The sequence below is a fragment of the Coregonus lavaretus genome, assembly GCF_964263955.1.
Source record: "Coregonus lavaretus genome assembly, chromosome: 13".
Taxonomy (NCBI): Eukaryota; Metazoa; Chordata; class Actinopteri; order Salmoniformes; family Salmonidae; genus Coregonus; species Coregonus lavaretus.
In genome coordinates, this window is record NC_140000.1 from 49,171,110 (window position 1) to 49,243,198 (window position 72,089).

Sequence of the window (72,089 nt, forward strand, 5' to 3'; positions counted from 1 at the left end):
TAACAGTGAAATGCTTAGTTACGGACCCTTCCCAACAATGCAGAGAGAAAGAAAATAGCAAAATAATAGAAATGTAATAATACATAATAGTAAAAGTAAAAGTAATAATAAATACACAATGAGTAACGATAACTTGGCTCTATACACAAGGTACCATTACGGAGTCGATCTGCAGGGGTACGTGCATTGGCTATGATGTCATTATGGTACAAGGTCCATGGTCAGCTGTTTCATTCGGAAACTAGGCTCGGATTTGGATTACGACATTGGATGATGTCTTATTGTGTTTGCCATTATGGAAGATCCCAATGGCAATATGCAATGCCATCTGTTTGCTATTACAATATTGTTGCACGTTAATACTGTGGGTGGATTTAGTATTTTATTTTATTTATTTAGTGGATTTAGTATCTATTGTTGGTTGACACAAAGACAGACGTAGTATATAACAGTTCACTAAGGGCCAGATACAGACATACAGGAACTCTAAAGCAAATCCACAGTGGCAAAAATCCATGCACATGTTAAAATATTTTAATGATTTATATACACCACAAGTGATAAACAAATAAAAATAAAATATTAAAGTTGAGGCTTGTGAGATTTTGTATGGTATATGAAATTACTTTAAGCTTGTCCTTTAACTTGAGTTGTGACTGAAATGTCATGCCTTTGTGACTCCATTTTGGATGAGAGCCAGATGAGGGACATGTAAAGACGGAAGAGTCTGTGTAAGTCACTGACCTACTCTACTCACACAAACAAGATAGCGTGTGTAAGTCAAAAGTTATTTTATCAACTATTCTCTATAGGATAGCTTGCTTTGTACGATAGTTTCAAGATCGTTCTCTGTGTGTGTGTGTGTGTGTGTGTGTGTGTGTGTGTGTGTGTGTGTGTGTGTGTGTGTGTGTGAGACTGTGTGTGTGAGACTGTGTGTGTGAGACTGTGTTTGTGTGTGAGAGAGAGAGACTGTGTGTGAGACTGTGTGTGTGTGTGTGTGTGTGTGTAAATCACTGTGTTCGGGAAAGAGCTGGACTGAAAAGGAGGAATGTGGGGAGGACACACTGATTCACAGTATAATCGATAAGAACTCTCTCTCTCTCAAACCCACACTGCAATTTTCTCCCAAAAAGTTTAAATCTGTGGTCAAGCATGCCAGGAAGAAATGGTGACCTCAACAAGATGATATGGTGTTTAAAAACACTTTCAAGAAAGTGGATGACTTTCAAACCTCCTCTCAAAAAGGTTGTCCACAAAGAACAAAAGCCCCCTGCTTACTTAGCGGTTGCCATGGCAGGGCCTCACAATGTTTGTTACATCATAGAGGGTGTTACTACATTCCATTCATTCTTAAGAGATCAGAGGGATAGTTTGGCGTACAATATGGGCTCCACCTCATGAAGCTGATATATGGAACCACTCTCCACAATGCTGGAGTTGTGCTGCATAGTACAGGCCTCAATGGCTTCATTATCTTCCAGAGTCCTTCTCTGCATTAACGTACTTCAGTGGATGATAATTCCCTCTAATGCAGAACACCACTAACAATGAGATGCAGTGTGGGGATTGGGAAAAGAGACAAGACACTGCAAATTGTCTCTGCATGCCTTGGCTTTCATCGCTGGCTGCCTTTCAAAAGATCCCCAAAATATCATTTTCATTTTCTCCATCTATGTCTGAGAGTTGAATACCAACTACACTGCTCAAAAAAATAAAGGGAACACTTAAACAACACAATGTAACTCCAAGTCAATCACACTTCTGTGAAATCAAACTGTCCACTTAGGAAGCAACACTGATTGACAATAAATTTCACATGCTGTTGTGCAAATGGAATAGACAACAGGTGGAAATTATAGGCAATTAGCAAGACACCCCCAATAAAGGACTGGTTTTGCAGGTGGTGACCACAGACCACTTCTCAGTTCCTATGCTTCCTGGCTGATGTTTTGGTCACTTTTGAATGCTGGCGGTGCTTTCACTCTAGTGGTAGCATGAGATGGAGTCTACAACCCACACAAGTGGCTCAGGTAGTGCAGCTCATCCAGGATGGCTCATCAATGCGAGCTGTGGCAAGAAGGTTTGCTGTGTCTGTCAGCGTAGTGTCCAGAGCATGGAGGCGCTACCAGGAGACAAGCCAGTACATCAGGAGACGTGGAGGAGGCCGTAGGAGGGCAACAACCCAGCAGCAGGACTGCTACCTCCGCCTTTGTGCAAGGAGGAGCAGGAGGAGCACTGCCAGAGCCAAGCAAAATGACCGCTAGCAGGCCACAAATGTGCATGTGTCTGCTCAAACGGTCAGAAACAGACTCCATGAGGGTGGTATGAGGGCCCGACGTCCACAGGTGGGGATTGTGCTTACAGCCCAACACTGTGCAGGACGTTTGGCATTTGCCAGAGAACACCAAGATTGGCAAATTCGCCACTGGTGCCCTGTGCTCTTCACAGATGAAAGCAGGTTCACACTGAGCACATGTGACAGACGTGACAGTCTGGAGACGCCGTGGAGAACGTTCTGCTGCCTGCAACATCCTCCAGCATGACCGGTTTGGTGGTGGGTCAGTCATGGTGTGGGGTGGCATTTCTTTGGGGGGCCGCACAGCCCTCCATGAGCTCGCCAGAGGTAGCCTGACTGCCATTAGGTACCAAGATGAGATCCTCAGACCCCTTGTGAGACCATATGCTAGTGCGGTTGGCCCTGGGTTCCTCCTAATGCAAGACAATGCTAGACCTCATGTGGCTGGAGTGTGTCAGCAGTTCCTGCAAGAGGAAGGCATTGATGCTATGGACTGGCCCGCCCGTTCCCCAGACCTGAATCCAATTGAGCACATCTGGGACATCATGTCTCGCTCCATCCACCAACGCCACGTTGCACCACAGACTGTCCAGGAGTTGGCGGATGCTTTAGTCCAGGTCTGGGAGGAGATCCCTCAGGAGACCATCCGCCACCTCATCAGGAGCATGCCCAGGCGTTGTAGTGAGGTCATACAGGCACGTGGAGGCCACACACACTACTGAACCTCATTTTGACTTGTTTTAAGGACATTACATCAAAGTTGGATCAGCCTGTAGTGTGGTTTTCCACTTTAATTTTGAAGGTGACTCTAAATCCAGACCTCCATGGGTTGATACATTTGATTGCCTTTGATAATTTTTGTGTGATTTTGTTGTCAGCACATTCAACTATGTAAAGAAAAAAGTATTTAATAAGATTATTTCATTCATTCAGATCTAGGATGTGTTATTTTTGTGTTCCCTTTATTTTTTTGAGCAGTGTACAAAGCAGGGGTGGAAAAAGTACCCAATTGTCATACTTGAGTAATAGTAAAGATACCTTAATTGAAAATGACTCAGGTAAAAGTGAAAATCACCCAGTAAAATACTACTTGAGTAAAAGTCTAAAAGTATTTTGTTTTAAATATACTTAAGTATCAAAAGTAAATGTAATTGCTCAAATATACTTAAGCATCAAAAGTAAAAGTATAAATAATTTCAAATTCCTTATATTAAGCAAACCAGACAGCACCATTTTCTTTTTTCTTTTTTAATTTACGGATAGCCAGGCACGCTCCAACACTCAGACATAATTTACAAATGAAAAATGTGTGTTTAGTGAGTCCGCCAGATCAGAGGCAGTAGGGATGACCAGGGATGTTCTCTTGATAAGTGTGTGAATTGGACAATTTTTCTGTCCTAATAAGCATTCAAAAAGTACTTTTGGGTGTCAAGGAAAATGTATGGAGTACATGATTTTCTTTAGGAATGTAGTGAAGTAAAAGTATAAGTTGTAAAAAAATATATAAATAGTAAAGTAAAGTACAGATACCCCAAAAAACCTACTTAAGTAGTACTTTAAATTATTTTTACTTGAGTATTTTACACCACTGCTACAAAGACAGTGCTCCACCCAAGCAAACTAGATACCCACTAGCTACTTGAATGAAAACATCTGGCGCTTATATAATGTAGACATCTTGAGGGAGTGCCAGATATGACAGGTTGTTGACCTTACAGATATGAAGTAATGCTTCAACATAATGGTTATGTTTACATCACTTCTCACATAGTCACGTGAAGCACACGTTCATGGAATGCTTTCAGTCATGTAATGGATATAGACACAGTAGGCTACTGCACAACGTTCACTAGTCAAACATGAGCTCCAAACACTGTAAACAAAGACTGCTCTTCAGGTTCCAAAAGTTATTAGAACATCCAAATTGGAGCATCAAATGAACACATTCATTGTGGTATCAGTAACAAAACAAAAGTCTTAAAATACAAATGAGAGTTGACTTTAAAGTATAACTTGTGCATGTTATCAAAGGTTTGGTGTTATAGGTATGTAGCTACTAGGAAAGTGCCTGCAAGTGCATTTCATTAGGGATGTGACTGACGTTTGCCAAATAATTTGCTTCAGCAACTCTATGTGACAGCTGCATAAACTTAAAGGTCCTGAGTGTGCTCATGCAGTTGGTGAGGTAACATTGTTGGCTAATTATATCAGATTACATCACTCAATACATATTAATCCATTTAGAGCTCTGTGGAATGATTACAGGGATTAGACATTTAGCTCCAAGAAAAGGTGTCTGTTGCCTCAATAATGTATCACTTTCTGAGGAATGAGAAAACAAGATAATACATTCTTTGATTGGCAGAATGATAGGTGGTGATATAGTATATAGCCCACCATAATGTTTAACAAAATTAGTTGTATGTTGTTTTGCTTTGTAAAATGGATCAAGGCACAAATGCTGATGTTGAGTGGCAGTGTTTATCTGTTTAGAAAATGATTGCAACATTGCCCTCTGTAGGAAAGATTTAGGAATGCTTGACTTGTGGTAGAAAAAGACAGTCAGATCATTATGTCAGTTCTGCATATTACATTTCTATGTCCAGATTTCCAAACTAAAAGGATGTTTTATAATATTTTTATAGGAATACTGTATTAGCTGTATGACTGTTTTTGTTGATGCTCCAGCATAGGTGTTTTGAAGTGACATGATAAAAAATAAATATAGCGAAGCCAGTTCAGAAGGGAAACCCGAGTGTTGTGGTATCAGCTGATTGCATCAGTATTTTGCTCCAATTGGATTTGCACTCTACTTACAGTGCATTCGGAAAGTATTCAGACCCCTTGACTTTTTCCACCTTTTGTTATGTAGAGCCTTATTCTAAAATGGATTAAATGCAAAATTCTCCTCATCAATCTATATACAATACCCCATAATCACGAAGCGAAAACTGGTTTTTAGAAATGTTTGCAAATGTATTGAAAACAAAAAACAGAAATACCTTATTTAAATACGTATTCAGACCCTTTGCTATGAGACTCAAAATTGAGCTCAGGTGCACCCTGTTTCCATTGATCATCCTTGAGATGTTTCTACAACTTGATTTGAGTCCACCTGTGGTAAATTCAAATAATTGGACATGATTTGGAAAGGCACACACCTGTCTATGTAAGTTCCCACAGTTAACAGTGCATGTCAGAGCAAAAACCAAGCCATGAGGTCGAAGGAATTGTCTGTAGAGCTCCGAGACAGGATTGTGTCGATGCACAGATCTGGGGAAGGGTACCAAAAAATGTCTGTAGCATTGAAGGTCCCGAAGAACACAGTGGCCTCCATCGTTTTTAAATGGAAGAAGTTTGGAACCACCAAGACTCTTCCTAGAGCTGGCCGCCTGGCCAAACTGAGCAATCGGGGGAGAAGAGCCTTGGTCAGGGAGGTGACCAAGAACCCGATGGTCACTCTGACAGAGCTCCAGAGTTCCTATGTGGACATGGGAGAATGTTATGATAATTATTTAACAAACTATTTCAGTGTCTCTGTGTGTCTCCCAAAATCAAGAAACGGACAGAGTCCCGGTCTGTATAGTCAGAGATGTTTATTCATTGAGAATTCTGGCATCACAATTTCAGAGTCCATCTTTTATACTCACACATCATACAAAAATCCTTCCTCTCTTTAGGCGGGCTGTAGTTTTCCACTTTAAAACTGCTCTTCTGACCATCAGTTCACACACACACACACACATACATACACACACCATACATACATACACACACACACACACACATGCATTCCTTAGTTATCGCCGTCACCATATTTCATACTCCTTAAAAAGCCTAACAGTTTCTCTCCTCCCTAAATTGGGAGGCCTCTTTATCTTGGTTTCTCAGTTGTCTGTAGACAGTTCTCCTTGTCCTTTGTTGTCTGGCCTAAGTCTTACTCACATTGCTAAATAGTAGCTCAATGTCATAGTCTTTACTGGTCCTAAACTCACACATTCTAACACATTTCACACAGTTTCAGGGTGTAATAATTAGTCATTAATAATTATTCTATCAATCCACCCTTTGACTAAATATTACACACATACTCACAAAATATATGTTGTTATAGAAATCAATCACACACATTGAAGCATATAAGTTGATTTGCATATAAAAACATTAAAAATTGTCTCATTCAATACAGGTTCATCAGGGTTACCCCATGATTAAAAGCGTAACGTTACTCTTTAGCAATGGTACCTAACCTGTTTACCCACTATCTGGAAACAACAGTCTAAGCCTATAGTGAAGAACATTTGCTTCATCACATCCTGCAACATCGGTTAACTAGTACATCATACTTAAAACAAGACTTTAATACACAAAAGATCATTACAATAACTTTTAAAATAGAGATTTGCAGTTCTAGGAAAACATCCAGTCTCAAACTATCTGAATCGTCGTCGTCCTCCACCAAGCCTGGGGGGTCATATTCTTCATTCCTTAGGTCGGAGTCCGGGATTGGGCCGTATCTCACCATCTGTTGGGAAACTGCATCTCCAACGCCTTTCTCACCAATCCTCGGACACAGGGAATAAGACAACATCCACAAAGAACAAGTATTCCCATAGAAGCTATAGCTGCACCCAGAATAGTTACAACAATAGTTTTCCATTTACCAAACATGTTATCAAACCAACCAGTCATTGATGTGTTCACCACCCAGTTCTCAGCCCATTCTTTACTTAATGCCAGTGCTCTAGTTACTGTACCATCTGGGGCTTTATTGTTTACCTCCCACCATCTTGTAAATCCGCTCTTCTCTGCTAAAAGCATTTTGAGAACCAAACGTATTCTGCAGGGCATGAGTGAGGTGGCGGATAGTTGGCCTGAGATTCTCTTCACTGCATCCCCTGTCTAATTAACAAACCTTTGTGGATGTATTTAATCCAGTCAACATTTTTATCAATTGTAACCCACCAGAAAAACGTGGTTGTAAACCCTTCTCCAATTTGATCTGTGATTCGCATTACTTTGGTGTCTATAACATTGATAATCTCCGGGGATCATGGTGAATTGGGGTGCCTTAGTATTATCCTTTTTAAGAGTGGTTATTTTAATATCAGAACAATTAGGTGAGGTTTGGTTTGATCCCAAATCTATCACACAAGAGAACATGGTCTGAGGCATAGGTGCAGTTAGAAGGGTTGGCCTACCTGTTGAACAGGCATAACAATTAGTTTGACCCAACACCCTAGCTGTGTAGTTCATCCACCTTACCCAGAAGTTCTCATTTGAAATTCCTTCTACTTCTCCTTGGTGCATTTCCTGCAAGAGGAAATATTCTACCCTTGGTGGTTTAGTGCTTTTTAGGATTCCTTCTGAGGGCCTGCCAAGGGGTGTTAGACTAGTTTTTGATACCTCTGGTGATAACATTAGATCTACCTGCTGTTCTGTCTCGGGGGTGGAAGATTCATTTATTTCCTGAAAAATGAGCCTCACACATGTATATGCCCCGACATCATCAACACAGACCCAATAGTTCCTTGCTATGTCATCTTGCATAATTGACTTTACCGTTATCACCAGTTCCGTTTTACATTTATCATGGGTTTGTTTAATTCCCCATCGGTGTACTGCGTCCATTCCATTCTCATAGTATGTTCCCCAGGTATGTTTAAACACCCTTGCCCAAGGACATGAGCGTTCCCCAGTGCAAATGTATTTACCATACCTTCTAGGACCTAACTTTCTTGTACACGCCCCCTTCTTACCAAATCCTCCAAAATCCTATCTCTTCATGGGGGAAGTCGAATGGTATCTTGAATCCCCCATCTTATCCTAAACTGACTTTAACTATTAAAATAATAATTCCCCCAATAGTCTTTCTTGGTTTCAGTATTTCTACGAGATCTAATCAGTGCATCATTTCCCTGTTTAGGTTGACCTGGATTAATCCATAATATGGTTAACATGATGATGCAGCTCAGAGTCCCCCAAAATCCCCAAAACCGCCATCCCAATCCTGTCCCTGACCCACCTGCCTGGTACTTCCCCATACCCACACCTCTATAAACACCCCACAGTGATGAAAGGTCGGGGTAGGGTTTCTTCGTTAACAGAGTTTACCCCCAAACCCTAGTGGTCAGTTCTTCTCTTTAACTCTTTGTGTGTTCAATGGTGTTGGTATGTGGGCCTACCTTTTTGCAGTGGGTAACGTGGACCCAAGTGGCTCTCTCAGCTATTCATATAGCGAAGGCAGTTACCAATAGGACTTGGTATGGTCCCTCCCAGCGTGACTGCTTTCAATCCTTTTTCCTCAACGTTTGGATCCACACCCAGTCTCCAGGTTATATACTATGAATCACCTTCTCCTTTAATTCTCCTGTAGGACACAAATTCTTAGACATACGGTTAACGAACAATTTTCTCATGTGTTCTGCTAGTGTATTCTCTAGTTCTATGTCTGCCTGTTCTGGTCCTGCCAACTGTGGCATTCCGTAAGGTCTTCCAAACACTTTAAAAACAAAAAAAATATATATATATATTTTGTAATTCGTTATACCATAGGCCACAAAGTGTTTCCTAACCTGCTCTACCATCCATCCCTCCCGGTGACACATGGCTCTGCCCGTGTGTCAATATTGCAGCATATCTAAACAGTAATTTCGGGAGAATTGGTAAACTGTCTTTGACCCATATTCCTTCCTTATTTACTGCGCCTTGCTTCACCCATCTGTGAACTTCCTTAATTGGGGCCCTACTGTAGCTCTCTATAAGTAGATCTCTATCTATCGAAACTTCCTCTTTTGACAGCTGACTGGGACCAGAGAAGTGTTTTAATCCTGCTGACAACATTTGATAATACCTCAATTTACTTCTATCCCATAAAAGTAATCCAAGATTAGTACAATTTACTAGCAATAGGTTGGTCTATGGTTGTGTGGTCGTTGTCGGGAGAGGTCGTGTTTTTCTCTAGCTGGAGGTAAGCAGGAGGTAATCTTCTCATTTGGTGTTGAGTAAAGCTTAACCATGTATTAGATCGTAGGTAGGTAGTTAGCTGTAGCTAGGTATTGTATTTATCATAGGTTAGTATTGTTGTTTTTGTAGGTTTCCGTAGGTAATTGTAGGTTAGTATCGAAGCACGAGGCTAGCTAGCTAGCGGGTAGCTACTGGTAACGATTAGCAACGCTAGAGAGCTGGTCCCAATGTTAATGTAGTGCTAGCCAACGTTTAATTTTTGCTTAACCATGTATTAGATCGTAGGTAGGTAGTTAGCCGTAGTTAGGTATTGTATTTATTATAGGTTAGTATTGTTGTTATTGTAGGTTTCCGTAGGTAATTGTAGGTTAGTATCGAAGCACGAGGCTAGCTAGCTAGCGGGTAGCTACTGGTAACGATTAGCAACGCTGGAGAGCTGGTTCCAATGTTAATTTACTGCTAGCCAACGTTTAATTTTTTGCTGCGTTATGCGTTATGAAAGGAACTAGACACGGACTTGAATTATCTGTTTAGTGTGCTAACACACTCTTGGCAGTTTGTTGTAACCAAGTATTGATGCTAAATTGTGTGTTAATGGATGCTAGCTTGCAAGTTAGCTACGGCGTCATAGCTAGGCATCGTGGGTTGTTGTGTGTAGTTACTGTGTCTTGGCAGTGCCGGCTGTAGCACGAAGCGAGCTACCTAGCCGTTTTTTCGAACAGAGTCAGAGTCAACACAATAGCCATTGTGTGCCGGGTGTAGCACGAAGCTAGCTAGCTAGCCGTTCTTCAAACAAAGTCAACACAGTGGCCATTGCTAGCTACCCAACACGACCAGCTGACTGTACGGTAGTAGCTAAATACAATATACTTGTCCTAGCTAGCCAACGTCTAATCATTGCTGCGTCATGAAAGGAACTTGACACAGACACGAATGATCTGTTTAGTGTGTTATCACACTATTGGTGGTTTGTTGTGACCAAGTGTTGGTGCTAAACGGTGTGTTATTGTTATTGGATGCTAGCCTGCTAGTTAGCTATGGTGTCATAGTTGGCTAGCTGAATAAAGTGGGTTGAGTCTATTCCTTTAAACATTGAACCGCTGTGGTTCACAACAATTCTGATTTCTAAAGGCGGAAGTTGGGAGAGTTTTTGTTCGGGTGGTTCAGTGAAACAATTTTAGTTTCTGAGGTAGACGTTTTTGGTGAGGGAGGCCCTGCTCTCTCCGCTCCCAGATGCTTAGCTCATTTCATTCCGATCTCCTCTGCATTTTTGTAGCCATTTGCTACAGCCTGTCAACTATGTCTCTGCCTATCCCTGTTCTCTCCTCTCTGCACAGGCTACACAAACGCACCACACCGCGTGGCTGCTGCCTCTCTAACCTGGTGGTCCCTGCACGCACCACCCACGTGGAGTTCCAGGTCGCAGGCAGCCTCTGGAACTGCCGTTCTGCTGCCAACAAAGTTGACTTCATCCCAGCCTATGCCAACCTCCAGTCCCTCGACTTCCTGGCGCTGACGGAAACATGGATCACCACTGAAAACACTGCTACTCCTACTGCTCTCTCCTCGTCTGACCATGTGTTCTCGCATACCCCGAGAGCATCTGGTCAGAGGGGTGGTGGTACAGGAATCCTCATCTCTCCCAAGTGGACATTCTCAATTTTTCCCCTAACCCATCTGTCTATCTCCTCATTTGAATTCCATGCTGTCACAGTCACTAGCCCATTTAAGCTTAATATCCTTGTCATCTATCGCCCTCCAGGTTCCCTTGGAGAGTTCATCAATGAGCTTGACGCCTTGATAAGTTCCTTCCCTGAGGATGGCTCACCCCTCACAGTTTTGGGGGATTTCAACCTCCCTATGTCCACATTTGACTCATTTCTCTCTGCCTCCTTCTTTCCACTCCTCTCCTCTTTTGACCTCACCCTCTCACCGTCCCCCCCTACTCACAAGGCAGGCAATACGCTTGACCTCATCTTCACTAGATGCTGCTCCTCTACTAACCTCACTGCAACTCCCCTCCATGTCTCTGACCACTACTTTGTTTCCTTTTCTCTCTCGCTCTCCTCCCACACTACTCACTCTGCCCCTACACAGATGGTAATGCGCCGCCGCAACCTTCGCTCTCTCTCTCCCACTACTCTCTCCTCTTCCATCCTATCATCTCTTCCCTCTGCTCAATCCTTCTCCCTCCAATCTCCTGATTCTGCCTCCTCAACCCTCCTTTCCTCCCTTTCTGCATCCTTTGACTCTCTGTGTCCCCTATCCTCCCGGCCGGCTCGGTCCTCCCCTCCAGCTCCGTGACTTGATGACTCATTGCGAGCTCACAGAACAGAGCTCCGGGCAGCGGAGCGGAAATGGAAGAAAACTAAACTCCCTGCCGACCTGGCATCTTTTCACTCCCTCCTCTCTACATTTTCTTCATCTGTTTCTGCTGCTAAGGCCACCTTCTACCACTCTAAATTCCAAGCATCTGCCTCTAACCCTAGGAAGCTCTTTGCCACATTTTCCTCCCTCCTGAATCCTCCCCCCCCCCCCCCCTCCTCTCTCTCTGTAGATGACTTCGTCAACCACTTTGAAAAGAAGGTTGACGACATCCGATCCTCGTTTGTTAAGTCTAATGACACTGCTGGTCCTGCTCACACTGCCCTACCCTATGCTTTGACTTCTTTCTCCCCTCTCTCTCCAGATAAAATCCTGCGACTTGTGACTGCAGGCCGCCCAACAACCTGCCCGCTTGACCCCATCCCCTCCTCCCTTCTCCAGACCATCTCCGGTGACCTTCTCCCCTACCTCACCTCGCTGATCAACTCATCCTTGACCACTGGCCATGTCCCTTCCGTCTTCAAGAGAGCGAGAGTTGCTCCCCTTCTCAAAAAACCAACACTCGACCCCACTGATGTCAACAACTACAGACCAGTATCCCTTCTTTCTTTTCTTTCCAAAACTATTGAGCGTGCCGTCTTTAGCCAACTCTCTTGCTATCTCTCTCAGAATGACCTTCTTGATCCAAACCAATCAGGTTTCAGGACTGGTCATTCAACTGAGACTGCTCTTCTCTGTGTCACTGAGACTCTCCGCACTGCTAAAGCTAACTCTCTCTCCTCTGCTCTTGTCCTTCTAGACCTGTCTGCTGCCTTTGATACTGTGAACCATCAGATCCTCCTCTCCACCCTCTCCGAGCTGGGCATCTCCGGCGCGGCTCACTCCTGGATTGCGTCCTACCTGACCGGTCGCTCCTACCAAGTGGCGTGGCGAGAAGCTGTCTCCGCACCACGTGCTCTCACCACTGGTGTCCCCCAGGGCTCAGTTCTAGGCCCTCTCCTTTTCTCCCTATACACCAAGTCACTTGGCTCTGTCATATCCTCACATGGCCTTTCCTATCATTGCTACGCTGACGATACACAACTAATCTTCTCCTTTCCCCCTTCTGATAACCAGGTGGCGAATCGCATCTCTGCATGTCTGGCAGACATATCAGTATGGATGACGGATCACCACCTCAAGCTGAACCCTGGCAAGACGGAGCTGCTCTTCCTCCCGGGGAAGGACTGCCCGTTCCATGATCTCGCCATCACGGTTGACAACTCCGCTGTGTCCTCCTCCCAGAGTGCGAAGAGCCTAGGCGTGACCCTGGACAACACCCTGTCGTTCTCCGCCAACATCAAGGCGGTGACCCGCTCCTGCAGGTTCATGCTCTACAACATTCGGAGAGTACGACCCTGCCTTACACAGGAAGCGGCACAGGTCCTAATCCAGGCACTTGTCATCTCCCGTCTGGACTACTGCAACTCGCTGTTGGCTGGCCTCCCTGCCTGTGCCATTAAACCCCTACAACTCATCCAGAATGCCGCAGCCCGTCTGGTGTTCAACCTTCCCAAGTTCTCTCACGTCACCCCCCTCCTCCGCACACTCCACTGGCTTCCAGTTGAAGCTCGCATCCGCTACAAGACCATGGTGCTTGCCTATGGAGCAGTGAGGGGAACGGCACCTCTGTACCTTCAGGCTCTGATCAGTCCCTACACCCAAACGAGGGCATTGCGTTCATCCACCTCTGGCCTGCTGGCTCCCCTTCCTCTGCGGAAGCATAGCTCCCGCTCAGCCCAGTCAAAACTGTTCGCTGCCCTGGCACCCCAATGGTGGAACAAGCTCCCTCACGACGCCAGGACAGCGGAGTCACTCACCACCTTCCGGAGACATTTGAAACCCCACCTCTTTAAGGAATACCTGGGATAGGATAAAGTGTTCCTTCTAACCCCCCCCCCCCCCCCCCCCCCCCCCCCAAATTGTAAAGTGGTTATCCCACTGGCTATAGGGTGAACGCACCAATTTGCGAGTCGCTCTGGCTAAGAGCGTCTGCTAAATGACGTTAATGTGCCCTTGAGCAAGGCACTTAACCCTAATTGCTCCTGTAAGTCGCTCTGGATAAGAGCGTCTGCTAAATGACTAAAATGTAAATGTAAATGTAAATGTATCCCTCATTCAGGGAAAGCTCTCTCTCTCTCTTCTGTTATTTTATGGTTCGAATCATACAGTGAGGGAAAAAAGGTATTTGATCCCCTGCTGATTTTGTACGTTTGCCCACTGACAAAGAAAGGATCAGTCTATAATTTCAATGGTAGGTTTATTTGAACAGTGAGTGACAGATTAACAACAAAAAAATCCTGAAAAACGCATGTCAAAAATGTTATAAATTGATTTGCATTTTAATGAGGGAAATAAGTATTTGACCCCCTCTCAATCAGAAATATTTCTGGCTCCCATGTGTCTTTTATACAGGTAACGAGCTGAGATTAGGAGCACACTCTTAAAGGGACTCACTCCTGTCTCCACTATTACCGTTTCCTTCTTGTCTGTCTTTGCTACCGTAACCTCTCTTCTCTCCTATGTCCTTCCAGTCTCTCCTACCTCCCATCTCCCCTAGGGCTGCCACTAGGTATTCAGCTCCCTTCACTTCCTTTTTCTTGTTTCGTTCCTTTCCATTCTGCTCATGATGGATTGCATAACGCTTAACTTCAGCTAAGGTTGCCGTGCCCCAGTTTTTTATTGCTTGAGAGATTTCTGGCCTCATTCCATTTAGGAAGGCAACCTTTAACTGTTGGTGATACGGACCCTCTTGTGCCGCCCCTGGTCCTGGATCTATTAGCCCACTGTTTGCATTGAACACATCTCTCAGTCTCTCTAGGTATTGACTAATAGTCTCACTGTCTCCCTGCCTACACTCGTGGACTTTGGAGAAGTCGGCATGTCTGTGATAATATTCTCTCAGATTATCACAGATGTTGTGCCAACTTATCTCCATAAACCCCTCCTGCTGCCCACTCTAGAACCGGCGCATTCCCATCTCCGGGAACCCAGTTTCCTCTCACTGCCGCCCAGTCCTTTAACACTATCTGTCTGACTGCCCTCTCTAGTTCCCCTGTATTCAGCTTAAAGCTGGCGGTCAGCCCTTCCATATCTCTTCTGAACTGGTGTACCCCCGTCTTAGGGTGGGGTATCCCTTCCACTGCTCTCACTATATCTCTCTGCTTCGTTTACTAAATCCTGGCATTAGTAAATTCTATCCACACACCACCAAAAATGAATAACATATTTGCATACACATAACTAGAAAGCATGAATTTAATGCCATTCTTGCTTAAACAAAGCAATTCAACATTTCTCATCACCCAATTTCTATTACTTTTTTTTCAAACAGGAAACCCTGTACAATCTCTATCCTCTATTGTTGACTTTCCATCTAACATTACATATCAACATTTCTCAAATCTAATTACCTCTGTTATCAACTAAAATTATAGCCACCTCTTATGAAACCCCCAATCTGTCATTGTTTAGAATACAGCAGATATGGGTAACTGTCCTTTCTAAGTAGGCTACAAATAACACCAAAAACATGCCGTAGTTGACCAGCATATATTGAATTTATCTCCATAGTATTAATATCCAATGTAGTGATTGACGTTCCTTAATGGAAACCCTAAATTGGCTTTGTACAATATTATGTTAATTATGTCTCACCCATGACATATGTCCACGTTTGGGTGAGCAAGTTAATATATAATTATTATGCCAATTATTATTTTATGAAGTCTCTAGCCTCTCATTCAACACAAATCCCCATCATCAAATATACTCCCAGCAGAACTGAAAAAAAAAAAAAAAAACAGACTGTGATTTACAGGACACCCTTTGTTTGTTGTCCCTTTGTTTCTGGCCTCACTATCTCCCCGAGAGTTGGCACTCCCTTAAGGTCTCTCTTACTCCTCTTTTTCTCTCCCAATCTGCTCTTGGTAAACTGCATACTTGTTTAACCTCAATCAGTGTTGCTGTGCCGTTCTCCACCCTATCAAAGTATTTTTAATGGTCCTGCTTATCTCTGGTCTCATTCCACTGAGGAACGCTATATTTTTAATTGCTGATGGTAGGGCGTATCATTTCCCTGTCTTTGGTCTGGCTCGGGTATGCCACTGTTTGCGTTAAACACATCTTTAAGCCTCTCTAAGTACTGGCTGACAGTCTCACTATCCTCTTGTTTACAATCATGTACTTTAGAGAAGTCTGCATGACGATGGTAATGTTCTCTGAGGCTATTACACAATTCAGTTATTTTCCCAACATACTCTCCGTGATAGGCCCATGGCAAAAGTGCCCTCTGGGCATCCCCTGAAACCCACTGCCCTCTAACAGCAGCTCAATCCTTACTATTCCTGTTTTGGGGTACGTCATTCCTTCTACCACTCTGGCCACGTCCTCGGTGTTCATGGCCTGTCTGCTAAATGGCATATTATTATTATTATTACTGTATACATCTATGGTTGCTGGGGCCCCTTCATTCCCTGCCAATAGATTAGGTAAGGCTATCAGTGGGTACTGGCCCCCTCCTACTCTCTCATCTCCTGACTCATACTGACTCCCTCCTGAGCTTAGCTCTGAATCCTCCTGTTCCTCTCTTTTCTGTTTCTTTAGATCATTACCACAATTTACATGCATTTGTTTAATCATGGACTCTAGTTTAATTACTCTCTTTTCTGTTTATATTGTAAACACTGTACCTTGTACAATCTCAATATTAACTAGTTTATATTGGTATTGGAGTAATAATTCAATCAATAATTATTTTCCTTGGGACTTATGATTAGGTGCGACTTTTGAGCAAATGTTATGATCAGCTTTTGTAATCAACCATTTAAATTATTCAACCCGTAACCCAGAGTGTTTTAAGACCCAAGTTTCATGAAACGGATGGGACAACCATTTTTTCTCACGCGACCTATTTTAGTCCATTCCTTGAAACAATTATCGCGTATTTCGGTGGATCATTAGGTCTCACACGTATACAACCTTATATGATTTTTTGCTAACACTATCCGTAACCCAGAGGTCGTAAAGCTCTAGTTTCATGAAACAGACAGTTAGAGCAAATCCCCAGTTGTTTATGACTCTTGACTTGTTTAATGTATCTATCTCACACGATGATAATTATCTCCCTTCCTGTATTTCTTTATCCCGGATTATTTGTTGAACATTACTGTTCTATAATCTACTACAGGTTCTCTGAATGCAGGGTAGTTACTTTTGGTAATGGCCTATTACCGTGAATCGTTACGGACCCACCCTGAGCAATCCCAGACTGCCCCAATTAATAAATAAAGACTACTGACCTTATCCTTGCAGTCGAGATTCAATGTAGGTTTGGATTCCGTCACCGTCTCTGTCATTAATCAGGTGTCCTCTGGCCTGTCTTAACCCTTAATGTCAAAGGGCAGGACTTTCTATTTACGAATGTATCATTCGCCCGTCGACAGTTTTCAGAGTTACCTGGAATGACAGAGGCAGGTATTGGATTGCGGCTCAGAAGGACCAAGCTGTTATGATAATTATATAACAAACTATTTCAGTGCCTCTGTGCGTCTCCCAAAATCAAGAAACGGACAGAGTCCCGGTCTGCATAGTCAGAGATGTTTATTCATTGAGAATTCTGCCATCACAATTTCAGAGTCCATCTTTTATACTCACACGTCATCCAAAAATCCCTCCTCTCTTTAGGCGGGCTGTAGTTTTCCACTTTAAAACTGCTCTCCTGACCATCAGTTCACACACACACACACATACACACACACACATACATACATACTGTCAAGGGTGTTGAAATGGTGTGGTGTGGAATCAGGCGCAGAAGCAGAGGTACAGTCCAACAAGACTTTACTAGAGCAAAATAATCCAAAAAGCGGCCTGAGGCCAAACAGACGCTCACAGGCGTCACACACGAGCGCACAAAACACAGAGCGCAAAACTCTCCTCAACCGAGGAGGAAGCCAATAGATAAGGCGTACCGAAAACACAGGTTACGCACATACACCTGACACGAAACAATTACACACAACACTATACACACAAACAGGGAACTAAATAGGGTGCATAATGATACCTAACACAAAACAGGTGTGGCTGACAGACACAACTAATCAAACAGGAAACACAGAACATAGAACGGTGGCAGCTAGAATTCCGGAGACGACGAACGCCGAAGCCTGCCCGAACAAGGGAGAGAGGCCGCCTCGGCCGAAACCGTGACAGTACCCCCCCCTTGACGCGCGGCTCCAGACGCGCGCCGACTCCGGCCTTGGGGACGACCCGGAGGCCGCGGCGCAGGGCGCGTCGGATACCCCCGATGGAATTCCGTCAGGAGCGACGGGTCCAAAATGTCTCTCCTCGGCACCCAGCACCGCTCCTCCGGACCGTACCCCTCCCACTCCACCAGATACTGAAGACCCCCCCTCCGACGTCTAGAATCCAGGATGGATCTTACAGTGTACGCCGGTGCCCCCTCGATGTCCAACGGGGGCGGGGGAGTCTCCAAGATCTCATGTTCTTGAAGTGGGCCCGCTACCACCGGCCTGAGAAGGGACACATGGAACGAGGGGTTAATACATTTATACTCCACTGGCAACTGTAATCTATAACAAACCTCGTTCAACCTTCTCAGGACTTTAAATGGCCCTACAAACCGCCGACCCAGTTTCCGACAGGGCAGGCGGAGGGGCAGGTTTCTGGCAGAGAGCCAGACTCGATCTCCAGGTGCGTACACAGGCCCCTCACTGCGGTGTAGGTCGGCGCTCGTCTTCTGTCGACGTATGGCACGCTGCAGATGGACGTGTGCAGCGTTCCACGTCTCCTCCGAGCGCCGCACCCACTCATCCACAGCGGGGGCCTCGATCTGGCTCTCATGCCATGGTGCCAGAACCGGCTGGTACCCTAAAACACACTGAAAAGGGGTTAGTTGGGTGGAGGAGTGGCGGAGAGAGTTCTGTGCCATCTCGGCCCAGGGCACATATCTCGCCCACTCCTCCGGCCGGTCCCGGCAGTATGTTCTGAGAAACCTGCCCACATCCTGGTTTACGCGTTCCACCTGCCCATTACTCTCCGGGTGGTAACCCGAGGTGAGACTCACCGAGACCCCCAACCGCTCCATAAAAGCTCTCCAGACTCTGGAGGTGAATTGGGGACCCCGGTCAGCCACAATGTCCTCGGGCACCCCGTAGTGCCGGAACACATGAGTGAATAGTGCTTCGGCGGTCTGTAGGGCAGTAGGAAGACCCGGCATGGGGAGCAAACGACAGGCCTTAGAGAACCGATCCACAACGACCAGGAGTGTAGTATTCCCTTGAGAGAGGGGAAGGTCAGTTATAAAATCCACCGAGAGGTGGGACCATGGTCGTTGTGGAACGGGCAGGGGCAGTAACTTACCCCTAGGCAGATGTCTAGGCGCCTTACACTGGGCGCACACCGAGCAGGAGGAAACATAAACCCTCACATCCCTGGCCAACGTGGGCCACCAATATTTAGCACTAAGACAGTGCACTGTCCGGCCGATACCCGGATGTCCAGAGGAGGGTGACGTGTGAGCCCAATAGATCAATCGATCCCGACACTCGAGCGGAACATACTTCCGACCCTCCGGGCATTGTGGTGGACTAGGGTCGGTGCGTAATGCCCGCTCGAGTTCAGAATCGAGCTCCCACACCACCGGTGCCACTAGACACGACTCCGGCAGTATGGGAGTGGGCTCCACGGACCTCTCCTCCCCGTCATACCGCCGAGACAGCGCATCTGCCTTACCGTTTTGTGACCCAGGGATGTAGGTGATCTTAAAAGAGAAACGGGTCAAAAACATACTCCATCTAGCCTGTCGAGGGTTCAGCCTCCTCGCTGCCCGGATGTACTCCAGGTTACGGTGGTCCGTCAAAATGAGGAAAGGGTGTTGAGCCCCCTCAAGCCAGTGCCTCCACACCTTAAGGGCTTGTACCACAGCTAACAGCTCCCTGTCCCCTACGTCATAATTTCGCTCCGCCGGGCTGAGCTTCTTGGAATAGAAGGCACAGGGGCGGAGTTTAGGTGGCGCGCCTGACCGTTGGGACAGCACGGCGCCAATACCGGCTTCAGACGCGTCCACCTCTACCTGAAATGGTAAAGAGGGATCCGGATGCGCCAGCACCGGAGCCGAGGTGAACAGGTCCTTCAGCTTCTCAAACGCCCTGTCCGCCTCGACTGACCACTGCAGACGCACCGGGCCCCCCTTTAAGAGAGACGTGATGGGAGCTGCCACCTGTCCAAAACCCCGGATAAACCTCCGGTAGTAATTCGCAAACCCCAAAAACTGCTGCACCTCTTTCACAGTGGTTGGTGTTTGCCAATTACGCACGGCTGACACTCGGTCTACCTCCATCTTCACCCCTGACGCAGACAACTGATACCCCAAAAAGGAAATCGACTCCTGGAAAAACAGACACTTCTCTGCCTTCACATACAGGTCGTGCTCCACCAGCCTCCGCAACACCCTGCGCACCAGGGCCACATGCTCGACACGGGTAGGTGAGTACACGAGAATGTCATCTATGTACACCACGACTCCCTGTCCCTGCATGTCCCTGAAGATCTCATCCACGAATGATTGGAAAACTGACGGAGCATTCATCAACCCGTATGGCATGACTAGATACTCGTAATGGCCCGAGGTGGTACTAAAGGCTGTTTTCCATTCATCATCCTTCCTGATGCGCACCAAGTTGTACGCGCTCCTGAGATCTAATTTCGTGAAGAAACGCGCCCCATGCAACGACTCAGTCATGGTCGCAATCAGCGGGAGTGGATAACTATACTTCACCGTAATCTGATTGAGACCACGGTAATCGATGCACGGACGCAACCCCCCATCCTTCTTCTTCACGAAAAAGAAACTCGAGGACGCGGGGGAAGTGGACGGCCGTATGTATCCTTGTCTCAGTGATTCGTCTATGTAAACCTCCATAGCTTTCTTCTCCTCCTGAGACAGAGGATACACATGACTCCGTGGGAGCGCAGCTCCTGCCTGAAGGTCTATCGCACAATCCCCCTGCCTATGGGGTGGCAACCGCGTCGCCCTCGCCTTACTAAACGCGATAGCCAGATCCCCATACTCAGGTGGAATGTGCAATGCGGGCACCTGGTTTGGACTTTCCACCGAGGTAGCCCCTAAGGAAACGCCCAAACATCTACCCACACACTGAGCAGACCACTCCATCAGAGCCCTCTCCTGCCACGAAATAACGGGGTTATGGGTACTTAACCAGGGCATGCCCAGCACCACCGGATACGCAGGAGAGTCAATCAGAAACAGTTGAATTATCTCCTGATGACTCCCCTGCGCACACATCCTAAGTGGCGCCGTGACCTCCCTGATTAAGCCCGTACCCAACGGACGACTATCTAGGGCGTGAACGGGAAAAGGAACTTCCACAGGGAGAAGGGGAAAACCTAACTCTAAACAAAACTTCTTATCAATGAAATTCCCAGCCGCGCCTGAATCTACCAGCGCCTTATACTGGGAATGAGGTGCCACCTGCGGGAAACACACAGGCATACAAAAATGGGCAACAGTGAGCTCTGGGTGAGTGGGGCGCCTACTCACCTGGAGGGAATCCCCAGTGCGGGACCTGTCGTCATCTCCCCGAGGAGGCCATCCCCAGCACCTAGCCGCGGTGTGTCCTCCCCGACCACAGTTGGTGCAGTGGATGGACCCCCTCACCTGCCGACTCCTCCTACCTCTAGCGCCAGCGCCCCCGAGCTCCATGGGACACGGCTCGGATGCGCTGGAGGGTGAAATGGACGGACCCCCCTCAGGACGTCCGCGGGTGGCCAATAGGTTATCTAACCTGATTGACATGTCGACCAGCTGGTCAAAAGAGAGACTGGTGTCCCTACAGGCCAGCTCCCTACGGACGTCCTCCCTTAGGCTACATCGATATATATCGACGAGGGCCCGCTCATTCCACCCTGCGTCAGCCGCTAGAGTACGGAATTCAAGCGCGAACTCCTGAGCACTCCTCCTCCCCTGCCGGAGGAAGACCAAACGCTCCCCCGCCGCTTTCCCCTCCGGGGGATGGTCGAACACCGCCCTAAAGCGACGGGAGAACTCGTCGTAGGTGATACTCGCGACGTCGATCTTCCTCCACTCCGCGTTGGCCCATTCCAACGCCTTCCCGGACAGGCAGGATATCAGGGCAGACACGCTCTCATGCCCCGAGGGGGCCGGGTGTACGGTGGCCAGGTACAACTCCACCTGGAGGAGGAATCCCTGACACCCAGCCGCAGTTCCGTCGTAGGCCCTCGGGAGAGCGAGTCGGATACCTCGGTGTTCTGGCGCTGGAATGGGCAGGCTGGCCGATGGTGCTGGCTGGGCTGGCGGTGAGGAAGGTGGTGGAGGTGCGCCCCAGCCTCGGAGCGTGGTGATTACCTCCTGCAGGGCGGTACCCATCTGGAGGATCTGTTCCTGTTGCTCCCGAACCTGGACCTCCAGTCTCGTCGGCGCTGCTTCGGCTCCCGCTGATTCCATGTTGTAAGGTGTGTAATTCTGTCAAGGGTGTTGAAATGGTGTGGTGTGGAATCAGGCGCAGAAGCAGAGGTACAGTCCAACAAGACTTTACTAGAGCAAAATAATCCAAAAAGCGGCCTGAGGCCAAACAGACGCTCACAGGCGTCACACACGAGCGCACAAAACACAGAGCGCAAAACTCTCCTCAACCGAGGAGGAAGCCAATAGATAAGGCGTACCGAAAACACAGGTTACGCACATACACCTGACACGAAACAATTACACACAACACTATACACACAAACAGGGAACTAAATAGGGTGCATAATGATACCTAACACAAAACAGGTGTGGCTGACAGACACAACTAATCAAACAGGAAACACAGAACATAGAACGGTGGCAGCTAGAATTCCGGAGACGACGAACGCCGAAGCCTGCCCGAACAAGGGAGAGAGGCCGCCTCGGCCGAAACCGTGACACATACACACACACACATGCATTCCTTAGTTATCACCGTCACCATATTTCATACTCCTTAAAAAGCCTAACAGTTTCTCTCCTCCCTAAATTGGGAGGCCTCTTTATCTTGGTTTCTCAGTTGTCTGTAGACAGTTCTCCTTGTCCTTTGTTGTCTGGCCTAACTCTTCCTCACATTGCTAAATAGTAGCTCAATGTCATAGTCTTTACTGGTCCTACACTCACACATTCTAACACATTTCACACCGTTTCAGGGTGTAATAATTAGTCATTAATAATTATTCTATCAGAGAACCTTCCAGAAGGACAACCAGCTCTGCAGCACTCCACCAATCAGGCATTTATGGTAGAGTGGCCAGACGGAAGTCACTCCTCAGTAAAAGGCACACGACAGCCCACTTAGAGTTTGCCAAAAGGCACCTAAAGACTCTAAGACCATGAGAAACAAGATTATCTGGTCTGATGAAACCAAGATTGAACTCTTTGGCCTGAATGCCAAGCGTCACGTCTGGAGGAAACCTGGCACCATCCCTACGGTGAAGCATGGTGGTGGCAGCATCATGCTGTGGGGATGTTTTTCAGCGGTAGGGACTGGGAGACTAGTGAGGATCAAGGGAAAGCTGAACGGAGAAAAGTACAGAGAGATCCTTGATGAAAACCTGCTCCAGAGCGCTCAGGACCTCAGACCGGGGGCGAAGGTTCACCTTCCAACAGGACAACGACCCTAAGCACACAGCCAAGACAACACAGGAGTGGCTTCGGGACAAGTCTCTGAATCCCCTTGAGTGGCTTAGCAGAGCCCGGACTTGAACCCGATCGAACATCTCTGGAGAGACCTGAAAATAGCTGTGCAGCGACGCTCCCCATCCAAACTGACAGAGCTCCCCAAATACAGGTGTGCCAAGTTTGTAGCGTCATACCCAAGAAGACATGAAGCTGTAATCCCTGCCAAAGGTGCTTCAACAAAGTACTGAGTAAAGGGTCTGAATACTTATGTAAATGCCATACTTCCGTTTAGAAAAATATATCTACATTTGCAAAAATTTCAAAAAAACTGTTTTTGCTTTGTCATTATGGGGTATTTTGTGTAGATTAATGAGGGGGGAAAACAATTTCATCCATTTTAGAATAAGGCTGTAACGTAACAAAATGTGGAAAAAGTCAAGGGGTCTGAATACTTTCCGAATGCACTGTACATGCGGTCCATTTAAATTGACATGCTACCTCGATGCTGGATGACACTTGCATTCATGCGCTGGTGTCGCTTGCTGCCATGGCTGCTGCTGCTCTAACTAGCTGTTACTCGCTATGCTTGCTGTTTTCTGATATCCCACCATCACCCCAGCCTCCACCTGTCTGGGTTCTGTGTTTCTTCATTCAGGGGATTTGGTATAGCATATTGTGCTCTCTGCCTGTAGTTATTTGATCATCTTTATATGACGCTTTTCTCTGGCAGTGAGCTACCCAGAAGGAGCAGAGCCTAATGCCAAGACTATGCATTGTCATCTTTTCTAATAAATGGCTAAACTTACATGTGGTGTTTCCTTTCTGAACTAGGCCTTACTGATACACATGAAATCAATTTGACGTACAGCATTTGAGAGAAGTGTTTGTCTTATCAAGGATATTTTTTAAATACTGTATCAGACCTATTTCAGTATATACAGTTGAAGTCGGAAGTTTACATACACTTAGGTTGGAGTCATTAAAACTTGTTTTTCAACCACTCCACAAATTTCCTGTTAAAAAACTATAGTTTTGGCAAGTCGGTTAGGACATCTACTTTTTGCATGACACAAGTAAGTTTTCCAACAATTGTTTACAGACAGATTATTTGACTTATAATGCATTGTATCACAATTCCAGTGGGTCAGAAGTTTACATACACTAAATTTACTGTGCATTTAAACAGCTTGGAAAATTCCAGAAAATGATGTCATGTCTTTAGACGCTTCTGATAGGCTAATTGACATCATTTGAGTCAATTGGAGGTGTACCTGTGGATGTATTTCAAGGCCTACCTTCAAACTCAGTGCCTCTTTGCTTGACATCATGGGAAAATCAAAAGAAATCAGCCAAGAAAATTGAGTTTGAAATTGAAAAAATGGTAGACCTCCACAAGTCTGGTTCATCATTGGGAGCAATTTCTAAATGCCTGAAGGTACTACGTTCATCTGTACAAACAATAGTACGCAAGTATAAACACCATGGGACGTCATACCGCTCAGGAAGGAGACGCGTTCTGTCTCCTAGAGATTAAAGTACTTTGGTGAGTGCAAATCAATCACCGAACAACAGCAAAGGACCTTGAGAAGATGCTGGAGGAAACAGGTACAAAAGTATCTATATCCACAGTAAAACAAGTCCTATATCGACATAACCTGAAAGGCCGCTCAGCAAGGAAGAAGCCACTGCTCCAAACCGCCATAAAAAAGCCAGACTATGGTTTGCAACTGCACATGGGGACAAAGATTGTACTTTTTGGAGAAATGTCCTCTGGTCTGATGAAACAAAAATAGAACTGTTTGGCCATAATGACCATCGTTATGTTTGGAGGAAAAAGGGGGGCGCTTGCAAGCCGAAGAACACCATCCCAACCGTGAAGCACGGGGGTGGCAGCATCATGCTGTGGGGGTGCTTTGCTACAGGAGGGACTGGTGCACTTCACAAAATAGATGGCATCATGAGGAAGGAAAATTATGTGGATATATTGAAGCAACATCTCAAGACATCAGTCAGGAAGTTAAAGCTTGGTCGCAAATGGGTTTTCCAAATGGACAATGACCCCAAGCATGCTTCCAAAGTTGTGGCAAAATGGCTTAAGGACAACAAAGTCAAGGTATTGGAGTGGCCATCACAAGGCCCTGACCTCAATCCTATAGAACATTTGTGGGCAGAACTGAAAAAGCGTGTGCGAGAAAGGAGGCCTACAAACCTGACTCAGTCACACCAGCTCTCAGGAGGAATGGGCCAAAATTCACCCAACTTATTGTGGGAAGCTTGTGGAAGGCTACCCGAAACGTTTGACCCAAGTTAAACAATTTAAAGGCAATGCTACCAAATACTAACTGAGTGTATGTAAACTTCTGACCCACTGGGAATATGATGAAAGAAATAAAAGCTGAAATAAATCATTCTCTCTACTATTATTCTGACATTTCACATTCTTGAAATAAAGTGGTGATCCTAACTGACCTAAGACATGGAATTGTTACTAGGATTAAATGTCAGGAATTGTGAAAAACTGAGTTTAAATGTATTTGGCTAAGGTGTATGTAAACTTCCGACTTCAACTGTAGATGGAATATAATCTCTTCCACACAGGCAATGTGGAAGGTGTCCTGGGATACCCATGGGACTTCAGCATTGGTCCCCAGGTAGGAAAGACTGGCTACATAACATATATAAATGGATGTGCATTTGTATGTGTGTACAAAGTTTAAAGTTTTCCACCTTGACCATCCCCAAAGACAGGGCAATGCGATGAGACCTGCTACAGCTGCAGACATCTACTCCAGAAAACCGCATCGGGGAGCGGATAGCAGTATGTATTTCTGCATTTGAATATAAATATAGAGAGCACAGGCTAAAACATTCAGGCAACAAGTCAAGTACTGTCATATTATAACAAACGAATGGTTTAGTTTCTATGTATTGTTCTGCTGCTTTCAATACCTAAACCGAGTGTGTGTGAAAGAAGTGAAAATTAGCGCATGCTGGGGTGGTGTCTGTATACCTAGTCGAGGCAGCTGCTCACCAGTAATCTTCGTTCGGGGTGTGTCCAATCTGGACTCTGTTAGATGGACAGCCCATGCAGATGTTGGGATGTTCAATTGTGGAAAAAAAGTAATTGTCCACAAAAATGAAACAAAAAATCCTAACTCTCCTCTTCTTTACCAGGTGAAAGCCAGCCTAATAATGAGTTTCCACCATATTATTTTTACCTGTCAAGTCTTTTCCAATCAACTTCAAATGCCTTTGCAGGTAGGGACAAAATGGCTGCTCATGCCAGGCGTCCTGTGTCGGCTGAGGCCAGTCGAGCCGGACGCACCACAGATATCTGGCACTCCCTGACTAAGGACCTGGTGGAGGAGAGCATTCCCTGCGGGACACAGGAAAGGAAGAGGAGGCCGTCCACAGCCAGGCAACACAGGCATGAATACTCCAGGTATGACCCTTGAACACAATCAGTAGGAAAGTGTCAAGTCATGCCAAGATGACTGTGGTGCTGGCTTATGGTGATGATGGAGATGATGATGGTTATGATGGTCATGATGATGGTAATGATGGAGATGATGATGGAGATGATGATGATGATGGAGATTGATGATGATGATGGTGATGATGGTGATGTCTGCGGTGTTGTGCCATAGTGCCTCAGGCAGTGTGCGGATCACAGATGTCCAGCTGCAGGGTCTGTTAGTGAGGCTGGGGAACTCCTCCCAGAGACAGCAGGACCTCGGGGGGTTCCGTCTCCAGCAAAACGTAGCGGGACGTCCCATCGCAGAGTTCCGCTTCCCTCCCAGAACACTCCTCCAGCCAGCTAGCTCTGTTACGGTAGGCCTACGATGACAACACAGACATTAACCCTTTGGTGAACATTGTTATAGATTGTCATAGTGTGTCGTCTTTTGTTTACAAAAAAAGCGTCATTTAACAACTTAATCAATCATTCTAGGAGGGGGTTTATGCTATGACAGAGGTTTTGTGAAGTCGACTCAGTTTTGACCGTGATTTGTACTGTACTGTAAGGTTTGGTCTGAAGCCTCTGGAAGGAAGACACAGAGCCCAGGGGAATTCCTTTGGGCAGGGCTGGAGCGCATCATGTTGGGACCAGAGTGCACCACAGTCCTATGCAAAGACAATGGCCAAGTGAGAACACTGTGAGGGGTGAAGGATGATTGAGTGTTTTTGTTCCTTTGGTTTGATAGACTGATAGTATATAATTGATCCAGGACTACATTATTTACCCCTTTATCGCATCATTCATCTAAAAAAGACATTTCCTACAAGTCTCTCGATATGCTATTACTTGTATGTTTGCATTGAATGTGCTGTATACATAACATGTGATGATCTGCATACTCTGGTGGGTGGCTAGGCCATAGCATGGTACACACCTGCACGCTGTACTGGGATAAAGCCACACCAGGCCTGGGCTGAGCCTGATGAGAAAGTGGAGAGCTGCAGAGAGGACACTTTGTCCTGTGAAGAGGCAAGCATCCCTGCTACAGAGATCAACTGCCCTGACAACACACCCTTTCTTCTGATTAAAAGGTAATCTGTGTTTTCAAATGCAACATTCAAGTCATGCTCTGTTGAGGTACCATTAGAACAAGAATTGATTGAAGTATCACATAAAGTGATACTATTTCTTTAATGCAAGTGGTTTGATTTTCCTACAGGAAGAAGCATGTCTTTAGGGTATGCCACAGTCCATGGACCCAGAACCCTTCATCCATAACCCATCCTTTCTGCTCCCCCTGTGCTCTGCTAGACTTCCGGGCCCAGCCCCAGAGCAACCCTGCAAGGCCACACACCGGTACAGACCTCCATAGTTCAAGTCAGAAATCTTATTCCGTCATGGAATTGAATCACTTTTTTTCCCCCTGATTCCTTAATTTAATTTAGAATGTGTGACACATTGAACTTGAGAGCTAAGTGTATCATAGTATGGTTCTCAAAGTCAAACTGTGTGTGTACCATCACATGCAGCCGGTGTCCAGGCCAGAAGACCTGCCACCCTACGTTCCCAGAGGACTGGAGTGGGGGGAGGGCCTGTTCGATCAGCAGGGGTATGTTGATATTACACATGCTATGTTCTTGCTGCTGACACTGAACAATGTAACCGGTCATTTTGTGAATAGAGAAACTTTAGATGATTCAGCAAGGGGGCTATTCAAAGTCAGTGTTAGTAACATTACATTTACATTTTAGTCATTTAGCAGACACTCTTATCCAGAGCGATTTACAGTTAGTGAGTGCATACATTTTCATACCGGCTAACTAACATCCCACTGGACACAGACATCAATTCAATGTTTATTTCATTGAAATGACGTGGAAACAACGTTGATTCAACCAGTACGTGCCAAGTCGGATGACCATTACCCAGAGTAGAGTAAACATATGGTTGCTTTGTGTTTTGTGTGTCAGCCCTGTGTAGGAGGCATGATGTTCCTTGGCCCTCAGCCCCCCTGCGCCTCCCCCCTCCAGCAGTACCGCACTGCAGCTACTCTACACAGCCACAACAGTGTTATCACTGCTTAGATGCATGAAAGTCAAGAGGTAGCTACTGCTGCATAGGCACATGACTGTCCAGGGACTATGGACATGAGACTGAAACCACCTTGGGAAAGCAGCAGAGACAGAGCCCCACTCTAATCTTCATCTGTCCTCCTACAATTTCATTAGATCTATTTTACAGAAGATCCTCTGTACTGTCAGCTTTGGCATCTATTGGTTGCCTGTTTAAAAATAAAATACATTGAACATGGTAAAATGGTCACAAATGTTAACTTTATTCAATTGGATAAAATAAAATATCTATTTTTTTTAATAGGCAAGTAGCAAATTTATTTTCCAGATGCTTCTACATCTGCATTGCTTGCTGTTTGGGGTTTTAGGCTGGGTTTCTGTATAGCACTTTGTGACATCTGCTGATGTAAAAAGGGCTTTATAAAAACATTTGATTGATTGATTGAACCAAACCAAGACAAAAACACAGGGGATGGAAAAGGGTCAAGGGGAAACACTACAACAGTGTAAATGGATCTAGAACTTTTCCCCACATTTTACATTTATGTCATTTAGCAGAAGCTCTTATCCAGAGCGACTTACAGTTAGTGAGTGCATACATTTTCATACTGGCCCCCCGTGGGAATCGAACCCACAACCCTGGCGTTGCAAACGCCATGCTCTACCAACTGAGCTACACGGGACACATCAATCATCCAAATTCCATCTCCTGGTTTTTCTCACGTAACAAAACAATAACTCCCAATACTAACTCTAACCACCCCTCAGGAACTTTAGTGTTGTTCTTTATTTTATCAAGTTAGAAATGATACTCCAAACAAAAATGATTTATTTAATGTATTATTTTACCTTGTCTTTTAATCGTTAAAACAATGGCCCCAACCCTCCCCAGTAGTAAAGCTGGAATCAAACGGCTTCGCAGCGGGACACCTAAATGATGTGTCAACTCCTGTCATCCGGGTCACGATTTTAAGCAAATCAACTTTCCCAAGTGATCGGTCTTATATTTCCTCACTATTTTCACTGGGGCCGAGCTCCCTGCCTTCCAGGACCTCTATACCAGGCGGTATCAGAGGAAGGCCCTAAACATTTTAAAAGACTCCAGCCACCCAAGTCATAGACTGTCTGGGACCAAAGGGCTCCTGAACAGCTTCTAGCCCCAAGCCATAAGACTGCTGAACAGTTAATCAGATGGCTACCCGGACTATTTGCATTGACCCATTTGTGCATAGAGCACTGGCTCTATACACACTCACTGGACTCCACCCACACACTCACACACACTACACTGACACTCCAACACACACACACACACACACACACATATGCATATTGACGCCACACACTCACACACACACATTTTCACACTCTTCACATACACTGCAGCTACTCTGTTTATTATCTATCCTGATTGCCTAGTCACTTTACCCCTAACTCCATGTACATATTACCTCAACTACCTCATACCCCTGCACATTGACTCCTTGTATATAGCCTCGTTATTGTTATTTTATTGTGTTACTATTTCCTTCATTTTTTCCCCTATTTGCTAATGTATTTTTTTTCTTACTTTTTAACTATGCATTGTTGGGAAAGGGCTCGTAAGTAACCACGGTAAAGTCTACACCTGTTGTATTCGGCGCATGTGACAAATACAATTTGATTTGAAATACACTTTATTCTATGACGTTCAGTCAACACAGAGCCACAGATGATCCACAACCAGGACCAACCCAAAACCCAGCACAGAGGTCCTCAGTGAATGTGGTCTGGACTCTGTGGAGGAGGGTCATTTTATCCGAGACGCTGTAGAAGGCCAGAGTCCCTGACCTGCTGTCCAGATACACTCCTACTCTTGTGGAGCAGGGGACAGGGATATCGGTCCTATTCTTATTGTGCCAGTAGGAACAACTGGAATTACGACACACCAAACTCCAGGACTGATCATTGGATCCAAAGCAACATTCCAATCCGCCCTTCCTTCTGATGCTTCTGTATGTGATGGCTACCTCACATTCCCCCCTCCTCTCCACCTCACAGTAGCGGGTTCCAGACAGATCCTCTTTACACAACACCTGGTAGTGGTCTGTGAATCTGTCTGGATGGTCAGAATAAGACAGAGCCTTGTCACTCCATGACACTTCTCTGTTGAACTCAGACAGACACAGGTGTTGATATGCCGAGTTGGGATCCAACGTTAGATGGCAGTAGTCTAAGAAAGTGAAAAAATAGGTGAAATGTGCATTTGTGATATAGGTGTGTGTATGTGTGTGTGTGTGTGTGTGTGTGTGTGACGGTATTACTTACTCTCCAGGAACTCCTCTCTGGTCTTGGGCTCATGATGAAAATGTTCTTCAGCGGCAGCAGTTACTATATAGAGTAGGGAGATACATTGATTAATTCATGTTTAATTAATAGATTGATTAATTCATGTTTAATTAAGAAGCATTCTAGACAAATACAGTGAGGGAAAAAAGTATTTGATCCCCTGCTGATTTTGTATGTTTGCCCACTGACAAAGAAATGATCAGTCTATAATTTTAATGGTAGGTTAATTTGAACAGTGAGAGACAGAATAACAACAAAAAAATCCAGAAAAACGCATGTCAAAAATGTTATAAATTGATTTGCATTTTAATGAGGGAAATAAGTATTTGACCCCCTCTCAATCAGAAAGATTTCTGGCTCCCAGGTGTCTTTTATACAGGTAACGAGCTGAGATTAGGAGCACACTCTTAAAGGGAGTGCTCTTAATCTCAGTTTGTTACCTGTATAAAAGACACCTGTCCACAGAAGCAATCAATCAATCAGATTCCAAACTCTCCACCATGGCCAAGACCAAAGAACTCTCCAAGGATGTCAGGGACAAGATTGTAGACCTACACAAGGCTGGAATGGGCTACAAGACCATCGCCAAGTAGCTTGGTGAGAAGGTGACAACAGTTGGTGCGATTATTCGCAAATGGAAGAAACACAAAATAACTGTCAATCTCCCTCGGCCTGGGGCTCCATGCAAGATCTCACCTCGTGGAGTTGCAATGATCATGAGAACGGTGAGGAATCAGCCCAGAACTACACGGGAGGATCTTGTCAATGATCTCAAGGCAGCTGGGACCATAGTCACCAAGAAAGCAATTGGTAACACACTACGCCGTGAAGGACTGAAATCCTGCAGCGCACTCAAGGTCCCCCTGCTCAAGAAAGCGCATATACATGCCCATCTGAAGTTTGCCAATGAACATCTGAATGATTCAGAGGAGAACTGGGTGAAAGTGTTGTGGTCAGATGACCGAAATTGAGCTCTTTGGCATCAACTCAACTCGCCGTATTTGGAGGAGGAGGAATGCTGCCTATGACCCCGAGAACACCATCCCCACCGTCAAACATGGAGATGGAAACATTATGCTTTGGAGGTTTTTTCTGCTAAGGGGACAGGACAACTTCACTGCATCAAAGGGACAATGGACGGGGCCATGTATCGTCAAATCTTGGGTGAGAACCTCCTTCCTTCAGCCAGGGCATTGAAAATGGGTTGTGGATGGGTATTCCAGCATGACAATGACCCAAAACACACGGCCAAGGCAACAAAGGAGTGGCTCAAGAAGAAGCACATTAAGGTCCTGGAGTGGCCTAGCCAGTCTCCAGACCTTAATCCCATAGAAAATCTGTAGAGGGAGCTGAAGGTTCGAGTTGCCAAACGTCAGCCTCGAAACCTTAATGACTTAGAGAAGATCTGCAAAGAGGAGTGGGACAAAATCCCTCCTGAGATGTGTGCAAACCTGGTGGCCAACTACAAGAAACATCTGACCTCTGTGATTGCCAACAAGGGTTTTGCCACCAAGTACTAAGTCATGTTTTGCAGAGGGGTCAAATACTTATTTCCCTCATTAAAATGCAAATCAATTTATAAAATTTTTGACATGCGTTTTTCTGGATTTTTTTGTTGTTATTCTGTCTCTCACTGTTCAGATAAACTTACCATTAAAATTATAGACTGATCATGTCTTTGTCAGTGGGCAAACGTACAAAATCAGCAGGGGATCAAATACTTATTTCCCTCACTGTATATACAAAATTAAACCAAGATGAAATATTCACTCATAACGTGAGTGTATTACTCACATTCTGGTCTTGGGCTGAGGACATAGACTTCGGAGACAGCCATTACTGTCCAGGGTAAGCAGACAAATGGATGTATTCATTTATAATCAAGAAGAATTTAACAGAAAGTTAACCAAATATTTTATCTTCACTATATCTGTAACATTTACCTTTTCCAGGTATCTCGACCATTTCCTCCTTCAATACATCCTCCAGTCGCTCCATCATTCCAGTGATGGAACTCTTCACTTCCTCAAAGGAGAAGTGTTGGTTGGCAGTGATAGAGGGTAAGAGCTCAGATCCAGGAGCCACACAAAGAGACTGGAAAGTCTAGAGTATGAGAGAGAGCGAGAGAGAGAGAGGAAGAATAGACAATAAGAAAATATGACGAATTCTGGAGCTCAAAGGTTATATGTTGTGTAGAAGTAAGGAATCCTGGGTCATGTTCGATGGGCACAAACAGGGAACATATTATGAAACAAAAATAAACGTTCTTATTGAACAAGCTCAGGTAGTTTCGTGCCTAGCTCTGAACACCACCCTGCCACTGTGGATAGAAAGAGTGATGTCACCTTGAGGAAATGAATGTTATCCTCAGTGTGTGCGAGCTGCTCCAGCTCCTTGTCTCTCCTCTTCAGCTCAGCCATCTCCTGCTCCAGTCGCTCCAGGAGTCCTTCAGCCTGGCTTACTGACGCCCTCTGTTGGACGCTGATCAGCTCCTTCACCTCACAGCGCCTTCTCTCAATGGAGTGGATCAGCTCATCAAAGACCAGCTCACAGTGCTCCACTGCTGCCTGAGCAGAAAGCTTTTACGAGAGAATAATAGATAAGGAAGGGGGGCCATTTTAACCAGCACATTCACTCTGCTCTCACCTAGACCCATAGAGATAGATAGAGGACTCCTCTTTGCATCTGTGTCACTTTAGCGTCCGTGACAGCATGGGCAGTGCTATTGAGGCGATCTCCATTTTGAAGCAGTGCATTTTCTTCCTCACACGACTCCAACAAGGTCACCAGGAGGGATCAGCCAATGAAGTTGGAAGGCCCACCCAGTTGACTACATTAAAATGGTGGAAGCCCTCCAATGGCACTGCCCATGCTAATGCAGCCTTTTGGCCACTAGAGGCCTCTATCATTCTCTATGCCTAGACCCCAGACAATCTGTCTGTTCCCTATAGTGTGTCCCAGTGGTATTAGGCTCCTCCCTGGTTTTAGTTTAGGAATAATACGTAACTTTCTTCAAAATAAATGTACATACTCTAAACGGTTAATAAATACTCACTGAATGGGACATCACCGCCTGTCTTACGTCCTGCATCTCCTTCTCTCTCACACAGATTCTCAGCCCGACTTGCTGCCGTTTCCCCCTCAACTGCCCCTGTAGAGAATAACATTTTCAAATGATTACCAAAATGACAACAGTTTTCATAATAGACCAAGCTTTGTTTTTTAGTGGGGAAATAGTTATTGAACTACACTTGTCATATGGCAACAAAATTGTATGATTATGCTAAACAAATAACTTATAGCTGATAAATGAGTGCCTTCAAGACAAAAAGGTTACGATAGTTCAGAGTTCATGCCTCTGCAGTATATGTAAATGTATGACCTTTGACTTTTGAGGTTACTGTCTGGATGTTATCTGGCCCATCCTGCTGTTGACTGTAATCTACTCCATCCTTAAAAAAATATTGAATCAATTCCTTAGTTTGTTTTAAAGTGATTTTGTTGTGACAGCCTATTTTGTCTAACAGAGTTGGTTTTTGAATCTATCATCAGTCTTTTTGAAAGCAGAAAAGAGAACTTACAAATAAGAACCTAATTGTGGATTGTGACACTGAAACCAGAGTGTGTCACTGAAACAGCTAAATTTTGGAGTTGGCTGGAATTTCCTGCTCTTCCAGTTTCTGGCAAAACAGTCAGCAGTAATGAAGCTGATCTCTAAGTATAATACATTATAGATGTCAGTATAATGTTCCAGATCCTTATGCCTACCTGCTTCTCAGTCCTCTCTGCTGCTGCAGCTGAGTCATCATCGTCATACTTCACATCTTCAGGTCCAGGGAAACAAGGAGCAGAGGGAACCGTTTTGAAATCTGTCTTCAATTTCTCTACCAACTCAGCCAGCAGAATGTTTCTGTTCAGAGCAGGTCTTGGGGTGAAGGTTTGTCGGCACTGGGGGCAGCTGTGAATTCCCTTTTGGTCATCAAGACTCCAATATCCCTTGATACAGCCTTTACAGTAGCTGTGTCCACAGGGAATAGTCACTGGATCCTTCAGTAGATCCAGGCAGATCGAACAACTGATCGAGTCCATGGCCTCGACTATTCTGGTGCACACACCAACCAACTGAGCAAAATAGTATCAGAGTCCCGAGAGCTGTGAATGCTGAGGAGTCGGAGAGAAGGGCTATGTCAGGCGCTGCTGATACATGAAAAGTGTTTACACTTCCTGGTTGGGTTGGGTCGTGTGTAGTCTCGGAAATCCCAGACTTGTGCCGAAACATTGAGGGGGTTGGATTAATCCCGCCCGGGCGCCCGTGTATGCGTGTTTTGCTTCGGCTGAAAGTTAATTGCATTCGAATTGGAACCGGGCTGCCTCACGGGCGTGAATCAGTTGCCCCGTTCAAAGCCAAGGGCGAAGTCGGCTCAAAACAAAAGTGACGTAGGGCTAATTAAGTACGTATAGTAATTACTTGGATTCTGTGTTTCCCCATGGAAAAGGGATTGCTTTTGATAAAAACGCTTTATGTGCATGCCTTCCCAATTAAAACTAGTTAAGAAAATTCTAACATTTTTATAGATAAGAGATATTTTATGTTTATGTTCCTGGACGATGCCTCGTTGACAAAATGACCGAGTGGCGCAGATTACTGTTCGATTTGAGAAGGGAGCGCCTCCCTCCCCGCTTTCGCCCGATGACATGACGGGCCTGTGCCCGGTGCCCCGCGGCTCAGCATAATCGAATCTGCCCATTGGTAAAATAGTGGCAGGCAACCCGTTTGTCTAGAGTAGTTCGTGAGTGTCTGTGCGGTTGTCATGTATGGATAGCGCGAAACACTGATTTGTCACTTACATCCACTCAATGACAATCATGGAAAACATAATAAGTAGTCTGGTTAAGAGCCAAAAAAAAAACCCAGAGAAGCCATCTATAGGCCTAAATGGATCTGAGGTTTGCCGGGGATGACGTTCCAACGCGCCAAAGAGATGCAGTTGAAAGGTGGGACTGGGAGGTGGCCGGGCATATTAAGTGCTGCGTCTTTGCTGTCAAGACTACCACAGCAAAATAACCATTCAACCTTAATGATTAACCACAATTGTATTTTATTTTAAGCCAAGTAGTAAAACAATGTAGTAACAAAACGATTCAACACCTACCTACCCATGCAGTTCCCAAGTAATCTCGAATGCATTGTACAACAAATATGTATATACAAATATTTACTCTAAAACTGGAGCACATCTATCAACTTCAGATTGATAAAATATTTGTGGCTTTTAGGCTTTTATTATCAACACTCTGCCACCTTCTAGTCTATAATTATTATTTGCATTACAGAGATATCACACCAGGGGTGCATTCAGCAAAACGCAACATTGTGCTACATTCAGATAGAAATCTGCTATGTAGAACAAACATGCCCTTTGACAAGTAGAATAAGGAACCATGTCTTAAACATTCATAGCATTTCTATCTGCAACGTTCTTGGCCCTGTTTTTGATTGACCCCCCCAAAAATCTATGATTGTGGACATTTTTAATAGACCTACAGGTAGTAATTTAATATTGTTTACAACCCCAATTATGTTAACATCACAACTATATTTTACAACTTAAGTTATGACATTCATTAGACTAACATACATGTTATACTTGTATCTTTATCTTGTCTTCCACGTCTATGCTGATTCATTTTCTTCCTCAAAACATTATCTTCCTCAAAATCCTTCCTTCAAATGTAATTCAAGTCTTTGCTGATCCTCCATCAGTTTTGTTTTTAATGCTTTTTTTCCATGGTAGAGAACTTGGTCTGCTACCAAGAGCTTGCAGCAATTGGTGTCACTGGAACAGGCTCACACACACACCAGTAAACGTAACACCTCACACTGTGGAGAGGTAGACACACAAACCAAGTATTTTATAAAGCAGTGAATTGAGTCATCCAAGTCCATACAGAAGAGAAACTACACTATTGCCTCAATCAGCACAATGCGTTGTGATCCTCCGCTTAGTCCCATATTATTTAGCAGACGCTTTTATCCAAAGCGACTTACAGTCATGCGTGCATACATTTTTGTGTATGGGTGGTCCCGGGGATCGAACCCACTACCTTGACGTTACAAGCGCCGTGCTCTACCAGCTGAGCTACAGCTGTATTGAATTTACAGCCTTTGATGTCCTGCTGTTGACGAAGTCTGCTTTCCTATATCCAGCCTACCAGAGAATGAGAGGAAAAGCAACACATTAGATGAATTAACAACTATTGTCACCACACCAAATGTTTCTTATCCTTGAGGTTATACTGTGTAGGGGCCTCACCTTCCTATAGGCCCCGTGGAGCTCTGAGTGGCTCCACATGCTGTGTAGTAGGATGCAGGCTGCCTGGCCAGCCCTGGTGGGACCAAACCTAAAGGGACACAAGCTTACAGTCATTGGACATAAAAGGAAAAGCATAAAGCAAGTAGAAGAGGTTTGACAGATGAAAAGAAACTCATAATGTTCAGGAATAATACAGTGCATATTAAGGCCATCTGCAGTCTTTGCATAGCATCAACCAACAGTGCCACGTCATTGACGGCGCAGTCTGGCATCAGATTGCTACGTACAGTATATAATATGTGGTTAGTTGATATGTTAAACATCTATCCAGGCAATGTAGTCAGCCTGGAACGCAGCCATGGTCTTCAGAAGCTACCCACTGACCCGTTGTCCTTTGCGCTGATGTTGATGATCTTGGGCAGCGACCCGTGGTTGACGATGGCCCTGACGTGCTGCGTCTCGTCCTGGCTCAGGTTGATGAGGATGTGGCACAGGGACACGGTCACCTCTGTAGGCAGGTCTGTGTCCGTGTCTGAGTTGGGCAACATGACCACCAGCTGTGGCAACACCTGTTTGACTACAGAGAGAATGGAACGCTTTGTGAGAAATTGTTAGATTTTCTACAGCGGCAGGTTTTTATGCTTCTGTGCTTTTATATAGTTACAAGTCCCAAAGGAATATACTTTTTGGGGACTTATGTAGGACTAAAACATTGCGGTTGATGAGTCAATTCACAGCTCACCAATGTCAGCGTGAAGCTCTCTGTAGCGTGAGATGTTACTTAGCAGGGACACAGCAGACTTCTTCACATCCCGCTCTCCTTCCTGGAGCATCTTCCTGACCTGGAGAAGACCATTCTCCCGCTGTACTATGGTGTGGGCGATGGCCTTGGATACCTGCCCATACAGAGCCATGAGCCCAACATCATCACCAACTGACAGTCAATATAGTAATGCACAATATAGTAGTCACATCAATGTAATACTTAATATACAGTCAAGTCATGACAAGGTAATAGATGTGAGGCTGTATTGTAGTTATTCCCTCAAAGGAGCAGTACGAGGGTTAGACTGATACAAATCAAACCCATGGGAAAATCAATTCTACACTCCCAGAACAGTACATAGCCCACAGAAATAGGATCATAGATTTGTGATATAGCCGTACCAGGCCGTTCCTAGCTGTGATGTTCTGCAGGGCTCCGATGGCAGCCTCCTGGGTGTAGGGACGGATGCTGCGGGCCATGATTGACAGGTACATGCGCACCGTGATGGCGCTCCACAGCCACTCTATCCCACAGGGACTACCCTTCTCCTCCAGCAGAGGGCACTTTGGATCAAGATGCTATAGGACAAAAACAACCAGAAAACAGGAGGCCCTTTAATTTACATTTACACATTTTAGTCATTTAGCAGACGCTCTTATCCAAAGTTAACTTCCAGATACCAGGTTTCATAGTACTTTTCAATCAATGTGTATAAATCTTTTAACAAATACATTTGTCAAAGAAAACTGGGTTTAAAGAGTTAGTTCAAAATGTATGCTTTCTCACTTACCAAGGCGGCTTATCCATAACACAGGCATTGCTCATTTCCTTTAGTGGTAGTAACTTATTTATAACCAGATAGAAACAGTGGCTTTCAAGTACATGATAAGGGCAACAAAGAAGATAACAGCCACAACATAGAGGTCATGGGAGCCTACCTGGATGATTTTGGCACTGCGGGAGCCGAAACATCCGGGGGTCTTGGTCTTTGGAGCCAGGTTGAGTCGAGACTCATGAAGCTCGCTGGTGTACATCTGTGGAAGCTCCACCTCCATCTGGTAGGAGAGGTTGTGTAGGATGCACACACAGTTCTCTGTGGACTGTAGAGGAGAGAAGTGGTTCTGTTCAGGGGACCAGATTGGTGATTGCCTATGATTTTAAGATCAAACATTCTGCAGATGTCCATTGGCCAAAAATTAATTGTAGAGCAAAGCTGGTTCATTATGTTTTCTTGATATTTAACACTTAATATCAGATTAATAAGTTGTTCTAAAGAGACATAAATTGATAAAATATGGGCAAAAACAACCAGTCTTATTTAAGCGTTTGCCTCTGTCAATATTTATTCCACTTACAAATGTTAAGTAATGCTTGTACGAAAAGAAACAAGTGAACATTTTGCACAAATGCTTAGTAAATGTTACTTTAGTCATTCACATGCAGTACCTTGTCATCAGGCTTGTAGTCGGCTATGGTTCCCCGGATGTAGTATACCAGTGAGTCAATAAGGTTCTCACACTGCCGCATGGCTTTTCTCCCATCTGGACCAGTTGAGCTTATGTTTCTGACAACCACAATGACAGGTTGTGATTATCGCCACTAGGCAACAAAAGTATTCTTTGCATTCCAGACATTGGCCAAACTGGCTAAATATATATTCCAGCTGTTGGCCAGATGAGCCAAATGTTTATGTAGCAGAGATATTTGGTGTACTTTACCAAGGTTTTCTGGTTATCTGCAATTAAAGCCATTAGAATAGGTCAATGTAATAAAACGTCTCTTCTATGTGTTGAGAGATAGCAATGTGTGTTTCAAGCACAAAGGAAACATAAAGAAATGAGTAACATAATAATATGGCATTTAGCAGACGCTTTTATCCAAAGCGACTTACAGTCATGTGTGCATACATTTTTACGTATGGGTGGTCCCGGGGATCGAACCCATTACCCTGGCGTTACAAGCGCCATGCTCTACCAATTGAGCTACAGAGGACCACATTGAGCTACAGAGGACCAACAGAACATGAGTTCATTTTTCACTTTAATTTCAACCACTTGTCAATGAGTCAACTGTTCCACTTCCTTTTAGATTAAGTCAGCACAGAGAAAAAAACACATGACAGTTGCCTAAATACATGTGACCACATGGTCATTTTTTATTCCTAAAACCATGCGCATTTATCTGAAAAAGTCACTGATATAGAAAATAATTATATATACAGGTTAAAAGTAATGACTAAATGTTCCACCCATAAATATAGTTGTGAAATGTTCTTGTTTTAAGTATGATTAGTACTTTCTTAGTAGTGACTAATTATTACACTCTGAAACTGTGTGAGATGTGTTAGAATCTACTACCTGGTAATGTGTGAGTGTAGGACCAGTAAAGATTATGACATTGTGCTATTATTTAGCAATGTGAGTAAGAGTTAGACCAGACAACAAAGGACAAGGAGAACTGTCTACAGGCAACTGAGAAACCAAGATAACTGAGGAATTTAGGGAGGAGAGAAACTGTTAGGCTTGGAAGGTGTGTGTGTGTGTGTGTGTGTGTGTGTGTGTGTGTGTGTGTGTGTGTGTGTGTGTGTGTGTGTGTGAACTGATGGTCAGGAGAGCAATTATAAAGTGGAAAACTACAGCCCACCTAAAGAGGGGAGGGATTTTTGTATTACGTATGAGTATAAAAGATGGACTCTGAAATTGTGATGGCAGAATTCTCAATGAATAAATATCTCTGACTATGCAGACCAGGACTCTGTCCGTTTCTTGATTTTGGGAGACGCACAGAGACACTGAAATAGTTTGTTAAATAATTCACTTAACAGCTTGGTCCTTCAAGCCGGATTCCAATACCTGCATCTGTCATTCCAGATAACTCTGAAAACCGTCAAATGATACTTTCGTAAATAGAAAGTCCTGCCCTTTGACATTAAGGGTTAAGACAGGCCAGAGGACACCTGATTAATGACAGAGACGGTGACGGAATCCAAACCTACATTGAATCTCGGCTGCAAGGATAAGGTCAGTAGTCTTTATTCATTACTTGGTGAAATTGATTTGAGAACTTGCTAAAATAATGACTGAGGGTAACGTCATAATTTAAAGTAGCAAATCGATCAATGCATAGCCATTTTAAGTGAAATGTTGGTGGGTCCGTAATGATTCACGGTAATAGGCCATTACCAAAAGAAACTACCCAGTGTTGAAATAGAAGTAACTATTAAAAGTACACCTAAGGGATGTAACCTGTAAGAGATTATAGAACAGTCAACAAATAATCCGGGTTAAACAAATACAAAAAGTACACCAGAAGGAATTAAAATAGCATGTGTGAGAAATAGAATATTAGTAAAGTCAAAAGTCACAAACAACTGTAGATTTTGCTGTAACTCTATCCGTTTCATGAAACTGGAGCCTTACAAACTCTGGGTTACTGATAGTGTCAACCAATAATCATGTAAGGTTGTATACGTGTGAGACCTAATATTTGCTCAAAAGTCACATCTATGAATAATTCCAGGTGGTTGTATAGAGAAGAGAGAGAACCCATTACCTGTTGTATGAGACTGTCAGGAATTATCAAGATTACATTGTGGGGATAAATTCCTCCGTAGAGTATGAGATAATTCTGGGGGACTAGTCAAGTCTACATATACAGGAAGGGGTGATTCCAATTGTTGTGTGAAACTGTTTTGAATAACTTGTTATATACAAGAGGTGGCTAAGGGATTTTTAACAGTACCAACCATGGGAGGCTAATCCTCACAAGAAGTCCCAGAATTTACAGGGACCAAAATAGGTTGTGTGAGGAAGTAAGTAATCATAATTGACTATTTTGAGGAAGAAACATATAAGAAATTAATTAAAGTTCGAATAAATCATTAAAAGCAAAATTGTAAAATTATTTAATACCTAACAACTCAGTTAAAGTGACAAAAACAATTATTAGAGAGTTGGAAGTAATCTAAATTCAAATAAAGGTGAGATTCAGGAATTTGGTAAAAGCCATAAAGTAATTGTTCAAAGTTTTGGGTATTGGACGATCAAAGAGTCCTGCCAATATGGGAAGCAAACCCTCCAAGGAGGTCCCGGGGTCAACCGGAGATGAGAGATTTATGGAATCCAGGGATAGAAGAAATCTCCATTATGTAACCAGGTGGAGGGAGAGGTATGGTTTTGAGGGACGTCTGGACGCAGATAAACTTGAATCCATGCTTAAACAGATACATAAGGTGTGTAAAGGAGAAATAAGCAGTGAGAGAGAGAGGTCTGAGACAGAACCCACAGCTCCCCCTGTAGAAAGGTCTAGATCAAGACTATACACCTCCCTGGCAGATCAGGCCTGGAGGAATAAATCCAGACGATGAGGTGGTAGTGGTGAGGGGAAGGGTGCCACAGCAGGCTGCCATTTTGGAGTTTCCACCCCCTTACCAGAACAAAGGGGAAGCTGAGGGAGCACAGAGGGGGGTTGAGGATAAGGCAAAGGAAGATAGTACAGTTGAGGTTCTAACAAAATTTTTGGAACAACAGGAGCAACCTAATTGGTCATTGCAGAAATTAGAAAGAGAGAGAGAGACGGAAAGAGAAGGCTAAGAAAGTAACTAGAGTACTAGGATACAATAAGGGGGTCAAGGGACTGAAGGGTGGAAGACCAGGTCCCTGAGGAGACGAACCCCACGACAAAAGTCCAGTTAGGAGCTGAGCTCAGGAGGGAGTCAGTATGAGTCAGGAGATGAGAGAGTAGGAGGGGGCCAGTACCCACTGTTAGCCTTACTTAATCTATTGGCAGGGAATGAAGGGGCCCCAGCAACCTTAGATGTATACAGTAATAATAATAATAATAATAATAATAATAATAATAATAATAATAATAATAATAATAATATGCCATTTAGCAGACAGGCCATGAACACAGAGGACGTGGCCAGAGCGGTAGAAGGAATGACCACCCCAAAACAGGAATAGTAAGGTTTGGGCTGCCGTTAGAGGGCAGTGGGTTTCAGGGGATGCCCAGAGGGCACTTTTGCCATGGGCCGATCACGGAGAGTATGTTGGGAAAATAACTGAATTGTGTAATAGCCTCAGAGAACATTACCATCGTCATGCAGACTTCTCTAAATTACATGAGTGTAAACAAGAGGATAGTGAGACTGTCAGCCAGTACTTAGAGAGAGTTAAAGATGTGTTTAACGCAAACAGTGGCATACCCGAACTAGATCAGAGACAGGGGAATGATAAGCCCTACCATCAGCAATTAAAAATATAGTGTTCCTCAGTGGAATGAGACCAGAGATAAGCAGGACCATTAAAAATACTTTGATTGGGTGGAGAAAAGCACAGCAACACATATTGAGGTTAAAAGGTTTGCAGTTTCCCAAGAGCAGATTGGGAGAGACCTTAAGGGAGTGTCAACTCTCAGGGAGATAGTGAGGCCAGAACAAAGGAGCAGTGTCCTGGAAATCAGTCTGTTTTGTTTTTTTCAGTTCTGCTGGGAGTATATTTGATGATGGGGAATTTGTGTTGAATGAGAGGCTAGAGACTTCATAAAATAATCATTGGAATAATAATTATATATTAACTTGCTCACCCAAACGTAGACATACGTCATGGGTGAGACATAATTAATATAATATTGTACAAAGCCAATTTAGGGTTTCCATTAAGGAACGTCAATCACTACATTGGATATTAATACTATGGAGATAAATTCAATATATGCTGGTCAACTACGGCATGTGTTTGGTGTTATTTGTAGCCTACTTAGAAAGGACAGTTACCTAGATCTGCTGTATTCTAAACAATGACAGATTGGGGGTTTCATAAGAGGTGGCTATAATTTTAGTCGATAACAGAGGTAATTAGATTTGAGAAATGTTGAAAAGTAATGTTAGATGGAAAGTCAGCAATAGAGGATAGAGATTGTACAGGGTTTCCTGTGTGAAAAAAAAAGTAATAGAAATTGGGTGATGAGAAATGTTGAATTGCATTGTTTAAGCAAGAATGGCATTAAATTCATGCTTTCTAGTTATGTGTATGCAAATATGTTATTTGTTTTTGGTGGTGTGTGGATAGAATTGACTAATGCCAGGATTTAGTAAACGAAGCAGAGAGATTTAGTGAGAGCAGTGGAAGGGATACCCCACCCTAAGACGGGGGTACACCAGTTCAGAAGAGATATGGAAGGGCTGACCGCCAGCTTTAAGATGAATACAGGGGAAGTAGAGAGGGCAGTCAGACAGATAGAGCTAAAGGACTGGGCGGCAGTGAGAGGAAACTGGGTTCCCGGAGATGGGAATGCGCCGGTTCTAGAGTGGGCAGCAGGAGGGGCTTATGGAGATAAATTGGCACAACTCTGTGATAATCTGAGAGAATATTATCACAGACATGCCGACTTCTCCAAAGTCCACGAGTGTAAGCAGGGAGACAGTGAGACTATTAGTCAATACCTAGAGAGACTGAGAGATGTGTTCAATGCAAACAGTGGATTTATTAAACAATAGGTTTATATTTTTTTAAAACATCAATGCAACAGGTTGCGATGATTAAATTAATAGAAAGGGGTTATAGGTTTACAGTGGGGAAAAACGTATTTAGTCAGCCACCAATTGTGCAAGTTCTCCCACTTAAAAAGATGAGAGAGGCCTGTAATTTTCATCATAGGTACACGTCAACTATGACAGACAAATTGAGATTTTTTTTCTCCAGAAAATCACATTGTAGGATTTTTAATGAATTTATTTGCAAATTATGGTGGAAAATAAGTATTTGGTCACCTACAAACAAGCAAGATTTCTGGCTCTCACAGACCTGTAACTTCTTCTTTAAGAGGCTCCTCTGTCCTCCACTCGTTACCTGTATTAATGGCACCTGTTTGAACTTGTTATCAGTATAAAAGACACCTGTCCACAACCTCAAACAGTCACACTCCAAACTCCACTATGGCCAAGACCAAAGAGCTGTCAAAGGACACAAGAAACAAAATTGTAGACCTGCACCAGGCTGGGAAGACTGAATCTGCAATAGGTAAGCAGCTTGGTTTGAAGAAATCAACTGTGGGAGCAATTATTAGGAAATGGAAGACATACAAGACCACTGATAATCTCCCTCGATCTGGGGCTCCACGCAAGATCTCACCCCGTGGGGTCAAAATGATCACAAGAACGGTGAGCAAAAATCCCAGAACCCCACGGGGGGACCTAGTGAATGACCTGCAGAGAGCTGGGACCAAAGTAACAAAGCCTACCATCAGTAACACACTACGCCGCCAGGGACTCAAATCCTGCAGTGCCAGACGTGTCCCCCTGCTTAAGCCAGTACATGTCCAGGCCCGTCTGAAGTTTGCTAGAGTGCATTTGGCTGATCCAGAAGAGGATTGGGAGAATGTCATATGGTCAGATGAAACCAAAATATAACTTTTTGGTAAAAACTCAACTCGTCGTGTTTGGAGGACAAAGAATGCTGAGTTGCAACCAAAGAACACCATACCTACTGTGAAGCATGGGGGTGTAAACATCATGCTTTGGGGCTGTTTTTCTGCAAAGGGACCAGGACGACTGATCCGTGTAAAGGAAAGAATGAATGGGGCCATGTATCGTGAGATTTTGAGTGAAAACCTTCTTCCATCAGCAAGGGCATTGAAGATGAAACGTGGCTGGGTCTTTCAGCATGACAATGATCCCAAACACACCGCCCGGGCAACGAAGGAGTGGCTTCGTAAGAAGCATTTCAAGGTCCTGGAGTGGCCTAGCCAGTCTCCAGATCTCAACCCCATAGAAAATCTTTGGAGGGAGTTGAAAGTCTGTGTTGCCCAGCGACAGCCCCAAAACATCACTGCTCTAGAGGAGATCTGCATGGAGGAATGGGCCAAAATACCAGCAACAGTGTATGAAAACCTTGTGAAGACTTACAGAAAACATTTGACCTGTGTCATTGCCAAAAACATAGTTGATGTGTACCTATGATGAAAATTACAGGCCTCTCATCTTTTTAAGTGGGAGAACATGCACAATTGGTGGCTGACTAAATACTTTTTTTTCCCACTGTATATTAGAAGGTGTAGTGAACTTAATGAAACGTGGTATTATATAGTGTCTTCCAGGATTGATGGAAGTCTCCTATAGCATTATGTTAAGGGAATGCCTGGAATAAAATATAATGTCTTACTTACACGGAGTATGTGATTGTATTGGCTAATGAATGAAATATGACATTTACAGGGGCGACAGGAACAATAGAAGAGGAGACAGATTTTCCTATGGTGTTGATCAAATAATTGATAATGGATCCTTTGAGATGAGATCACATGGAGCAGATTTAGGGGTCAATAATCATTGTGAGATTTAAAGAGGATATGATCTGAAGGGTAATCAATTAAACAATCATTGTATACTTGAGGAATTTTTAGTGGTTTTATGGATTAGTTATGAGGAATTAGATTGATACAAATGATTATCGATGAGTTAGGACTGGGGATATCTGTATCATGTTTTGTGTGTACTTACCATCTTTAGATTACTGATGGTAATTGAAGGTTAACAAAATGAATAATTTATCTTCCAGGAGAAAGAGATTCGCTTATCTAATTGGAATGTTGCCCAGGGATAGGGGGAGCAGTTTAGTGGAGTTAGGCAGTATTTAGGTCGTAAAAGTGAGCGACCAAATTAAGTGGGGCCTGGCTATTTTAGGTTGTTGTTTTTTAATTGGGGTTTTCAAATAAAATAAAAACACACCTAGTATGATGTTTATCAAGCCTTGTTATTTTGATTTTAGGGGGTTTTCAACAGGTCAAAGGTGATAAGTCTTAAAGGAGCACACACAGTGAATTTTATGGAGTTTTTCTGTTTTGACTGAGTTTAGGGTATACATGATTTCTTATGAGAATAAATGTCATGAGGACTTAATGAACACTTGGGATAAGTAACATTTATGAAATATTTAGAATTAAGGTAATGTTTAGTATACTATGGGATGGAACAGTTTGTTGAATGATTTCAATGGCCTCTGAACTCTGTTTTGACACTGATAATTCTAAAGGCATGAGAGGAGGACTTTAAGATAGTTTATTTTACCAAGTTGAGGGTAATTTAATACTGTGAAAAGTGTGAAGATTATAATTAGGTAATAATATATATATGATTTGAACCATAAAATAACAGAAGAGAGAGAGAGCTTTCCCTGAATGAGGGATACCTGTTGCTAGTAAATTGTACTAATCTTGGATTACTTTTATGGGATAGAAGTAAGTTGAGGTATTATCAAATGTTTTCAGCAGGGTTAAAACACTTCTCTGGTCCCAGTCAGCTGACAAAAGAGGAAGTTTCGATACATAGAGATCTACTTATAGAGAGCTACAGTAGGGCCCCAATTAAGGAAGTTCACAGATGGGTGAAGCAAGGCACAGTAAATAAGAAAGGAATATGGGTCAAAGACAGCTTACCAATTCTCCCAAAATTACTGTTTAGATATGCTGCAATATTGACACACGGGCAGAGCCATGTGTCAACGGGAGGGATGGATGGTAGAGCAGGTTAGGAAACACTTTGTGGCCTATGGTATAACGAATTACAATAAAAAAAGTGTTTGGAAGACCTTACAGAATGCCACAGTTGGCAGGACCAGAACAGGCAGACATAGAACTAGAGAACACACTAGCAGAACACATGAGAAAATTGTTCATTAACCGTATGTCTAAGAATTTGTGTCCTACAGGAGAATTAAAGGTGACTCATAGTATATAACCTGGAGACTGGGTGTGGATCCAATCGTTGAGGAAAAAAGATTGAAAGCAGTCACGCTGGGAGGGACCATACCAAGTCCTATTGGTAACTGCCTTCGCTATAAGAATAGCTGAGAGAGCCACTTGGGTCCACGTTACCCACTGCAAAAAGGTAGGCCCACATACCAACACTGTTGAACACACACAGAGTTAAAGAGAAGAACTGACCCACTAGGGTTTGGGGGTAAACTCTGTTAACGAAGAAACCCTACCCCGACCTTTCATCACTGTGGGGTGTTTATAGAGGTGTGGGTATGGGGAAGTACCAGGCAGGTGGGTCAGGGACAGGATTGGGATGGCGGTTTTGGGGATTTTGGGGGACTCTGAGCTGCATCATCATGTTAACCATATTATGGGTTAATCCAGGTCAACCTAAACAGGGAAATTATGACCAAAATAATACCAAGGCACTGATTAGATCTCGTAGAAATACTGAAACCAAGAAAGACTATTGGGGGAAGGATTATTTTAATAGTTAAAGTCAGTTTAGGACAAGATGGGGGATTCAAGATACCATTCGACTTCTCCCATGAAGAGATAGGAGGTTTTGGGGGCTTTGGTAAGAAGGGGGCGTGTACAAGAAAGTTAGGTCCTAGAAGGTATGGTAAATACATTTGCCTGGGGAACACTCATGTCCTTGGGCAAGGGTTTTTAAACATACCTGGGGAACATACTATGAGAATGGGATGGACGCAGTACACCAATGGGGAATTAAACAAACCCATGATAAATGTAAAATGGAACTGGTGATAACGGTAAAGTCAATTATGCAAGATGACATAGCAAGGAACTATTGGGCCTGTGTTGATGATTTCGGGGCAGATACATGTTTGAGGCTCATTTTTCAGGAGAGAAATTAATCTTCCACCTCCGAGACAGATCAGCAGGTAGATCCAATGTTATCACCAGAGGTACCAAAAAACCTAGTCCAATACCCCTTGGAAGGCCCTCGGAAGGAATCCTAAATAGCACTAAACCACCAAGGGTAGAATATTTCCTCTTGCAGGAAATGAACCAAGGAGAAGTAGAAGGAATTTCAAATGAGAACTTTTGGGTAAGGTGGATGAACTACACAGCTAGGGCGTTGGGTCAAACTAATTGTTATGCCTGTTCAACAGGTAGGCCAACCCTTGTAACTGTGCCTATGCCTCAGACCATGTTCTCTTGTGTGATAGATTTGGGATCAAACCAAACCTCACCTAATTGTTCTGATATTAAAATAACCACTCTTAAAAAGGATAACACTAAGGCACCCCAATTTAGCATGAACCCCAGAGATTATCAATGTTATAGACACCAAAGTAATGCGAATCACAGATCAAATTGGAGAAGGGTTTACAACAACGTTTTTCTGGTGGGTTACAATTGATAAAAATGTTGACTGGATTAATTACATCTACAAAAGGTTCGTTAATTAGACAGGGGATGCAGTGAAGAGAATCTCAGGCCAACTATCCACCACCTCACTCATGACCTGCAGAATAGTTTGGTTCTCGAAATGCTTTTAGCAGAGAAGGGCGGATTTGCAAGATGGTGGGAGGTCATTGTTGTATGTTTATCCCCAACAATACAGCCCCAGATGGTACAGTAACTAGAGCACTGGCAGGTCTCACTGCATTAAGTAAAGAATGGGCTGAGAACTGGGGGGTGAATACATCAATGACTGGTTGGTTTGATAACATGTTTGGTTTGATAACATGTTTGGTAAATGGAAAACTATTGTTGTAACTATTTTAGGCGCGGCAATCGCGTCTATGGGTATGCTTGTTCTTTGTGCATGTTGTCTTATTCCCTGTGTCCGAGGGTTGGTGAGCAAGGCGTTGGAGGATGAAGTATCACAGCAGATGGTGAGATATGGCCCAATCCCGGACTCCGACCTAAGGAATTAAGAATATGACCCACCAGGCTTGGTGGAGGACGTTGACGATTCAGATAGTTTGAGACTGGATGTTTTCCTACAACTATAAATCTCTAGTTTAAAAGTAATTGTAATGATTTTCTGTGTATTCAAGTGTGGATAATTTAGTCAAGGGTGTATTGATATAGAAATTAATTCTATATACAGGTCAAAAGTAATGACTAAATGTTCCACCCTTAAATATAGTTGTGAAATGTTCTTGTTTTAAGTATGATTAGTACTTTCTTAGTAGTGACTAATTATTACACTCTGAAACTGTGTGAGATGTGTTAGAATCTACTACCTGGTAATGTGTGAGTGTAGGACCAGTAAAGATTATGACATTGTGCTACTATTTAGCAATGTGAGTAAGAGTTAGGCCAGACAACAAAGGACAAGGAGAACTGTCTACAGGCAACTGATAAACCAAGATAACTGAGGAATTTAGGGAGGAGAGAAACTGTTAGGCTTGGAAGGGTGTGTGTGTAAACTGATGGTCAGGAGAGCAATTATAAAGTGGAAAACTACAGCCTAGCCTGCCTAAAGAGGGGAGGGATTTTTGTATGACGTATGAGTATAAAAGATGGACTATGAAATTGTGATGGCAGAATTCTCAATGAATAAATATCTCTGACTATGCAGACCGGGACTCTGTCCGTTTCTTGATTTTGGGAGACGCACAGAGACACTGAAATAGTTTGTTAAATAATTCACTTAACAGTCACTCAAATATATAGAAAATTCTGCAGCCTTTTTGTTAACGTCAAGCAAAATACAGTAACATGAGTGATGCTGTGAGTTATGGCTGTGAGTTGGAGTGTCGTGTGTTTTCGTTTTAATCAGGCCAAAGACTGAGGAATTCAATGGTTGCCAGGGCTTGATAGCACCAGCCAATATGGATTCTGAGGTTTCAATTCTACTAGAGCCACTAAGAGGGAAAGGGCTCCGTTAATAATTTAGTCCCTGACTGTTTTCAGTCGTATCGGTCGCTAGGCAAAAGCGAAACACTGCTTGTAATACCATGTTTTGTTTGTCAGGTGCTATATCTGTGCCAAACCAAATCAATGGCCGCCGGTTCAACAGGAACGCAAGGTTTGCAGGATATTGTTTCCAGCGCATTACTGCTCCATCGAGGTGATGCTGACTAGGCAGAAGTCATCATGCCTGTTTTGTCAGGTGGAAATGAGTAACAGCATGACACTGGCCTTTGAGGAACCTCACAGTTCTCACTCATGGCGAGGAGGCTGTCAGAGATAAATAGAATATGCTTGACAAAGCCTTGTGAGATGTAACACTGTGTAGCTCAGTTGGTAGAGCATGTCGCTTGCAACGCCAGGGTTGTGGGTTCGATTCCCACGGGGGGCCAGTATGAAGAAAAAAAATCTACTTTGACATTAGTATTTTGTGTAGATCGTTGACAATTTTTTAAAAATTAAATCCATTTCAATCCCACTTTGTAACACAACAAAATGTGGAAAAGTCAAGGGGTGTGAATACCTTCTGAAGGCACTGTATACCATTTAGCAGACGCTTTTATCCAAAGCGACTTTCAGTCATGCATGCATGCATACATTTTACGTACGGGTAGACCCGGGAATCGAACCCACTATCCTGGCATTGAAAAACACTATGCTTTACCAACTAAGCTACAGAGGACCATCAATCAAGAAATGATTTCATGATAATTCCAAACATAACAACTATAACCCTTTCTGCGGCAGGTAGCTTAGTGGTTAAGAGCGTTGTGCCAGTAACCGAAAGGTCGCTGGTTCTAATCCCCGAGCCGACTAGGTGAAAAATCTGTCGATGTGCCCTTGAGCAAGGCACTTAACCCTAATTGCTCCTGTAAGTCGCTCTGGATCAGAGCGTCTGCTAAATGACTAAAATGTAAATGTAGTGTCCCAGGCTGCCCTAAGATGGATCACTAGAAATACTTGATCACAGATACTACATAGGTCAGTGCCAAACACACAAATGGCCAATAAACACCTGTGTCCAGACCAGACGACCTACCGGAGGCAGCCAGTGGCGTTGTAAAAGGTGTCTGGGTCAGCCAGCATGCCGTCTTTGGGGTTCTCCCCCTCAGACAGGCCTGAGCAGGGCACCAGGACAGAGGTGGTCAGGATCTCCAGGGCCTCTTTGGAGAGACGCTCCTTCAGCAGGTCATGGGAGGATAGGTTCCACAACAGCCCTGTGGAACATGTTTCATTCTTAGGTTACTACTGTCATTACATTTTATCACGTATATATTTCATGTAAATCACATGTTCACAAAGCATCTCAGAGTAGGAGTGCTGATCTAGGATCAGGTCCCCCCTCTTATTCATTATGATTTAAAAGGCTAAACTGATCCTAGATCAGCTCTCCTGCTCTGAGGCACTTTGTAAATACAGGCCCTGGTCATTAATAAAGTGCTACGACGATTTCTTTCAGATCTACCCGAGGAGGTGCTCAAACTAACCAGTGAGCTGCCGCCGGGTCTCTATGTCGCGACTTCTCCTGAGCAGACGCAGTACGGGGGCCACGCCCTCGTTGTCCTTCACCTCCATCTTGTTCTCGCTGCTCTCGAAGACAACGTTTCGGAGCGCCCCTGCCGCTATCTGCTCCAGCTCCTCGCTGTCGCTCTGCAGCAGTTTGATCAGCTTGGGTATCCCGTGGAGGTAGAACACCTGGGGACAGACAGGCACAGCTATTCAGCTACCATTGTTTCCTATGAAGTGTGAGCTCAACTTGAATTTTCATGTGAATCGCCCACATAATCTCAATATAAATTGAAGGGAAAATACCCCTACCAATCCAATTATTTGAAAATGGCACATACTGTATTGGCAACATCAGCTGTAGTGTAGGCCTACTGCCTGGCAGCCTTTAACCTCAATTGAGGGACCAAGTCAACATGAGTAGAGATGGGCCCCAGCTCACCATCTTCTTAGCGTCAGCGCTGTTGAAACATTGGTTTTGAATAAAGCTGGCAGCAGTGATCTGCATCTCCTCATTCTCCTGGCCCAGCAGGTTCACTGCCCTCTCCAATGTCAGCTCAGGCACCTTGCTCTCCGGCTTCCTGTGTATGGGAGAGAGCAATGAAGAGGAACTTCCTGTCAATGACAAACACACACTCACTTTATCAATCCCAAAGGCTGATTCATCCGATTTCTCATCCTCACAACACTTTCCATTGTATTCATTTATATGCACCTACTACAAAATCTAGGTAAATCATTGACCTGAAACGACAGATAAGCAACTGAACTACCTCTATTCTCTGGAAGACTCTTTTACAGTTAACCAATAGCTTTAGTACAAGCCTCAATCAGCCACCCAAATCTGGAACCAACCGGACCCTGAACAGCTATCCAAATTGCTAGTTAAATAGTTAACCAAATAGCTACCTGGACTATCTACATTTACCCTTTTTGCACTAACTTTTTTGCACTGACATATGCTGTTGCTACTGTTTATTATCTATCCTAGTCACTTTATTCCTAGTTATATGTACAAATCTACCTCAATTACCTCGTGACCCTGAAAATTAACTCAGTACTGGTACCCCGTGTACAGGGCCAAGTTATTGTTACTCATTGTGTATTTATTATTACTTTTACATATTATTACTTTTCTATTATTTCTCTATTTTCTTTCTCTCTGCATTGTTGGGAAGGGCCCGTAAGTAAGCATTTCACTGTTAGTCTACACCTTTTGTTTACAAAGCATGTGACAAATAACATTTGATTTGAGTTGTTGAGAACTAAATTAACTGCCAGATCTAATCAACTACAGGTGTGTAGAGCAACACATAAACCGTCTTACAGTGCAGTGAGTTCCTTCACGTCTCTCTGCTGGATCTCTGGCTCCGCCTCCTCCCTCTTCTGGCCCATGTCCACCTCCATGCTGACCAGCGAGGCCGGGTACGAGGGAGGCCATTTGGCTCCCACAGGCCCCTGGCTCTCCCTCCCCACCTGGGCCCGCCAGGCCAGGCCCTCTGCTCTCTGGGTAGCATTGAATGACCCGTAGCCTGTTTGTCTCCCTGCCCCCCTTTGAACCTCCATCTGGTAGGGGCTGTTGTCGGTGCGAATCGCAGGGCTGCTGCACAGGAATGAGTGGTCTGCCGAGAGGGGCTGAGGACCTCGAGTCTGTCTGAGGGACTGGCCCCAGTGGTAGTTGCCACCGTTAGCCATGGCGTGTGACCTTGTGCTACGGGCCATTTCCGAATGGGCATAACGCCGCATCAAGTCTGTCCCGTATGACCGCTCCACTGAAGTCCACATCATGGGCGGCTGGCTAGGGCCGGGGAGGGTGTAGGTTCCGAAACGGAGTGTCCCGTAGGCCAGACGGGAGCGAGGTAACTCAGGGCTGGAGACTGGGGTCAAATCCACCCTCTTAGACGGACGTCTTATATTCTCCTTCAAAGACGACAGGCTGCTGATGTCCACGCCGCCAATCTGGCCCAAAGATGAGTGTGTCTACATGGAAAGGTGAAAAGCAGTGGTTGCCCCATTTCAGAAGGTTTACAACTGAATCATCAACCATAAAGAGACTTCTGGTAATAATGCTAAAACATCTGTGTAAAGCAGTTGCATATAATTGGACACAGTCGTGATGACTCAAAGCAACACAAATGGTTTAGGGAAAAAGATCATACAAAATGCTCTCTCTGATGTTTGAATAATCACTGTTGTGCTTGTTGTGTTTGTATTGTTACATCATACTGTATTGTGTGTTTTATATACTGAAAGCCACACCTTAGGTTTCCTTTGGGAATCATAAAGGTATTATTCAATAAAATGCAGTTCAATTCAATTGTCTATGTGAGATAATAGAATTTCAACATTTGGTAGAACAGACAAAGGGGCGATAAATATGTCAAGTTTTTTTATTTATTTTATTTTTTATTTAACCTTTATTTAACCAGGCAAGCCAGTTGAGAACAAGTTCTCATTTACAACTGCGACCTGGCAGAAGTGTGCCAGAAGGAAAGGCTTCATTTGTCACATTATTGAGATAGTGTTGGATACCCACCTCTGCACTAGGGGCTGGGGTCTTATAATAGCTGCACATCCCTGAGACTATCCCATTTGTTTTTATGCAAACCATATGGGCGGTACATTCAAAACCAATGCAGACCACAGATTGTTTTAGGGCAATAGATATCATCTCCTTTTCCTGCTGTTTCTTGTGAAGTTCATCACCTCAGTGACGCACTAAATATGGAATTCAAGTTTTGAAAAACAACACTTCACCTATCCTCCAGACACATTGCACTTGACTGCCATGGAGGGTGAAGTCCCTTGCTCCGGAGTTGAATCAGGCTTATTAATTTCTGAGAGGCTAATGCACCTGTGACTGTGGATAATGGGTTGTGTGTGTGAGTTGTTTGTGTATACTATAGGATAGGCCTTACCATCATGTTAGACAAGATTCCATCTCTGGAACTGGTGATACTTGGTGGGTTTCTGGATAGATGAAGACTGCCTGAAAGATAAACCACGTGTTCTGAAGGATCATGCCATTTTACCAATTCCCTAATTACCCTTTGGACACTTGCCCTCTCCTATTGGAAAGGTAAATGGGGAGGACTACAAATACAGTAGGCTTGAGGAGATTGAATGGAATAGTTGCTGACATGATTGCAAACGTCATGGTAAATAAAATGTCACCCGTCTTGTTTTCCTGGTAGGCTATGCCTAAACATTTTTCCCCATCCTCAAATTCCCGAGGCGATATCAATAGCCTAATCTTACAGACCTTGCTTGTTCATGCAGACTCAATGTAAACACACGTTAAACTAACGTTACTATTTTACCATTGTCCTTTGTCTTTTTGCCCTTACGAGCAAGTGTGAGCCGCACTTGTTGCTGAACACGAAAACTCCGGTCATTTGAATGAGTCTTCGTATTACCCTCTGGTGGTAATGCCAAACTTGTGTCAACTGCGTCAAGTGTGAATGAGTCTAGCGCAGGTAAAACTGACTTCATACATTGCGGCTCTTCCATGATTCCGTAGATATCCAAACGTGTAATAACATAAAATAGGCCGCAGATTCATCAAAAGTGCCACTATCGTCCTTTTCCGACCCGTTCATACATAGTAACTCGGTGTTCCCGAACGGTGAATTATTCGGCTGAGTCCGTCCCTGTGCAAGTGGGACAGTTGAGTTCATTGTCACTGGGGTGTGGTCTGTATTGTCGTCACCTGTAATATCATTTTACAAATAAGGAAGCGAAGACATGCTGGGAAGAATGCCAAAATGTTATCGTTCCTAGGCTACAAGGCCAATAGCAACGCTTGTAGATCCGGGATGGGGCAACTGGCGCCCCGGCTTTGTAGGTGCAATTTCGAAATTTGGTTGTGCATCAGCTGTTTTTCTCTTATGTCAGTTACTGACAATCACTCACTTAGTTCATGTCAGCAAAACATTTTTAGATTGGTAAATTAGTCTAGAAGCCAGCTATCTAAACTTGTAGTAATCATGGTCGAATTATCGACCGGGGCCCCATTGATCATCAGATATCATATAAAAAACTGCAAACATGTCTCCACACTATGGCAAAATGTTTTTTTTTTAAATCAGGAAATTGGCTGTTTCTCTCTTCCCAACCTGGTCTCAGAGAATTTTGTATTATTCTGTATGTAAATTCGAGACACGTTTAAATATGATATGTTATGTTATGTATAGTATGTATTAATTTGTGGATGTCCATCATCCATTTCGTATATGTTACGAATTACAATTCGTATGATACAAATTTGCAAAACATATGATATGTTACAAATTCCAATATGTTGTGGCTGACGTTAGCTAGGTGGCTGACGCTAGCTAGGCGGCTCACGCTAGCTAGGCTGGGGGTTAGGGGAAGGGTTAGCTAACATGCAAAGTAGTTAAAAAGTTGCTAACATGCTAAAGTTATACGCTCATCCATCCACCCTGACCAACCACCCTCCTTTTGTTCTCGTCTTAAGTAACCTGTCTTACGTAATCATATCAAACATAACATATCATACTAATTTGAGTCTCAGATTTACAAAATGAGTAGAATTGCATGAAATTAGTTATACAATTGCAAAATCTTCTCTCCGGCCCATGGCAAAATGTGTAGAATTGCAGGAAATTAACTCAACTTCACTTAAGGCCCCCAAAAGGCTAGGGCTGGCACTGACTGCATGTGTGGGTAGGCAGACCAGCGAGCAACTGAGGCCCCTCATGAGTGCCAAATTAATTAATTAATTGTCACCCCCACCCCCATTCCTGTTGTAGATCAGTGGTTCCCAACCTTTTTCGGGTACTGTACCACCAACTGAATTTTGCTGTGCCCGGAGTACCCCTGAAGTACCCCCTCGTGCATTTTACCAGTAGGCCTATGGTCTCATGAGTATTCTCAAGTACCCCCTGTGGATAGGCCAAGTACCCCCAGGACTTCTAGTACTGGGAACCACTGTTGTAAATTATGCCGAATTCTGGATGAGGTCTGTTAATTGTAACACTTTTTTCCCTCCATTTTTCCATTTACTATCCAATCATTTTGGATATACAACACCTGTATCACACCTGTTACTAATACACACTTTATATTCTCTATACCACAGTTGGGTAGTTCTGTGTACTAATCAAGCAAAAGTGTTGGATATGCCTGAAGAGCAAGCAGGCTAGCATGCACCTGAAATTGAATGTAATGCTACCAAGCATGTGATGTGTGTGTTGTGTTTCAAGTTGGGTGCTGTGACAAAAATCAAGAATATTAGTGCAAATGAATAAAACAAGTATTGTATGAAACTAATGCATATTGATGATAACTAGTGTTATAGGCAAGACCATTCACCTCACTGTGTAATGGCTCTCTACATTTTCATTAAAGGAGGTGTTCCCAGTGAAGTACGGCTCTAAGTATGACACAGCACTGCAGATTCTGCTGTGGGAGTTCTTCTCCAGACTGGAGGAGCTGCTGCCGGTGCCCAGCTTTACACAGGTACTGATATGAATACATCTTCATCCTATCCATTCAAATGTGAAAAATGTTGCGTTTACAGTTGTGAACGAATGAACCCCCTTTAATAAATTAATCAATGGACTGAACATCAACACGTGTCCAGTAGGTAGGAGCTAGGGGTTGATTTGGGATTGGACTTTTTAACCTTTTAACTTTAAGTTTGCCTCTCTCACCCTCAGACAGCATCTTGTCTCAGCCTTGCCTTCTCTGACCTGGAGGAGTGTGTTCAGTCTGTCTCTGACCCTGAGCACCTGAAGACACTGCTACAGCATCAAAGACACCTGGGACACCTAAACAGAGGAAGGTAGCCTTCCTGTTATCTATCCTGAACAAAAATATAAACACAACATGCAACTATTTCTAAGATTTTACAGAGTTACAGTTCATATAAGGATATCAGTCAATTGAAATATATTAATTAGGCCCTAAATCTATGGATTTCACATGACTGGGAATACAGATATGCATCTGTTGGTCACAGATACCTTTTTTTTTAAAGTAGGGGCGTGGATCAGGAAACCAGTCAGTATCTGCTGTGACCATCATTTTCCTCATGTAGTGCGACATCTCCTTCACATAGAGTTGATCAGGCTGTTGATTGTGGAATGTTGTCTCACTCCTCTTCAATGGCTGTGCGAAGTTGCTGGATATTGGCGGGAACTGGAATATGCTGTCGTACATGTCGATCCAGAGCATCCCAAACATGCTCAATGGGTGACATGTCTGGTGAGTATGCAGGCCATGGAAGAACTGCAACATTTTCAGCTTCCAGGAATTGAGTACAGATCCTTGCGTCATGGGGCTGTGTATAATCATGCTGAAACCTGAGGTGATGGCGGCAGATGAATGGCACGAACAATGGGCCTCAGGATCTCGTCACGGTATCTCTCTGTGCATTCAACTTGCCATCAATAAAATGCAATCGTGTTCATTGTCCGTAGCTTATGCCTGCCCATACCATAACCCCACCGCCACCATGGGGCACTCTGTTCACAACAGTGACATCAGCAAACCGCTCGCCCACATGACGCCATACACGTGATCTGTGGTTGTGAGGCCGGTTGGATGTACTGCCAAATTCTCTAAAACAACATTGGAGGTGGCTTATAGTAGGGAAATTAACATCAAATTCTCTAGCAACAGCTCTGGTGGACATTCCTGCAGTCAGCATGCCAATTGCACACTCCCTCAAAACTTGAGACATCTGTGGCATTGTGTTGTGTGACAAAACTGCACATTTTAGAGTGGCCTTTTATTGTCCCCGGCACAAGGTGCACCTGTGTAATGATCATGCTGTTTAATCAGCTTCTTGATATGCCACACCTGTCAGGTGGATGGATTATCTTGGCAAAGGAGAAATGCTCACTAACAGGGATGTAAACAAATTTGTGCACAACATTTTAGAGAAATAAGCTTTTTGTGCGTATGGAAAATGTCTGGGATATTTTTTCTGCTCATTAAACATGGGACCAACACTTTACATGTTGCGTTTATATTTTTGTTCAGTGTACATGGTAGTTATATGGGCCATATAACAACCTTAAAAATATTGAGGGCCATACAGTAAGTTTCATGCATCTCTCCTAAGTGCCCTGGAGCAGTCATCTTGTGTCCGTTTCCATTAAGCATCCTTGTGGACTTCCTGTTCTATACTGTCTTTTTATTGGAAAATTAACACAAAGTAACAACTGACCCACCCACTAACACAACCATGCACCAACAATGTACCAAAAGACTGGAGAAACACTGAACAAAATGAGTAGATGCAGTACAGACAGGCTGGAGTCAAGTAATTCCCTTTTAATGAATGATTATTCCAAACAGAATAGTCTTCAATCCACTTTATCCCATTTCACTGTACATATGATCATAAAGGAAATTCTGTTTGCATTGATAAACAAGTGAGTGCTTCAACACACCCTAGTGAGACAGTGCCTGGCACAAAGTTGATCAGCACACATTCACAGCAGTCCTCCACGCATTCATTCTACAGGGACTGTTTAGTGTCAGTAATAAGGGTCCATTATTCATTCAAAATAAAACTACAGCTGCTGTAAATTTGTCACTTTTTTCAAATCAGGACAAATAGCATTAATGTCCTTACTTTCCTTCCTGAATGTAGTGTACCAGTATGCATCAACCAATCTATATAAATTGTTATATCCATTAAAAATAAAACTGGTTAAAGGTGATAGTTTCATGAATAACCATGTATTTTTAGAAATCCTTAGAACATTACCAAATGTACCAATTATTATCACGTATTAGACATGGCTAGAGTAAGTAGATTTTGACTTTATCATTCTGCCTGGCCAATTATATCAAACATGTTTCATTTGGCCCAGGATCGATATTTATTTAATTGTCACACAGACACAATGTATGCAACATACACCACATGTAGTCTGACCAAGTGGCAGACTTTATCCAATCACAGGCTTTATAGAAAGACTGGACCAGCCAGACGACTGTCCAATCACACATTTTGAGAAGGGTCAATATCAAACTCACAATAGATCCCACCTTCATCTTTTAACACGTTTTCTTGGGTTACTTACTGGCTCCTAAACGCTCTCTCCCAAATAACTGCTTTGATGAGGCATGAGCTCAAAACAAAACAAGCATTATCCACTATGGCAGACCTGGGTCAAGTACACATGTAAAATACAGTGCACTTGATTTAGCTTGCCTAGTAAAATGGAACCAATGGAATAATCCCCAAAATACAAACTCCGCCCACCCTACAATACCTCATGTATTTGAAAGTTGACATACTGGTATGTATTTGATCCAAGTCTGCCCCAGAGGGGTGTTCTTGTGATAATGTTAATGCTGGGAGTCTGGGTGAGATAGTGGTTGAGTAATAAGATTAAAAAGTGAAACCACTTTTATGCTTGTGTAATCTCCAGTAAAGCAGTACAATTTACAAGTGTGTTCTCAACTACAATATCTCACATACTTCGAGATATTAGCTGATGTATGAAGGGCTATATAAAATAAAATTGATTGATTGACATACATGTCCATCGTAAGAACATTTCCAGGTTCAGCCTAACCACCATTGCTGTTCCACCATAAATCCAACACCGAAAGCACCAATTTCCATCCACTCCCTTTCTCTTTCAGACAACTTTCCTATTCGTTGTTCCATGTCATCTCATCTCTGTTCTTAGGTGGAACTGAAAGGAGGAACATTTTTACTGTCAGACCTTCACTACATGGCACAGCATTTCTCCATGAAACACACACTTACAACAATTTTATATATATACAGTATATATATTTTTACATCATTAGAAAAACAATCTAAAAGATGGAGAGGAGAAAAGTTAAAATGGTTGCATTTCTGTTAACCAGACACACAATTCTACGCAGCAAAGTGTTTACAGATCCCCTGTGTTCAATCCTCATTCAGTGGTCAGACAAGATGCACAAGTGTGGTTTAAGGTACATTATCTCAGAATAGAGGAGACATAATTTGTGGCAATTTAATGAAATATAGATATTATTCTTTTAAAGAGGGCCTGCCTTCAACTTGTAAAGAGGCTCTTTTGAAGATTGAAGTGATCATATATGGGGCGGGGTTAATAATGAAATGAGTTTATCAAATGAGTGTTATTCATGATGATGATAGATGATGACAATCAAGGCAACACAATTAAAGGCAATTAAATGTGAAATGCTCCGTTTAAATTATAAAAAAAATTTAAAACAACCTTTTGTTGTTTTTCAACTAAACTTGAAGAAGGGCACCAATTACTGAGGTGAAGGGGGAGGGACAATAGTGAGCCCTTGTCTTCTGTCCACACTTTATGGTCCTACTTGAAGTAGATAAACAGTCATATTTTTGAGCTGTAGTTTGTTAGTATAGGTTAAACACCAGCCAAAGGGAATCCGACACCGTGCTAAGACGGTCCTTCCAGTGCTCGTCCAACTGAGGTAGCATCTCTTTGTTGTCAAGACTGCGCCAGCTCCCGAGGTCCAGTGACACCGCCATTTTCCATCCTATTGTCAGCCAATGACCCCTTTTCTGTGGCAGCCATGTTGTGTGATTTACTTCATTATGGAAGAAAATAATAATACAATTGACCCCAATAGAGCATTCTTAAAGAAGTTACTGAAAGGCATTCCTTAACGGAATCATCCAGACACAGTTCCAAGTATGGCTTTGGTTTGTCCAAGTATACAGTCATTTACATACATGTGGCGTGAGCCGTGACTCTGAGGATTCGTATATTCATGCAAAATGTCAGTTTTCAGTGTATCTGTACAGGTAGAAGATAGTTCATGGGCGTGGGAAGGGGCCAGTCCTATCTGCGCGAGGGGCCCAGAACAGATCCAGTGGTGGGGGGGCCGTAACGGGGGAAGTTGTCATTAGGGGGCGGGCTGGGGAGCAGGGAGTTCCCGTTAGTTGGGGAGCAGCTGAGATTAAGCCGCTTCAGGTACTCAGCGTGGTCCGGCTTGTGGTGCTGCAGGACTTTGATGGCCTCGTCCACCGTGAACCACTCCCGTTTACGACCTGCAGGGGGAGACAGAAACACAGAGTGTGAATCACTCCTGCTGTTGACCACCAGGGGGAGACAGAGATTAAAATAGTGAATCACTCCTGCTGTTGACCACCAGGGGGGCCAAGCAGTGGACATTTTACACCCACCACCTGAAGGCTTTGTCCTGAGTCATTTTGAAATTGAAGATCACCTGTGAAATGTTGACTTGTTTAAGGGTTTCATAAATATGTTGACTTTGAGACTCTGGGACACTCAAAATGACTGAAATATCCCAGTATGCATTTCTAAGACAAATATGGGGCTAATAAAACTGAGTTTAGATAAGAAAGAGGTTGTTACAACATTGATACCATACAACAGGATTAGTGGAGGCCCCGGGCCTCTTCCCCTTCCTGGGGGTACCTCCTCGTCCACACATACTTACTGGGAAACTTGTTAATAAAGAGCAGGAATTACTGTTTCAGTAATTATACCCCTACAATATCTATTCCTGCAACAACAAAAGCCTACTTAAAGAGACTATCTGGGTCTTTTGTATACTCTTTAGCCAGTAGTTCTGAAAGTGGCCCCCATAAATTGTGTACTATGTCACATATATGCAGATGTGTGCACCACGTCACTGGCCCAAAGCGCTTAACCGCTAGGCTACACATCCAGCCCAAAGTGGGAGGTTTAAAAAAATACTTACCGGTACTAGTCGCCAAAGTTCCAGAGCATGTCTTTAATACAGTCCCAATAACCAGTCAGCATTCAGAACTACTGGGGGTTTCCACATGAACTTAGGGTGACATTTGCCCTTTGAGGGGTGAAGATCTTCTCACAAAGAAATGGGATCTGGATCAACCCCATGTGGCACTGTCAATAAAATATTCTGGTATCCCCTTACCAATCTGCAAACACGCCCAACGTTTGTCATATAAACATTCAACATTTATTTCCCTATTAATTTCAGCCTACCTAAAGTCTTGTGAAGGGTGCTAATAGCCTGTTTGAATACATGTTTCCAGAATAGATGTTATCAGAATACATTGATTATCTCTAACAACAGCTACATTGTTATTGCCATAGACATTAACTCATTTAAAGGAAAGGTCATTCACAGTGGCATGCTTTCACACCATTCTTTTTGAGGAACAGGTCGTAGCCCATGTTTGGTAATCCTGTGTGTTAACAGGAATGAGGATTATTAGTGCAAAGGAACACATATTGGTGCGGTTAAGTCGGTAAACAAAAACGAAAGAAATACTGAGGTTGATATACTGAGTAATGTAAGATCTATAAGGACTAAAAGCTCCAGCCACTCAGGAGAAAGACTGATGAAGTCTAAAGGGTGTTTAGTGGATTTCAGAGGTCAGGTCACACGGTTCGGTGCAGTCAGTGGTGAGTCAAGGTCTGTTTGGGAAGGCCTGGGGTAGATGACCTGCTGAGTAATCCAATCACACGTTCACATTTTACTCTACCTTTTAGCAGCTATTTTAGTCCACCTCTCCAAGGCCAGAAGGCTGGTATGATTTAGCAGTTAGTAGCATAAGTTGAGTCTAAATCAGCCACTTTGGAATTGATGTGTTATGACTCCAAACTTTAGATTACGTGAAGCCGGATGTTATTGGAGAAATATTGAACTTGTTTGTTGCTTGTTTTCTGCAATCGCAGGCCTTTTAGTCAGTGAGACCTGTTGGTGCTGCCAATATCCTTCCTGGAATAACAGATTATTATAATAGACATTGAAGTCCTGATGTCATGTGACCATAAACTCACCTATGTTGACCGAGTCCTCCCATGCTTCCAATGTCTCCGTCACAGTCAATACGTAAACGTACGTTCGGTGCTTTCGGTCTTGGTTCTGCTGTAAAGTGAAAAATAAAAATACATTTCAAAATCCAGGTCGGAAGAACCTCTACCTGTGCCACCTCAAGAAAAAAAAGCCGCTTTCAGAGGGTGCACATGCTTTAGGGTAGTTTGTCAACCCTTGACTAGGCATCAACCAAATCCACTCACTTGAATTTAATTCATGTGACAATGTACACTTAGATAGCAATGCCAGTTTTGCAGGGAGTAAAAACGTAACTGTCTTATAATTACTGTCAGCCCAGAGTCACGCCTTACCTCGAACACACCTAGCAGACGTCCCAACTTGCCTTTCACTCCAGCCTGGTGGGAGAGAGGAGAGAGGTATTAGGAGGATGTGAGATGACAGTATTGGGCCTATGGCAATTTGACAAACCAAAACACTGGTGTTAGATTAAAAAGGAAAGTAGAGAAATCCCAATTCTTGACAATACAGTGTGGGGGTTTAGTATGAAAACCTTTGACTGGAGTTAGGAGTGTGTGTTGAGATGTGAAGAGTGGGTGTTGAGATGTGAAGAGTGGGTGTGTGTGTGTGTGTGTGTGTGTGTGTGATCAGAACGTTGACCGATATAATGTGATTGAATATCATAACACAAACCCACCTAGTCCTGCTGTATATTTAGAGGTCAAAATCAGAGAGACTGTTTCCAAAAAGACATATGACCCACCCCCTATTCGCCTTCCTTCCCCTTTAACAAGCTTCACAAAGACAATCTGTCCACGTCCACTGGACAGGCTTTAGGACCTGTGAATGTGCTGGAATCCAGCAGGGAGCCAAGTTTAGCCTGCTGACGTAGCCAAGTACGTTAGGTCTCCCACCAGCTGGACCTTTGGAATACCACCAGCTCCTCAGTCACTACCCAAACCAAATCCTTCTGACCCCTTTCTCTACAAACCCACTTTGGACCCACTAAAATGTACCTCCCAACCCCCTATTTCACATAGTAGAATTGCCATTGACTTCAAACAGAGGGCTCATAGAACCCCCCCAAAAAAGCCCCTACCTGGTTTGTCTGTTTAAAAATAGAGATTTGGTTGGTTTTTAAGGCGGCATGCCAGCCTACACCAACATCCTCCAGCTGTCAACACGGTATTCACCCCAAAAGCACCTCTGCCAAAATGTGTCCTCTGTAACCGTTTTGGGAAAATAATAACTAACCCAAAAACGAGACAGCCGTCGAAAAAGTACATGCCAAAATAGGAAGTGGGTATGTGACTCCCACACTGTTGGAATACAAAGCTAAAACAGGGTCACAGCCAAGATAAAAAAGAAGTGGGGAAAATATGGTGACATGTCATAAGTGCGTTCCCGTCACCCACAATCATTGCATACATCGTGTCTCTCAGAGCTGAACCCTTTAGCGGTGAAGCCACTTTGGAGAGGACATGCTGTGAAGTGCCATTGAGATATCCCAGAAGATCGGCAAGGTCAGTCACATGCCACAAGGAAGGCAGTGGTGAATTATAGAGGGTCTCTCTCTCTCTCTCATAGTGTATATGAGAATATTTAGGGCCTACAGACATTCCTGCACGTTGCCTGTAAATGACCAATCAGGGGCCAGCAAAACGTCTGATACTCATATAGATGACATGATCACTACATGACTTGAAGCCAGAGTTTACAACTAACACATTACAATAGTCTCACCCATCGCTAAAAGGCATGTTCTTTACAGACAAATCAATGAACGACCATCAGATCAATGTGTGTTTTGTGCGTGCATATAGCTATTAGTTATACACCAATTTTGTGATTCATTTAAATGTCATCATCATTGATGATTATGGTGATCATTGATTGGATTAAAGGAAAGATTCAACCATTTTGAATGTTATATTGTTTTTGTGCATCTCTGAGTGATGTTCTATCGACTCCCGGGGTCATTATTTTAATTTTTATGTGTATTATAACATTCAAATGGGTAAATATTTCCTTTAATATATCATGATGATGATGATGACAGGTGAACTCACCTCTTCAAACACCTCTCTGACTGCTGCGCCACAGGGCTCCTCCTCCGGCTCCATCCCTCCACCTGGGACGATCCACTGGTCCGGGTGCCGACTGCTACTCACCAGCAACACCTGGCAGAGAAAACACAATAGCTCTGTGAGTCCAGCTCCGACACAGGGCTCTATGCTCCATCACAGGGCTCTATGCTCCACCACAGGGCCCTCTTCTCCACCACAGGGCCCTCTGCTCCATCACAGGGCTCTATGCTCCACCACAGGGCTCTATGCTCCATCACAGGGCTCTCTGCTCCACCACAGGGCTCTATGCTCCACCACAGGGCTCTATGCTCCACCACAGGGCCCTCTTCTCCACCACAGGGCTCTATGCTCCACCACAGGGCTCTCTGCTCCACCACAGGGCTCTATGCTCCACCACAGGGCTCTATGCTCCACCACAGGGCTCTATGCTCCACCACAGGGCTATATGCTCCACCACAGGGCCCTCTGCTCCACCACAGGGCTCTATGCTCCACCACAGGGCCCTCTTCTCCACCACAAGGCCCTCTGCTCCACCACAGGGCCCTCTGCTCCACCTTTGCTGATAGATTGACCAGGATCAGGTCCTTTTGGGAGCATCCAAGCAGGTGCCTGAGCTTAAATTACACCACAGTCTGCAGTGTACAACGATCCATACTGATTGAATGAGCCTGTATCTGAATTTTCATGATGCAATACACACACACACACACACATGACCTACACACACACACTCATGACATAGTTGCTCAGTTGTCTCTTTCACCATGCTGAGGAAACACCCAGTAGGGCAGGTCAAGTTACTGGATGCTTTAGGTAGCTTGCCTTCTGCTCCTAAAGGCTGATCCCAGATCAGCTCATCCAACCCAAGTCAGTCGAATACGACAGACGACAGTGATCCAGCTTCAGCAGCAGCTTGTGTGGCTTTCACCTTCCATCTTTCCCCCATCCCGACCCCTCTATATCGGACCAGTGTGTCAGCATGACAGCCAGGTAATAAAAGCTAGCAGTGCGGCTTTGAGACTCCTCCGTGCTGCTCTAATGGGATTGCTGGAGGAGGCCCGTTGAGGTCCGAGCCAGGAGCCAGACAGTGACAAGTCGAGTGACCAAGAGTGGCCACACAGAGGATATGGCACGTGTCACCCTTCCACTTTAGGTCACCACGTCATGTTCCCGGGCCTTAACCGAGCCGACATCTCATCTGGCTCGTCCTGGGCTAAGAGGGGATGGAGGGTGGACAGAGGGTGGGACGGTTATCTATATTTACGGGCGCCACATACAGATGAGGGAATCCAACTGAAGCAGCAGGGTAGCCTACAGTATGAGCCCTAAAGCCACAAAACATGAGGATAGAATGAACCTACTAACCTATTTATACTAGACTGCTAGCGCTTCAGAATGTGTACGTGTGTGTGTACGTGTGTGTGTGTACACGTGTATGTATGTACACGTGTGTGTGTGTGTGTGTGTGTGTGTTGGGGGGGGGGGGGTACTGTCTGTGTTTATATATGGGGGTGGGGCACTGCTGTGTGCCTTTTGCAAATAGTTTTCTTCGGGCTTTAAGCAGCTCAGGGAGGGATGTCACTGCGTTTTACAATGTCTACCGTGGAGTTTACAAAACAAAGCTAGCTAGACTACATCCCGCCCAGTGTTATTTTTGCCTCACTTTTCAAGTCCTATGTTTTCTATTTCTTGCTCAAAATGTGGTTGGATATGAGCTGCTACGAATTTAATTATTTCCAGGAAAGACATAAGCACCTCATACAAATTAATGCAATACACAAAACATTGTTAATTTCATTTATGTCAACAGCTTAGGCTAGCAAGGTATGCTCCCCTAAACAATCATGGAACACTAGGCATGGTGAGGAGCAAAACTCCACACCAACATATTAGATAGGTTAAAGGTCAGGTGCAGAGGGAGCGGGGGTGGAAAAAGCCCAAAGGGAATAGAGCAGCGTCTCCCAGCGAGATTCCACTGCGTTTTGTAAGCCTGCTGAACGGGCCAGGAATCTCAGGGAGGAAATAAACACCTACTCTCTCGGAGGAGCAACACGATGGAGGAACTCCTGTGGCTGTCAAATAAGCCAGTCTCCTACATGCCAGCCTAAGGAGGTTAGAAGTTTTAGACTGGAGTATTTTAATGCATTAGGAGAGTGGTTAGTGGTAACCAAAATAGACCTATGAAGTCAACATACGGAAGTTTGCTGCCCCTTATTTTACACCAAATACACCTACTTTCAGCCTAGTCGGTATAAAAAAACAAAGGCCAAATATATGCCCATTCCAGACCACACACATTCAATACAGCTTTAAATCCTATCTAGCAATGTACAGGTAGGGCAACATAATGTGCCTAGTAATATGCTACCCTTTAATCCATCCAGACCAACAATAAACTGTACTTTACCAAGTGTCAACAAACCCTTAGTCTTGTAGTGACACAGTGGACTGAAAAGACACAGTGTACTGTAATACAGCCTCAGGAATGTTTCAGGGAGACACCCATTGCTGGATGAAGGCACCCATAACAGATCGCTCCTACCCTCCGGCATGAACACTCTTCTAGTCTCTACTGTTGTTGGAGGCAAATGGCCCGCCCACTGCCACTGACCCGCCCACTGCCACTGGCCCTGAGGGATGTAATGTTCCTGTTTTCCCTTGTTGGGCTTTAATCCTTGTCACTGAACACCTGACCATAGAGGGTTCATCTTTCTCCTTTTCCATTCCTTAAACAAAGTCTCTGACATCACAGGGAGTTCCTATTAACCTACTCAGGCCCTCTCAATGGGGGGTCACGTCTAACATGTTGTGTGTGTGTGTGTGTGTGTGTGTGTGTGTGTGTGTGTGTGTGTGTGTGTGTGTGTGTGTGTGTGTGTGTGTGTGTGTGTGTGTGTGTGTGTGTGGGGGGGGGGTGTGTGTGTGTGTGTGTGTGTGTGTGTGTGTGTGTGTGTGTGTGTGTGTGTGTGTGTGTGTGTGTGTGTGTGTGTGTGTGTGTGTGTGTGTGTGTGTGTGTGTGTGTGTGTGTGTGTGTGTGTGTGTGTGTGTGTGTGTGTTTGTGCTGGAGAAGCTACATTTTTGTTCCATCTCCACAAACGGGACTGAGATTTGATTGCTGAGATCTGACCAAAGCAGGTTGAGACAAGTTCTTCAGATACAGATGGGCCGCAATCCTTCAGGGATTCAACAGCATGGGATTGGCACAAAGAGGTGGCATTGGCAAAGACAGTATTGGCCATGCAGGAGCCACAGAGGCTTTACTCCTGTTCAGGCTTAATGAGTGCATGCAAGTACGGCAGAGTAGCTGGACAGATCTAGAGCAAACTCTGTAAAGATGTTCCTGGATGGCTGCTATACATTACAACAGCTCAGTAACAGTTGGACAGACACAGACGAAGCATTTCTTGACCTAACAATACCCTTGACCAGAGACACAGGTGGGTGACTGAAGATGGTCTCCATTAGTTCCACCACAGGTATCTTAAATATTAAAACAAGCTAAGACATTACATCAAGGTTGACTTGTTTTATAGCATGAAAAATGAATGTCAGCAACAAGACTATATGTGTAGGTAATTACTAATGTTTATAAATACTTCACAAGTAAAAATCTAAGTGGAGATTGGAATAAAGCATTGAGACTGAGATTGGGCAGTCTCATTAATATAACTCAGTGAGAAAGCCTTCCAGCTACCCAGCTGCTCTACCACAATGCAATGGGCCTATGGCACGGCACACACTGACACACAGCAAACTGATATATCTCGATTCCTTGTTCCTGAAAGAACTGGCTATGCATGAGGGAGAGAACAAGGCTCCCGCAGACTGAAGGGACAACAGTTTCTCCTTGAGGCCATCTCTCTCTCTCTCTCTTTGTGTGTGTGTGTGTGTGTGTGTGTGTGTGTGTGTGTGTGTGTGTGTGTGTGTGTGTGTGGTGTGTTGTACAAATACTTGAGTGCTCTGATAGAGTTCTTAATGACAGATACAGACAGATAAAGTCTGCAGCTTATATATTGCATAACAGTGGTGTAGGGGAAGTCAGAGGCTGCAGTGTCTTGAACTGTCTGACACAAATGTGGATTTGAAATCCAAACTAAGGAGCCTTTCATAAACAAGTATGTTGCTCAGTAAGAAATGAAAAGCATCGCCTCTTTTACATTAATGGCCAACCTTAATAGTCTTCTCGACCTTAGTTCATGCACTGAAAAATTACATAATTTGCTTACTAAGTCTTCTATGACCAACAAATCAAATCAATGAAATTGTATTTATCACATGCGCGGAATACAACTGGTGTAGTGTAGACTTTACCGTGAAATGCCTGCTTACAAGCCCTACCCAACAATGCAGTTTAGAAATTAAAATTAAATAGTAACACAAGATATGACAACAAAGTAAAGTCATAAACAATGGAATTGGTCCTTAGATTTTGGTTATGATAAAGTGGGCCTATTTAACTTATTATGGTAGTAGGCCTAAGTCATATTCTGTACATATTGTGGCTTTAAACATTTAAATAGACCTAGGCAGAAACAATTGGAGCATGCTATATTGAATGAAAGAACACATGCACAACAATATAGCCTATAACATGGAAATAATTGCTTAAAATAAAATAAAATAATTTACAATTATTTAATAAAATAAAAAAAGTATGGAACGAGTCCTATATGTTGCTATAACTTCGGGGAAATTGACTTCGGCAGACAGTCCATTTTGTCAAACCATAGTCAGTGAACGCTTGCATCATGATGGCGCGTAGGCTATCATGGTGAAGCCCGCTTAAAACCCAGAAACTATTACGAGGCATATGTCTAAGTCTACAGCTTTTTGTTAAAGATATTCTCTCAAAACAGAAATATAAAAAACAAAGCAATAATTGAGACTACTTTTCAGTGGACTACCTTTGGTTTTAGCCTAGGATCCTGAAAACCTGTCCAACAAAATGGCCACTTCATCAATAACGCATTTTATTTTCAGGCAGCAGAGATTATAAAGTGTTAAATGATAAAGGTGATATTGTTACTAGTTTTTAAAAGCGTATGCATTCGTACAGTGTTAGTGTCATACAATGTAGCAATGGCTGCACTGATGTCCCGCCCGTCATATGAAACATGCAACAGAGCGCCTCGCCCCCCTCGCTTTGCAATCAAACTAGCCCAAACTGGATAGCCGCGGGCAGTCACACACCAGTAAGGATGTATTACTAAAGCTATCGAACGTAGGCCCATAAAAAGCGTATTAATAGACTATAACACACCTGTTGTTTTTTTGTTTTTGTTTTGTTTAACATCAGGTCTACATCTCGAATCATTAGGTTTTAAAAACTCCGCAGAAGCATTTCTTTCAGACACGGCAAGACAGCCCCCGCACATCGACATTTTCTGATGAATTAAGTGGGAAAACCACAATGAAAACCTATTCAAGTCTATTACAATAGGCAAATATAGATACAATATGGACAATTGTAGGCTATAGCCGAGAGCAGTGGTTTGGTTAAAAGACAGGACAGCATCGGTCCCCTGAACTGTCAATGAGAAATATAACCATCTTTACCTCTTCTTCACGTTCGTTCTTGAAGCACAAGCATGCCGCTCGCTTCTTGAAGCCCTCGCCATCATAAGTCCTAGTCTGGTTCGGCTTGAACTTCATTATGTAGGTTACTCCTCTCCTCACCGGGCAGGCAACGAGATCCAGCAAATTAACTAACGAAGAGTGAGTCACCGAACCAAGGTTCTGAATGGCGAAGAGAAAACCGACATCTGTTTATCACTGAGGTCCAAGAACGCGATATACCGACAATCTACCCATTGGCGGTGTATTATCCCAT

General features: G+C 43.9%; 3 protein-coding genes across 5 annotated transcripts in view; all 3 read right to left on the bottom strand.

Annotated features, from left to right (window-relative positions):
- Window positions 1–29,621: 29,621 nt before the first annotated feature.
- LOC311139675 (tripartite motif-containing protein 16-like protein) lies at window positions 29,622–35,539 on the bottom strand. Its single transcript, XM_084174596.1, has 7 exons — window positions 34,950–35,539; window positions 34,237–34,332; window positions 33,527–33,760; window positions 33,125–33,284; window positions 32,976–33,020; window positions 31,161–31,223; window positions 29,622–31,065 (listed from the first exon to the last, which is right to left on the bottom strand). Exons 1-7 carry the CDS (start codon window positions 35,268–35,270, stop codon window positions 30,548–30,550), a joined length of 1,437 nt encoding a protein of 478 aa, XP_084030722.1. The 5' UTR covers window positions 35,271–35,539; the 3' UTR covers window positions 29,622–30,547.
- A 724-nt stretch (window positions 35,540–36,263) lies between these two features.
- LOC311140587 (plakophilin-2-like) lies at window positions 36,264–56,096 on the bottom strand. 3 transcript variants are annotated; one of them, XR_014614148.1, is made up of 14 exons: window positions 55,733–56,068; window positions 55,331–55,401; window positions 53,740–54,392; window positions 52,855–52,993; window positions 52,394–52,601; window positions 51,946–52,123; window positions 39,708–39,825; window positions 39,200–39,361; window positions 38,663–38,839; window positions 38,238–38,391; window positions 37,880–38,072; window positions 37,496–37,583; window positions 37,231–37,390; window positions 36,264–37,062 (listed from the first exon to the last, which is right to left on the bottom strand). XR_014614148.1 is itself a non-coding variant. In XM_084175710.1 (14 exons), the coding sequence occupies exons 1-13, from the start codon at window positions 55,920–55,922 to the stop codon at window positions 37,322–37,324; spliced, it is 2,400 nt and encodes a 799-aa protein (XP_084031836.1). In that variant the 5' UTR covers window positions 55,923–56,096; the 3' UTR covers window positions 36,264–37,062; window positions 37,287–37,321. The 3 variants fall into 3 exon arrangements, 2 of the variants coding, with proteins under 2 accessions (XP_084031836.1, XP_084031835.1); XM_084175710.1 differs by having other exon boundaries at window positions 37,287–37,390; window positions 55,733–56,096; XM_084175709.1 differs by having other exon boundaries at window positions 36,264–37,390; window positions 55,733–56,095.
- A 3,599-nt stretch (window positions 56,097–59,695) lies between these two features.
- LOC311140185 (diphosphoinositol polyphosphate phosphohydrolase 3-beta-like) overlaps window positions 59,696–72,089 on the bottom strand; it is a 12,465-nt gene continuing 71 nt past the window's right edge. Inside the window, exons 1-5 of the mRNA XM_084175131.1 lie at window positions 71,816–72,089; window positions 66,245–66,355; window positions 64,529–64,573; window positions 64,181–64,268; window positions 59,696–62,433 (exon numbers count right to left, since the gene is read on the bottom strand). The exon at window positions 71,816–72,089 is cut by the window's right edge and continues 71 nt beyond it. Of these exons, the coding sequence (XP_084031257.1) occupies window positions 62,225–62,433; window positions 64,181–64,268; window positions 64,529–64,573; window positions 66,245–66,355; window positions 71,816–71,911 (549 nt within the window). The 5' untranslated portion in view covers window positions 71,912–72,089 and the 3' untranslated portion in view covers window positions 59,696–62,224. The remainder of the gene's footprint in view (window positions 62,434–64,180; window positions 64,269–64,528; window positions 64,574–66,244; window positions 66,356–71,815) is intronic.

Coding starts and splice junctions, on each gene's coding strand:
- LOC311139675 (XM_084174596.1), bottom strand. CDS start 35,270: ATGGACTCGATCAGTTGTTCGATCTGCCTGGATCTACTGAAGGATCCA. Junction 33,285..33,526: donor ATAACATTCATTTCCTCAAG/GTGACATCACTC, acceptor CTCATACTCTAG/ACTTTCCAGTCTCTTTGTGT. Junction 31,224..32,975: donor CCTCAGCCCAAGACCAGAAT/GTGAGTAATACA, acceptor TACTCTATATAG/TAACTGCTGCCGCTGAAGAA.
- LOC311140587 (XM_084175710.1), bottom strand. CDS start 55,922: ATGGAAGAGCCGCAATGTATGAAGTCAGTTTTACCTGCGCTAGACTCA. Junction 54,393..55,330: donor GAATCTTGTCTAACATGATG/GTAAGGCCTATC, acceptor CTTTCCATGTAG/ACACACTCATCTTTGGGCCA. Junction 37,391..37,495: donor TCCACGGGGCCTATAGGAAG/GTGAGGCCCCTA, acceptor ATTCTCTGGTAG/GCTGGATATAGGAAAGCAGA.